Source organism: Struthio camelus, chromosome 3 (assembly GCF_040807025.1).
Source record: "Struthio camelus isolate bStrCam1 chromosome 3, bStrCam1.hap1, whole genome shotgun sequence".
Taxonomy (NCBI): Eukaryota; Metazoa; Chordata; class Aves; order Struthioniformes; family Struthionidae; genus Struthio; species Struthio camelus.
This window is the reverse complement of record NC_090944.1, coordinates 117,540,623-117,591,215: the sequence shown is the minus strand read 5'-3', so window position 1 is coordinate 117,591,215 and position 50,593 is coordinate 117,540,623. Positions and strand designations below refer to the sequence as shown.

The 50,593-nt window shown below is 41.9% G+C and overlaps 1 protein-coding gene across 3 annotated transcripts; it reads left to right on the top strand.

Annotated features, from left to right (window-relative positions):
- Window positions 1–2,492: 2,492 nt before the first annotated feature.
- Window positions 2,493–25,897, top strand: SLC30A10 (solute carrier family 30 member 10). Of its 3 annotated transcripts, none has more exons than XM_068939872.1 (4): window positions 2,493–3,030; window positions 16,329–16,412; window positions 19,966–20,205; window positions 20,981–25,897. In XM_068939872.1, the coding sequence occupies exons 1-4, from the start codon at window positions 2,586–2,588 to the stop codon at window positions 21,454–21,456; spliced, it is 1,245 nt and encodes a 414-aa protein (XP_068795973.1). In that variant the 5' UTR covers window positions 2,493–2,585; the 3' UTR covers window positions 21,457–25,897. The 3 variants fall into 3 exon arrangements, with proteins under 3 accessions (XP_068795973.1, XP_068795971.1, XP_068795972.1); XM_068939870.1 differs by lacking the exon at window positions 2,493–3,030 and adding an exon at window positions 15,417–16,135 and having other exon boundaries at window positions 16,291–16,412; XM_068939871.1 differs by lacking the exon at window positions 2,493–3,030 and adding an exon at window positions 15,420–16,062.
- The last annotated feature ends 24,696 nt before the right edge of the window (window positions 25,898–50,593 follow it).

The window sequence follows — 50,593 nt, the reverse complement described above, 5'->3', positions numbered from 1 at the left end:
TAAAAATGAGATGCTGAAGCTGCTAATGTGCGCAGGACAAAGGAAAGGCAACACTAAATGTAGTATCTAATACTGCAACCTTATCAGCTTGATCAAACAGTCAACCTTCAACCGTTGACTTGATCAAATACAAGAGTAAACATGTTGACAGTGGTGTATTTTAGCAGTGAGTTGCTCTCATTCTGCCATGAGTTTGTTTGAAGCTGGGATTTTCAAGGAGAGGCAAACTTTTTTTTTTCTCCCTTCTGCAGTTCCTTCTCCCCCTGCCCCCCCAGCATGTTTCTTCCTAATTCTAGTAGGGCTCGAAGCATCTGGAATGTGGATGACTCGCCTCCAGATTTCTCGGTGGTGGCTGTCTTAGGAGAGACATTTTTGTTTCAAATACGTTTTCCCCAGGACAGTCTGAGCTGTGTATAAAGCCTTATAGAAATATCATACTCTTAATCATTACATTTGTATGAAAGCTTACAGACCTTTAAGTTAGTAAATTGTGTCTTTCAGAAAATAAGTGAATCAGAATAATACAACTACAATTGACTAAATTATACTACTTCATGTTTGTAATAGATGTGCAGCCCTTTAGGTTTCCTTATTATAGTTGCATACTGATAAGTCTGGATTAAAAAGTATAGTATGGTGAAATACAGTGGAAACGCCTGATACACTGCTGCACCCTCTTGACCAAAAGGAGCACACTTCTGAGCACGTTAGCTGTGCTGCAAAGAGAATACTTCATTTATCTTGAGCTCATATTTTGGTAAGTGGAACCCTGCATAAGACAGGATTTTTGAGAGCTCTGCATTTTGACCTTAGTCTATTCTCAGTGAAAGTAAAGAGAATACCTTTTGAAAACCTCACTTTTCATGCCCTGTAGTTCCATGAATAAAATAATGAAGTAGCTGAGCATCATCATTAGCACAAGAGTGAAGAGAACACCGTAAGTATAGCTAGAATAGAGGTAGTAATGCAGCTGAGGGAGGATGAAGGAAATACAAACACAAGCAAGTAACAGTTTGAGTGCTGTAATTAGTTACCAATTTACCCCACTATGCATTTATTACCAAGATTACAGGTTTCTTAAAATTGGACCAAAATCCAAAGCAGATTCTGAAGCTGAAACAGAGGTTGTCGTAACTCAGGTGGAAAAAAGAAACCTCAAGCATTGCTGCTGCAGTATTTGTGTGGACAAAGATGTTAACGTTACATCTGTTGGCAGGTATTGCTTCCAACAGGCTGGACTTTAAACATAAATATTTCGACTGATTAATCAGCAAAAAATAGATGAAAATTAGGAGTGGGTGTTTGAGTTTTTGACCTTAAGTTAATTCTCCTTGGGAAGTCTAAGGCCAGGAGGGGCACTTGGTCGACTCAGGTTATCAATATCATTATCTTATCCTTCTGTGGCTGTGCTTCGTGTCATTTCCTTCCGCTTTATCTTGTAACTTACTGTGCATATATGTCCCCAGCTGGATATTTCAAACAAAAACTAGATCATAAACTTTTCAAGGCAGGCACCTGGTCTAATCATCCCTGTTACCCAGTGTGCTATTAGCAGCTATATTTCCTTAGCTGGGATTTGTGTGTGTACTCAAGAGCACAACAGTTACTGCAGTGTTTGACAAAAAACACTTAACTGCTTTAGGTTCTTCTCACTGTGTTCCAGAAGCGGCACAAAGTGTAAACTAAAAGACGTTTGCATCTCATGTTTTTCCCTTAATTTCTGGTCACGTTTTACCTAAATCTCTGTATCTTTTCTTTGCAAAGGTAACAGGATTGCTTTGGGAATTTTGAGATAGGCAGGGATTTCTGAACGGAAAATGAACAATGCACTTTGGGTTTATTGTTAAAGTTCAGCTTTTGTGTCTAGTGGTCATACATGCAGAAAACGGTCTCCAACTTTGGTCCGTACCCGTGGGAAATCCTTAAAACTTGCTAAGAGTACAAACAGCTGAGAACTTTGTGCTTGCTAAAATGGAATATCAGTTCGGGTATCTTTAAAACTAGTACTCTGGATAGCATTTTGACTATCCTGTCAGCCAGTTCATGTTTACCATGTTATTAAAAGTAATGTCAACCCAATATGGATTTGAAATGTCTATTTCTGCAGATACGTAGTGTTTTCTCAGTACTAAAGCTTCTGGCAACAGAAATGGCTGAAACATGCATCATAGGAAATCTCATGCAAAAGAAATACCTTCTCTGGTATCTTAAAATTCTGGGCCACCTTCTTGTGCTCTCCTGTGTGGGCCTTATTCTGTTTTTGAGGATGATGCCGTTGGCTGTAGTAGCAACCTCTTGGTGCTTCTCGCGGTCCCTGTTGTTTTATTTTTATTTTTGTGAAAAAAACAAAAGTCTCCCCAGGGTGGAGCCCTTCCAGGAGTGGAGAGAGAGCTTTCAAGCTGTCTTCACATGACAAATCTTGCTAAACTGCCCTTTAAACTGATTTATTGTTTTACGGCTTCCTATAAAAGTGGCTCCCACATGTGAGCAGCACTGACAGGTGAAGGGCAGAATTGCAGAGACTGAGCTGTTACTTGCACAGCTCTTTCTTACAGAACCTCAGAATAAGAGAAAGAGCAAGAGAAATGGGCCGCTACTCAGGGAGGAGCAGCAGGCTCATCCTCATGTGCGTTGTGAGCCTTGTGCTTTTCGCTGTTGAGATCTCAGTAGCGTACCTTGGCAATTCTCTTAGCTTAGCTTCAGATGCCTTTGCTGTCCTGTCTCACTTTGTCTCCATGATCATTGGTTTAGTCGGCGTTAGGTTCAGCCGCATCAGATGGCACAAAGCTAACACTTACGGCTTCTCCCGGGCGGATGTGCTGGGAGCCTTTGGCAACTCTGTTTTTGCCACCGCTTTGATGCTCAGCGTCTTCATTGAGGCAATCAAGAGGTATCTCAATCCTCAGAAGACTGAAAAAACATTGCTCGTCCTCATTGTTGGGCTCGCAGGTCTGTTCTTCAATGTGTTAAACTATGTTATCTTCATGGACTGCTGTTACTGTCGTGCACCCCAAGGAGACATTGAAACAGGTAAATAATCTAATGCAGTTACTCACCGTTGCCAGCCCTCCGCAATTCTGTTTAATGGCTTGACTGTTAATTGTTTCTCCGAGATGGGCAAGTAAAGCATTGTCGTTTTCTTCATTCTTTTGTTAGCAAGGGTAATGCATTTTATGCTTGAACCCATCCATGTTTTCTGCTTATTCTACACGGCAGCTATCCCCACGTGTGTTTCTCAGTAATAAACGTGCCGGTAGTGTATGTATGTGGTGACTTTCTAAAGACACAAGAAAAATTTTCTCTCTAATCTTCTGGCTGACCAGACAGGGGGCAAGGTGTACCACCATCTCGAAGAGATACTTGTCAGGAGGAACCTGATCCCGAAATATCAATCATCCATAACTAGTAACTCTCAGTGCTTTAGTAATTCTGCTGTAATTTTTGTTCAGGACGCGATTACCTTCTGAGAGGTGCTCACAGTTTGTATGCGACAAAAGAATAGGTAAAGGCAAAACGAGAATATCAGCTTTCCTTGATTTGCGGGTACGCAGTTAAAGCCAGCTGTTCTGGGAATATTTGAAGCTGACTGAAAGACTTGCAAACGCAGAGCTGAAACATTCTTTACTGAAATTTGCTAACACATGTTTTACAGAGGAGTAGGGGAGAAACAGTGATCCTCTGCTACATGAATCTTTCTTCCACGTAACACCTGCAAAAATCTCACTGACTGCAAACAGCTCATAATCTGCGGTGAGGATTTTGCAGGAGTTTTTGCTGAGAGCGCAGAAGTTCAGCCTTTCCGCTTATGTTTCCTGGCACAGAATTTTCAAATTTTTACATTTGGCAGGAGGGTCGGGACTCTCTTTTTTTCCTGGAGAAGATATCTCGCTTTATTTGACATAAAGTGCGTATGCTCATGCTCTTGCACACGCTCTTGCTCTGTGTGTGTATATATAAATACACACATTTCTTAAAAATAGAAATATTTCAGTTGGGATAGGAACCAGGCATTTGCAAAACATTAACTGGACACCCTGGGAGGAAAGGTGAGAGAACCTGTGTAATAAAGTAGCTGCTTTTATACACTGTTCAGGAGAGGTAAGATAAGATTTATATTTGACTTTGAGGCTGGACAGGGCTTTGGAGTTTGTTACCTTCCTGTGCTAGAAAATGAAATTTGTTAGTTTCTATTTCAGTGTTTAATGTGTTTTCTGTAAGAGTTAAAGTGGAAAATATTTCTGTTCGTTATTAAAGACATCTCCAGATGGTATCGAAGGTCTAACTTTACTGGTGCACATCACCAAAACCACATGCCAACTTATTCTACCTGCCAGGTTGTTTGCGTGCCCAATTGTTTAGGATTTAAGCTGCTCTTAGACACAGGTTGTGGTGGCGTGAAATTAGCAGGGGATTTAATGGGCTCTTATGTCGTTAGGAACCGTCAGCAGTTCCTCCCCACACAGCTTTAGCCTCTGCCCGCGGCGGGTTCTGGAAGAACGACTGTTTCGTCCCGGCAGAAAATTGCGCCTGTGGGCGAAGTCAGAGAGGAGGAACGCAGCAGCACCTAAAACCAAAGACGGAGAGTGTCGGGCAAGTGGGAGATTAATGGCAGCTGTGTAGGTAAATGCCTCACTCGCTGAATCTGCAGGATGCTGCGAGCAGCTGCCCGGCACACCGTAGCCGTTCCTCTCCTGCCAGCAGGCGCGTGTCCAAATCCCGTTCTGAGAAAAGCAAGGCAACCCCGCTTTGCTTTCCCCTCAATTTGAGTTGCATAAGCCAGCGATGAGTTTTGTACTGTCCCATAGACGCAGTGTGTGGATTTGTCTGCAGTTTTGTCTTTTTATTTTCAGTAAAGTGAAGCTTCTTTGCCTGCAGTAATGCCGACAGGCAAGGCAGCGTCATTTCCTACTGCAGAAGGAAGGCTTCTTTCATCTGGACTTGATTTTATAATCCTCACTTAGGTAAAAATTCATATTCATTTCCTCTAGTTCTCTAAATATAACCTGAGTGGGATTTTTATTGTGTTTCTTTCAAAAGAAATGTTATTTCTGAATAGCTGTACTCTGAAAAACATACACACATATGCATGTATATATATATATATGTGTGTGTGTGTGTATAAAAAACAGGAAAACAGCGAGGGATTCCATCTCTTTCTTGTTATCCTGTCTACGAGGAAAAGATGCTCTTTCCTCAAGCTTGGGAGGCAGAAGTCAAGGCAAATTTTCTAGTGCGTCAGTGCCACTAACTGAATGAAAACGCTGTCTGAATTATGCTAGGGCAGGCCAGCTGTCCTCAGGCCATACCCTCGGTGACACCTGTGCAAGCTGTTGACGTCAGTGAAAGTTTACTGCAGGGCCAAGGGTTGTAGACTAGCCCTCCGAGAGCCAGGCTTTCCTGAGGAGGGGGAGAGCTGCCTCCAGATCTCTGTCCAGCAGGGAATGGGTTGGAACTATCTCCCCGCTTGCGGGAGAAACGCCCTCTTGCACCATTAGTGTGATTGTTTGTATTGCTTTGAAAAAGTATAAACAAAAAAAATCAGAGTAGTTCAGTCATCGAAGCGTTGTATTGCGGGTGCTGAGAGTGGTGGAAGCCTCTAAATCCGTTGAAGCAAATTATTCCACGTGTATTAGCGCCGCTATTAATAGCAACAGTCAATAGTTCACCCGGTTCACCGAGATCACCTGTTGGGTGATCTAGCGCGAGCGATGGAAAAGTGCTGTTGGGTCCCCTGGCTGCTGCTGGCAGCAGAAGGGGGAGCTGTGGAGCCTTGCTGCAGTGAACGTTGAGGTCCGGTGGACACAGACGATATCGTTCACGTGTGTTGACCCAGTTCTCCACCCTTTTCCCTTGTTTTAGTTCCAGGATCTACTCCTCAGGTTCTCATCTTAGTCCAAATATGCTTGTCCAGCAAGTATAAGCCTGATTTTTGGAAATGCGAGTCCCAGCCTCCAAGACTATTCTGGTACCAGTCCCGTGACCCAGGCAGGCCCAGGTTCCCGTCTCCACTCATAGTATCGATCTGTTTTGCCCCTTAGCCCTTACGTGTCTGTTCCTCCTGCTGCTCCTGCCTTTTCTCCAGTTCTCTCCCCTCTTTGACTCTCTGGTCCAATTTCCTAAGTTTTCTTCTACTCTGTTCCCCCTTTGGCTCTGGCTCTAGCTCACCGTTCAAATATTCGCCTGTCATATCTGCCAGCTGCTCTTCCCACTGGGTTATCTTGTCCAAAAATACACCTTCTCTGCCCTCCGGTTGCGTCTTTGCTCTCCCTTTGGCACTGGATTCAGGTCACCCAGATCTCTGTGCTACATTAGTGCTAACAGCAGAGGTCGGCAGGAGTGCAGCGAGGACGTGCCCCCTTCTCTCTTCTCATGCTGGCCCAAAGCAGCCGTTACAGATATAAAATACTTCTGTACCCTGTGGAAACTGCTCTGTAGAGGTACTTAGGCCAGCTGGGCTCTCCATAGCAGCATGGAGGGCAGCACAGGCTAGTTTTTGCTTTGACTTAGCGAATATTTCCTGGATTATGTTAAAACATAAAAATATGAAAGCTTCCCTAAGACACATACACCGGGAAGTAACATTCACAAAATGCTTGTCTTTCGCTTGCTGTTGGAAATGACAGAGCAGCTTTAGCTGGGGGTTTCTGACAATTCTGAGGCTCTGTATCTTACACAGAAAACTTTGGCAAAAAAATTGAGAATAATTAAGAGTCAAAGTAATACGCAGCTGAATAAAAAAATTAGGCTCCTATCATAAATACCAGATAACTTTAATACATGCCATACCTTTTATAGTCCATAGTAAAAATACAGAAGCTTGTTTTATTACACATAGAGATCAGCTTATTCTTGTGTTGGATGCTGGGTGTAAATCTCTTCTACTTATCTAGATGTGATTTAAAACTGTTAGGGGGACCACTGTGGGGAAAGCACCACGAAGGTCTGATTATAGTAACTCTTTGCTGTTTGTCTTGAGAAAACTAATAAATATTTAACATGGAAAACATCTGCTCTGTCATTTTGTGATTTGTGCTGGGGGTGGGGACTAGGAAATGGGGGAGATGCCGCCCAACCCAGCCTGTCTGACTTTAAGCCATGCACAAAATGGTTGAGGCTATGAGAAACAAATCTAATCTTCTAATGAAAGGCCTGGTGGTCTTCACGCAGTTCACAATTCATTAAATAAAACACATTTTTGCATCTGCAGCCAAGGGGCTTGCTCTTATGTTCTGGTAGGTGCAATTTAGCAGACGTGTGCATGAGCTTCGTATGTGATGAGACCCCCGGGGCCTTTATTTTTTATCTCACTGTACGCCAGCAGCCTGCCTCTGAGATAAGAGGTGGCATGTAAACCAGTGGTCACTTAAATGGAAAACAGCTTCTTCCTCCTTCTGGGCCTACTGTAGACTGAGTATCTTTATTCTGAGGCTTGCTGTGAGACTTATCTTTTTTTTCCAGGCTTTTGTAGTAGGACTGGGTTGAGGGTATGCGTGTGTGAATGAACTGAGATGAAGCGAGACACTAGCTTTAACTGGCAGGGTGATTTGGGAAGGCCTTGCTGCTATAATATTCTGAAGTCAATTTTTGTGTATGTTGTTGCAAACGTATTGATTCCATGGGAAGGGAGGACGTTTAGAGGCCAAAAGAAGTGCACGTGTGGCTGCCTGACCTATATCGTAATGCCACAGGTCCTCCCAGTGGAGACCAGGTAAGCAGAAGTGCGTACATGTTGAAAAGCAATTGCATTTTTAGCTGCACTCTCTGATTCAACAGATCCAGCAATCTATCCTGCAGGAAACTAAAGTGCTCTAGGGATTAGAAATAATTTTAAAAAGCTTAAAACTGTCTTTTAAATGGGTGCCTAGAGCTGTGCTCCTGTGTGATCACAGGTGTGGTAGGGGATGGGGAAATGCATTCTCTGTTGGCAGGCACTAGAAAGGGAAATGGCTTGAAATTCCACTTAGTTTCTTTTCCATCCTCTTTCCACTAAATCTGCCTTACAAATCGGCTTCAGCTGTAGGTCTCAAAACAGCTCCCCAAAGCAACTGTTCTTTTATCCCAATTTTTAGTGATATAAGGAAACTGTGACTTGATTATCTTTCTGCAAGAATTCAAGGAGGGAACAAGACTGCCCAGCCCATGGGGCTGCTCTGTCCCTTCAATACAGAAGTCTCCCTGTGAAAGCTTAAAACCAAGCTCAAATGAGTAGTATTGTGTACTGCTTTGTATTGTAACCGTATCGGAGAAGCAAGCTAATGATGAGAAGCGTTATGAGGCCCAGGGCAAGTAATAAGAGTACCCGTCCCAGGGATGTAGGAGCTATCTGCTGTATGTGACGTCCAACAGTACTGTCTTTCCCGCCTATTAGGTACCCACACAACTGCTGACTGTTTTGCACCTCTGGGGATGGTTTCGGAAGGAAGGCAGCGTAGCTGCAGGTCAAAGTGGAAATGGATAGTCAGAACAGGCACTGCTTCGCCTTCTTGCTCTTCCCAGAACACAGGATTTCAGTTTCTCAGGTTGTCTATAAGATTTTCATGATCACTTAATTCACCGACATGTTAGAATTCTAAGAAAAATGACTTCCCTGCTCTGAATAAGTTTCTCTCTCAAAGGTACTGCTGGAAGCGGGCAGACTATGCCAGTCCCACGGCTTGGAGATTTTTTTAATGAATAGGAAAGAGCCTAGCTACAGCAACCACAACAGCAAACTTAGAGCTTTCTGTGCTTTTCTCACACAGGTCTGAAAGTATTTTCTCAAGATTGGTTTTACTACTAATTATTGCTACTGATTATTACTATTTACCTCTATTTTCAATGTCTTCATCGTGCAGATGCTACTTTTCCCTAGCACCAACCCTTTAGTAAACAACTCATGCCAATCCATGCCTGAACTACATTTGCAGACAGATGTTTGTCAAACATGCAGCACCTGAGTTCACCAACAAATGACTGCTTGATTCATACAATGCATCCTCATGTGTTTATGTTGCCAGTATTGTGCACCACGATATCCAACTCCTATACACTTGCCAACTTAATTTATATCAATGAGGGGACACGTGCTCTATGCAGTTTTTTCCTTAAACCTCTGAGGTATTAGTGTGTTGGCATGCAGGTAACCAAAGTCTGCTCTAACCAAGGATTCAGGTTTTCTGGCTTTGATTTTGATAGCATTACTGGAGGTAGTCCTCTCAAACTGAACAAAAAAGCCGAGGGAAACTCTCAAAGTAATTTTAAGTGCTTATTGGATATCGAAGACTGAACGCACATCTTTTCTGCAGGTCGGCTTTATTTTAATAGTGTGTCAAATCATCCTCATCAAATTCTTCCAAAGCTTATATATTGGAATCTCTCTTTCCAAGCAGGTACCCAGGAAGGTGGCCAAATCTATGTTAACTTATACCAACTGAAAGCTCTAATCCAGAATCTTTAAGGAAGACAAGACAGATGGGAAGAGACTGTGACAGTCTATTAAGAAGCATGTTTCACTAAATTTTCTTCGGATTTTTCTGTAAATGCTTTGTTCTCTTGAAAGAAACCTCAAAAGCCAGTCTAAGGGAGACACATTTTGTTTTCCCCAACTCTCTTAAAGGGGAAAAATTCTACATCAAAACCAGCAAAATCAAATGAAAAGTGCAGAAGGAAAATTTTCAGGTGTGTAAGTAAAGAGAGCTAAGCATCTCTGAATAGCATGCATGATAGCAAGAAAGTAAGATCAAAACTTATGGACCTACGTTCCAGCTGTACTAGTACTCTTGAACTTTAGGTAACTACATTTGCTTTCAGCCTTGAACTAATTTCATACTAATGGCAAAGGCAGGCTGTCTGAGTTACATCACGGTATCTGTTGTGAGCTGTAAGGAAATAAAAGGACTGCAGGATAACTCAGTTCAAAGTCATAAACAGCTTTAGTACAGTAGAGGACAACAAGGCTGACTTGTTACATAAATAAATTGCAATTGTTTTATTTGGACAGCTATTCTGCAGACAGTTTGCTAAAGGCACAGGTTTGATAGGAGCTTCAGCCTAGAATTGCTGCTGGGACAGTAAATTAATTTTTTGCCATAGGACTCAGTATAATCTACAATGATAAAATCAATGACTAGCTCTCTCATCATGCTCCTTGCCCCATGTTTTGGTACCTCCTGGTACCAAAATTAAATCAGGATTGGAAAGGTTCCCATGGAAATTTAGCTGAACTATACATTTTAAAAAGTGAATTAGCAAGTTGCTAATATATTCAGGGAAGCACTATCCCGGTGCTAGGGCAGATACTACCTGGATATGTCTTAAGGTATGTACAAGGTTTCTTTAGACTAGATATTAAGAGTAGAGAATGGTGGTTGGTAACTAACAAACTGAACAAGCGCCTTAAAACAGAAGACGACTGACAAAAAGAAGATACTGCAGGCTAGGAACTAACTCATCTCATATTCATCATCTTAGATTGATTTACCAATATATTTCAGCCCTGTTCGGATGGAAACAAAAACTCTGGTGTTCATGTCCAGTCATCTCCCGGTCTGTCCTCTGGGACGGCTTCAGGACTGTTGTGGAGAGAGATTACTGTAACCAGTGACAGTCACCTCTGTGCCCTGCAGAGGAGGCCGACGAAGCTTTTCTCAGACTGTCACATTCGTGGCCGGGAGTGTTGCGTTTTAGGCTTCTGCTCCCTGGGTTGAAGCAACCCTAATGAGCTGATTTCCCAGGCCTTCAGCCCTCCACTGTATGCCAAGAAACTCTCTCTTCCTCTTTCAGGTAGAGCTCTGGGAAGAATTAGAGGATGCAATAAACAAAATGAATGAATAGCTAGGAACAAAAAACCCACAAACAATACTCTTGTACTAATCATATTCCACAAGAAGGTTTGCTGCTGTTTATTTTGTGATTCATTTGGTGATCACGTTTACCTGTGATGGAAGCCAGCCAAACTGTTTCCATTTACATTAGCTATGAATTTGGTCCAGTAATTCTAATATAAAGAAACAAGCTTTACAAAAAAGATTTTCATCCTACAGACCCCTTCAGAACAATTTGCTGTCCGACACGGACCTGAGAGTCTCTCAAGGCTGTCACTAGATATTGTTGGACTGAACATGTTTTAGGCTCTGCACAAAAAAGAAACACAAGCTTAAAGGTCCAGTTTCACCCACCCATTGGATTTCAGACTCTTACAGATGATGATGCTGTCTTTAGTTGTACTGTGCTTAGTGGCAACCTCAACTTTTCAGTGCGAATGTAGTATCTTTCTTCCCATAGGTTCAAACAAATATGTCACTTCTTTAAAATGTACAGTGGTGTGTGGGTGCTTCTCTCTTTCACTCTTCAGTTTCTTCCAGACTATGCCTGAAATTTCTTTCACAAATCATTTTACTTTTATGAGGAGTTGAAAAGTGATCTCTGCCAGGACTTTGATAAGCAGGATGAAGAGTGAACCCTCCTAATTACTGTGTCCTTAATTAGTTCCTTATTGTCATGATGTTTTGTTACTATCCAAACTCTTCTATTTATTTTCTGTAGCAACATTAGGTGATAAGTAATTTTATTTTCTTTCTTCATCCAGTAGCAGAAGAACAATAATATTGTTACTGTTGTCTAATATTGTAAAATATTAGACATAATGTTAGAAAGAGATCCTTTTTTTTTTTTTTCAAAGGCTGGTAACAGCTTCTCTATAAGGAACAGCGAAGTAGATTTTAACCTGTCAACCTGAAAATGGTTAACTTAGGGAGAATGTGATAGGAACGTGCAAAATCACGAGTGGCACAGAGAAGATCTATAGTCATTGCCTGTCCTCTAATACAAGAACTAGGGGATATCAAATAAAACGAGCAGGATCAAGGTTCAAAACAAAGAAAAAGACCACACATCACAGGTGGAAGACGTTGGATCTTGTTGCCAAACAATGTTAAAGTTTACTTTGGTGAGTGAAAGGCTGGACAAGTGCATGTAAGAGAAATATATTGAGTGCTACTAAATATGGAAATATCTAGCTCAGAAACTCACTTCAGCTGAAAATACTCGAAGGAGGGAAGAGCATTCTGGGAAAGTATCATGTATATTTAACCTATTGTTACTGCTACTTAAGTGGCCCACAAGTGGAGATGGACTATTGGCTAGACAGCTGCCTTAGGTAAAAATGTCAACAATTAGTGTGCAGAAAACCTTAAAAGCTTAGCATACAAAAATCTGGAAGCTTATAGGAGTACTTTGGGTCTTTAGGGTTCAAAAAAACCCTAGTCTGTTCATAAGAATTTTACTAATTCCTGCTTCTTATTAGGAGGAGGAAACTGTAACAACAATGCTTCTAGCAGTATAGTAGCTGAAACTAAAGCTGGAGGACAGTTCAGAAAACTAAGAAGTTGGATAACCTTTTCCAAACTTCATTAAAGGGGCTATAGCATTATATAATTGAATGTTTGCAGTGAATATAAAGCATGCTAGGATGCTAAGCCCTTTGCAAAACAACCAGAAGCATAGTCCTTTTCCACAAGAATTTAAGATCAAACGCTCTGATACTGCAAGTGGATTGATGGAGGCAGAAGCGTAATGCTTACAATGGAAGACCCTCTGTGGAAACCCTGGTAACAGCTTGGTGCCTCCTATTTGCAGAATCAAGACTTTCATTTGGACTACGTGGAAGAGGATCAAAGTCCAGAAGAGTTATTAGGATAACATACGCACTTCCTTCTGAAGGTTGAGTTAAATTAATTTTTCTGGTTACCGAAAATGACTTGACTTACCAGATAAAAAAGAATGACCGAGGTAACTTTGTTCTGACGACAGTTTTAGGAGACATTTGTGTGAGGTTGGTGTGGTACCTTGATAAACAAGGCCGGGGAGGTTTGTATGCATACTAGTGTAAGCGAAAACTCAGAGTAGGGAGCGAGACACAAACAAAAGAGGCAAGAGGATTACCTGCAGAAAGCAGAAGAAAATGACCAGTTCCACGACTATGTCTGCTAAACTCCCAGAAGACAAAACACTAATGAAATGTTAGGCAGCATTGTGAAAAGAATATAGGATACAGTAGGGAACGCTGTTATGCTCAAGTATGAATCTGTGGTTCACCTGTGGTTTCAAGACTGTGCAATTTGGTTCCCGCATCTCCAAAACCATAGACTAGAACTGCAAGTGGTTCAGAGACGGACCTTTGGTCTAACCCAGCAGAAACGCTCTTTGATTCTTACGTTAAAGTGTGAATTTCAGACTAGTGCCAGGTCTTGCGAAGTAGATCAAGATGCCTAAACTTGACATGCAGAGCAAGGAAGAATCAGTGGCTCGACAGAAACAGATTTAGAGCCGACTGAATGCCTGACTATGTACTGCTTCTGAATATGTGCTGCTTCTGACTATTCCAGTGAATCATCTTTAATTGTTCTCCATGTAAGAGGGCTTAGTCACGATTTTGAATTATTTGCAGAAAAAATATTTTTAGTTCTGTTTCTTGAAAATAACTAATATATTTTTATATGTTTTTGAAGTGAGTGCAGGACTATGACATGTGATTTTGTTTCAAAGAGAATTAATGCATATTTTGCACAGGAGGATGAATGATGTTCCAGGAACTGTATTATACATATTCCTAAAATAAGATCGATTGGTAATATGTTTCAGTTTTATGCAGTTGCAATGAGCTGGGCTTCAGTGAATTTTCTGACTGTAAGTGAAGTGCCAGAGGCAGCATTTGGTATTATTAATTACACTAAAGAAGATATAGTCCTTAATTTTTAAGTCTTTATCTAATACTCTAGTTAAGCTTCCCATAACTCAAATGTTTTTCTACTTTTTGCTCCAGTTGTGTCATATGGCTTTTTATTTGACAGTACTGTTTAAAATTTCTCATCATATGTTGGTAGATTTAATATTAAAGCTGAAATACGCCTTGATTTAATTATATTATCTGCTCCCGCCATCGGCGTGGTCATTATGGTGAGCTTTTCTTTCAAGAGGTTTCTTCAATACATTTTGTTTTATGTATTTGATAATGTTGAATATTGCAAGATACTTTTATTGCCTGGGCATTGAATGTGTGAAGGGCGTATACAAGAATCTCCAGCTAATTGGGAGCTGTGCATGTTAACCCTTGTGATGAGGGAGGTTATCCCCTGAGTGGCTCCATCCGTCCATTCAAGCCGCTGAGATATGCCCTGGGCTGCACGCAATACAGGCCTTGGCTGTGCACACAGAATTTAGGTGGAACTGAGGTGTTTCGTGTACAAGCTGTACTCCAGCAAGGGATGAAACCTAGTCAATGGCAGTAACAATGCAGTATCTCTTGTGAGCTGGAATAGAAGAGGAATCTTTCTCTAGGTCTCAAATTTTTAGTTGCAGAGAACCACGGCTTCAGTAGGAGGGGCATGATAGTGTTTTCCAGTCCTGTCTGCTTATCATGTGATAGTTAGACCAATATACACTTTGTCAAGTGCAGGGAAAAGCTTAGTGACACTTTCGTGTGAATTGTAGTAGCCGAAGTAGTAACTTCAGCACTAGAGCGTCCCTTGCATTACTGAAATACTCCAGACTCTCACAGGATGTAATTTTTAGGACACTGTTTTCTTTAGTTCTTATTCTTTTATTTAAATTTATTCTTCCTGAGCTCGGTTCTGATTTTCTTTCTTATTTATTTCTGAAGCGAGGCAAGAAATACACCGGAAGTCCAGTTTGGGGTGTCTGAAAATCTAGTGACATTGGCAGTTGTTTCTTAAGAACCCAGCAGTTAGAAAAGGCTTAACTTCTAGCAGCTCCTTTAGTTACCCTATCGCTCTCATCATGTCAGACTGCTGTTTTATCAGTGATGCCCTGCCCCTTTTCCAAGGGGCACGGGTGCCGCTTTCCGGAGGACAAAAGAATTCTACAAACACGGGGTAGAGGTGTTCTCGTTTGTTATGCTTCTTATAGACTGCTCTGCAGGGTAAAATAAACGCACGATATTAATTTTCCCCGGCTACGCTGGATTCGTGCGCATGTATGTATGGTGTGAACACGGCTTTTTTTTAAGGATATTGACAGGAAATGATCTGGCGGTTCAGTAGATGGCAGTCTATGCTGTGATTTGACACTCAAGCCACCAATAAAGCACCAAAGGAGTGCGCTTGCTGGGTCTGTGACTACAGCCTCGCCGTACCGAGCCAGCCCACGAAAGACCGGTACCTGGCGTGCTGGAGAGAGTCCAAGCCAAAATGCTGCCTCTGCCCAGATTTCTCCGCCTTTCCAAGAGGGGCATGCCCAAAGCGAGCGCGCCCGCCTTTGCCCTCCGCGCCGCGCGTCCTCCACGCCCTGGCGACTCGGCGGCCCGGGCGGCCGTCCCTCAGCCCCCCGGCCGGGCAGGGCTCGGGGCGGGCGCGGCGCCGGGCGCGGAGCCGGGCGCGGAGCCGGGGCCGGGCAGCGGGCGGAGCCTGGCGGCGGCGGCGGCGTTAAGGGCGGCGCTCGGTGGCTGCGCGGCGGCGGAGCGAGGCGGCGGCGGCGGTGGCATGGGCATGGGCATGCTCCGGCGCTAGCGGCAGAGCCTGTGCGCCGCGATGGGGCGGTACTCGGGCAAGACCTGCCGCCTCATCTTCATGCTGGTGCTCACCGCCGGCTTCTTCGTGGCCGAGCTGGTGTCGGGCTACATGGGCAACTCCATCGCGCTGGTGTCCGACTCCTTCAACATGCTCTCGGACCTCATCTCGCTCTGCGTGGGCCTCTCCACGGGGCGCATCGCCCGCCGCAGCCGCCGCGGGCCCCGCGCCACCTACGGCTACAGCCGCGCCGAGGCGGTGGGGGCGCTCAGCAACGCCGTCTTCCTCACCGCCCTCTGCTTCACCATCTTCGTGGAGGCCGTGCTCCGCCTCGCCCGCCCCGAGCGCATCGACGACGCCGAGCTGGTGCTCATCGTCGGCGCCCTCGGCCTCGCCGTCAACCTCGTGGGGCTCCTCGTCTTCCAGGACTGGGCCGCCTGCTGCCGCCGCCGCCGCCGCCCGCCGCCGCCCCCGGCCGCGGAGCCCCCCGAGGCCGCCGCCGCGGAGCCCCCCGAGGCCGCCGCCGCGGAGCCCCCCGAGGCCGCCGCCGGCGCAGCAGGTGCCCTTCGGCTGCAGCGCAGCCTCGCCTCGCCCCGGCTTTGCAGCGCGTCCCGGCTGGGACGTGTGTGGGTGTGCGTGTGCGTGTGCGCCTGAAAAGCTGTCGGAAAATGGCTTTGTCCCTCTGTGTGTGTGCGTGTGTTTTTTTCTTCTTCTTCTTCTTTTTTTTTTTTTCTTGTTCTTTCAAATACGTTGGTTTTGAGAAGGTCGATGTTTTTTCTGTTTGTAGAACTTATACACAACACAGCGTTTCTTCTTTGAATGCAGGTGATTCACCAAACGACCAAAAGAGGCCTGATGGGGGGTTTGAGAGGAAAACAGAGAAAAAGTCCGAAGCCTTGAACATCAGAGGTACAGTGATGGGTTCATAAGACTAATATTATATGAACTGTAAATACTTTCTGGTTTCCACTTCAGGTTATTTTTTTTCAAATGTCAGCAAATATTAGAGCAAAAAACCCAGGAATTTTCTATGTATATGGATCCACTTGTCTTTAAAAACAAAGGTTTCGGTTGTGTGAAGTTGCATGGATGAGAATAACAAAATAGGGTGATGCTGATTTGAACCACGTGCTGACTTAGTTCTTTCGGGGTGTTCATACTTTGATTTTAATCCTTCAAAAAAAATTGCAGGTGCACCTTTTGGCAAGGATGCAAAGCCTCTTGCACTAGGTTCCAGTCACTAGAGGCTTTGCAAGAAGATTAAGCACCCATCTGTGAGGCGCTTCTTTGAGTACCACTGCTTTAGTAGTCAAGCAGTTTTCAACTTTTACATGCTTTTGGGCAGAAAAGAGAGTTTCTTTAAATCACAAGGTTAGTAATGTTATCGTAGTCAACACAAGGAACAGAGTGCTGCAGACTGAAACCCTAGCAGGGTGTCTTTGCAGGTCCTTGAACTGTGAACCACTCCCTGAGAGAGTCTGTTACAGAGTCAGCCCTTTTACGATAACGAATTCAGCAGATCTCTGGCTATCTGCTGAGGGAAACAGTAGGGCTACTTTTAGGAATCGATTAACCAAAATCTCCATGTATTTGTGTAGGTGTACGTATTTACATACATATTCCAAACAGGACCAAAATTAGGTATCTTTGAGTATATTAAACAGTAACTTTGTTCTTCAATGAAAGGACTGTTACAAAGCTGTAACAAGATTAGTAGTTTAAGGTTTCTTATGGACACACATCAGCCTCTGAGAAGGTGTGATATTCCTGTAAAGTCACGTAGGTGTCATCACATTAATTCAACGTAACAGGTGGACATGGCAGTCAGGCACCTGTTTTTAGTGTATGCGTAAAGATTTTCAGAAGTCTTTCAAAAGAGATGTGTGTGCATGAGGAGGAGAGGACACTTTGCAAGCTGAACCGCATGCTACAACAATGACTGAATATCTAGGAGCTGCTGTCAGTGGATTTTATGTCAGTGTTCAGGCAATTGTACTGGAGCAGGACAAGCAATCTGTCATTTTCAGGGATGCAGAAGGGAAGGAGAAAACCAAACAATGAGTATATTTTAGAGAAAGCCTTATTTGCCTGAATGGCAGTGCTTTGGCATAGTGATGTTGGGAAACTAGTAAAAATGTCTGAAGGATAAGGAGTTTTGTATTAGTTATTTTAAGATCCCTGTCCTCATTTATTTTAAAAAGAGATTTTTTCTTTAAGCGCTGTTTAAAGTATGTTGTCTTTGTAAAATCTACCCATTCTTATCATCCTTAGTAATATTCCTTGCTGCTTTGGCCAGTATTACAGATAAGTCTCTCAAATTCTGCTTGACTCAAAATCTATGCTTTTTTTCTTCTGCTGCTGGAAGTTAGTTACATAGCTACCCTTAAAACTTCATAATGATCTCGTAAAAAATGATGTACTTTTTAGAATTAATCTCTCCGGGGAAAACGAAGCTGAACAAAATGGACTGGCAGAGAAACTTCTTCCTTGATTTTAAAATGATAGGAACAGAGGTTCAGACATTCTGCCTACCTGCATTAATTATTATACTTTTTGCTTCATGGACATATGCAGAGTAGTAGCCTTAGATTATCTGGCATTGATCCAAATTAAATATTTTCATAAAAAATATTTTCACTTTGATAGTTTCAAACACAAGCTATATCTATGGGTTATCTGTGGTATTATCATAGTGACTTTATTTAATAAAAATGTATTTTCAGTTCTGTTTTATACTCACAGCTTCTTGGGATCTTTAGGGAAATGGGTTCACTTTCTTCTGGGCCCTCATTAGGTGAGACATAATTAAGACACATATAGTAACCATGTTAATTTTGCATGTCAGTTAAACAAGCATTTTCCAAATTCTGTCTTCGCAATTCATGGTTTATCAAAATTGTGACACATTTGTAACTTTTTTTTTATCAGAAAAAGTCTTTATGGAACGTTTTCTTACTCTTTTTAAGTTATGCTCTTTCAATCAGTTATTTTAGAGATTGTGTTTTGCCTGTTCCGCTTCTCAGAGTTAACATGGTGAAATCCAGATTACATATAAATAAAAAGAAATGCTGCAACAGTGCTGCAACACGCAAAACAGTATGGGAGTTTGTCAGTCGGACAAAATACTCCTGACTCTAGCAGAAAGAGCTGGATTCATTGAAAGTTTGTACTTTCTTATCTTACACAAATGATCCCAGGAACTCTTAATGATTATTGCTTTCATTTTGCACACAGAGGATCAGTGTTCAGGCGCCGAGCTGGCAAGGAGCAGCAGGAAGGGTAGGGCTCTAAGTCTGAAGAAATTCAGTGCCTAGCATCACTGAAGGGTCAAAACTTGCTTAGCCGAGTTGTTAATGTGCTTCAGAGGGAGCCGGCTGCATCTTTTCTAGTCCAGAGGAAGGGATTAAATTGGAGTGAAGCCTCTGAAAGTGATGTTACAGGGATGTTAAAGGGAGGTGGCCCGTTTTAGTCTCTCATGTACTCCAAATGAAAAGGAAAATGCTGACGAAGGAGTTAACTTTATATATTTAGAGGCACTGCAAATTGAGCATGGGTTGAAGTGGAATCTGGGTATGAATCGTAAAGGCTGACAAAACTGGAGTGCTTTCTAGTAATGACAGGAAGGGGAAAGGCTATTCAAAGTAGTAAAAAAGCAATGAAGGGTCTCAGATTATTGTAACCGTTTAGCAAGAACATTGCTTGGTCATTATAGTTCAAAGTGTGACTACAGATGTTATTCCCAAGACCCTCTCTTGTGTCTTTTCGTTACCTTGAGTGCGAAGACATATGTACAGATGTAAAAAGTTGTATGAAGCGTTCCTCTCCTCTTAGAGTGGTACCGGCACATAAAAAAAAATTTCAGACCAAATTCTGATCTTCTTTGAGCCTGAAGGCTAATGGCATTGGTGGGGCAAAGATTAGTTTGACAAGTAATCAAGCTTAATCTAAAAATCAGAGTTTGGGGCGTTTGGAACCATAAGACTGAATGCTCCTTAGTTTACCTCAGGTGATTTTTCAGATTTCAACAAAGTCACAGAAGCTGAGAGAGGAGAATAATTATTACTTATTAGGGATGGTTTGTGGCTCCCTTAGCTTCCAGGATAGAACTGATAGATTCAGTCATTAATTTTAATTGAGAATGCCATTTACATGAGCCAGGGTCTCTTAATAATTGGCAGACATTTAAGCAAGCACATTTTACGTTGCCATGGTTTTGCAGTTGGACCACAGTTGCTAGCATACCCTAAATGTTTAATAATGCATCCCACTCACAGAGCCGTGGTTCAGAGTCAGTACTTCCCTTTCTTTTGTGTTCTGAAAGCTGTTATTGAAAACTTTGCTTCTAGCGCTGAAATACACTACTTTCATGTAAAGTAAAATAGATTTGAAAAGTGTAGCATTTTGTTACAAAACAAACAATGGGTAAAAGACTAATATGAAGCTTTATTGTCATTTGCTTTAGGTGTTCTTTTGCATGTTATGGGAGATGCACTTGGATCTGTGGTCGTGGTAATTACAGCTACAATCTTTCATATACTTCCTCTGCGGGCTGATGCTCCATGTAACTGGCAGTGCTACATCGATCCAAGCCTGACTGTAATTATGGTGTTGATCATTTTGTCTTCTGCATTCCCGCTTATCAAAGAGACCTCGATTATTTTGTTGCAGATGGTTCCCAAAGGTGTTAATATGCAACTACTGAGTAAGTCAGATTTGTTGTTGAAATGCTATTAGTTTTAATGATATATTGCAATGCACATGTTGTTTCTGGAATGACATGTTTGGATTATGTACTCATAACAGCTCTAAATTCTCAAGAACCGTAAGAAATAGTCACATGCCTGTGTCCTAGCAACATGACTCAAATCTCTTTGGATTAGTTAAAGCATGCATTTTGAGAATGTGGTACTCCAGCAATACACAAAAAATACCAGGTCTGGAACTGTTAATGCTTTGTGCGGGGTGTTTGTGAAAGAAACAACATCGAATTTTAATATTTCCCAACCCTGCAGTGCTTCCTTCTAAAGACTTCCGAAATACCTTAGAAATTTCAATTAAGAGCAGTTAATTATCCAGTGTGAACGATGCCAAGCTGTCTGGCATTGTTCACTTTGGATAATTATGGTAGAACATTGTCTATTTCTGGAATCCCGTCGTGCTCAGGACTAAGCAGACCAGAAGATGGAGGCCTCAGCCAAGAAAATGGTGGTCTTGCATTGAATTGATACTCTACAAGCTGCTGATTAATTGCCGCTAGGGAGCCAGAGAGAGAGGGTGAAGCCAGAAGGCCTGGAAGGCCCTGCTCGTGTGGTCACCGCCAGTCTGAACTAAGTCAGCTGGGAACAGACGTACTGATAAAATGCAGCTCTTTTTTAAAAGACACTGCTCTTTTCAGATAAGGTTCTTCATAAGAATGAAACAGCTAGTAACTAGCCCATACACCAAACCATCTAATAACTTTTTCTTATGTTTTCCAGCTGACAAACTAGCTCATGTACCAGGGGTTAGCAGCCTTCATGAGGTGCATGTCTGGGAGCTTGCAGGTGGGAAGAATATTGCTACTCTTCATGTCAAGTGCCAAACCTCTACTGATTACCAAGATGCTGCTTATAAAATACGGAAGGTTTTCCATGAAGCAGGGATCCATTCAGTGACCATCCAACCAGAGTACCTTGACTACAAGACCTCCCAGCTCCTGTGCAGCTCACCCTGCATCTCAAAAGCCTGTGACTCTCAGCTCTGCTGCAGTCAGCAGGAGACATCGCTCCCTCAAGCCAATGGCTATGCTGAGAAAAATGATAGTGGCCTTTCTGCACCGCATAAAGACAATAGTTCAAGTAAAAATGATGTTGAAATCCCTATTGAGTACCCACTGACAGAGGATAGTGTTAAAAACATGAAAAATTGTACAATGTCTGATAACAAATCACAGCTGAGCAGTACACGATTTTAAGCAGTTCACTCTGCATAATCTTCCCATAGAACAAGAATATCCTGGCGGAAAAGTGGGCCGTCGCAGGTTGTAGCTGAAGTTGGTGTCGCAAAAAAAAATATGTGCTTTAGCCGTCAACCAAAATACACTTAAACTCGTATCTGAAATAAGGATTAATATTTTCATGAAGAGTCTTGCATTCATCTAAGATTTTCCTGATACAGCCTAACACAGTTCCTTATGAAACTACGTGTGCACTTCTATTATTAGGGCGAATCAGGTGTATTGCTGTCTACACTGATGCTTGCAGTTTATGGCCAGTGGCACTACGAATTAAACTCGGGCTTTTCTACTGAAGTGGGCTGTTTCCTGAAAGCCCTGTAGTGAGTTAATGACTGTACTGGGCTGAAGCACTGTATTTTTGTAAAGGACTTTAGTAGAGATGTTTTACTGAGCTGTAGAGCCCATTTTGCATAGCCAGGAGTTCATTTTTGACAGTAACTCCTGTGCTTCTCTGCTGTGAGTTTGTGAATGAGGTTAAGAGCGTCTAATGGGGAGAGCAAGCACTCAGGAATTTTTAACTTGTGTTATTTTCTTGATTGACTTCTGTGTTCAGGGACAGACCAGAAGCTGATCCTACTCCTCTACTACTAATCTTGGAGTCTTAGCTTAATTACAGATAAGAATATACTTCCTGTCATGAAAGCTAAGGAATGCTTCCTAGCTAATACTGTCTCTACTGATTCTAGTAAACGAAAATGAAGGCAGTCATCAACTTCTCTTGTTCACTGTTGTGATTATACAACTCCGTCCTTTTTTCTTTTTCTTGACAATATATAAGAGCCACAGTCTTAATTCATTATCATGTGGAATGACTGCAGTATCGTTAACACTGAGTGTCTATCATTATTCATGCTGAATAAATAAGCTAATGTATCTATCATGAATAATTAAAATTCTGCAATTCCATTCTATCATTAAGACACAATTTAATATTGCATTAATTAAGAAAGTCCCTTTAAAATTTTATACGCAGCGTTACCACTTAAAGGGAGCCTTTTAGAGTACTGGGAATTTGTCCTGTTTTGATCTAGATTATCTCTTGTTGATTCACTTTCAACATTTAAGTGCCCCCCACCCTCACCCTAAGGTATATTTCAGTGTATTTAGTGAAGCAGTTCCATTATCCTTTTTGCTACTGGTACTTTTTGGAGACATGCTAGGGTGCTTAAGGAAAACAAGGTGACACCGGTGTTGGGATTTAGGTCAGGTCTGTTCTCCAGGCTTTCAGTAGAGGAGAGCCAGTACCGAGTCCTCACGGGGCAAAGTGCATGGCCTCACCCAGCTAGGCAGATTGGCTCCAGAAGCTTTCAGATGCATTTTGCTATCCAAAGCAGCCTTTCTATGCTGCGTGTAGCCTGGACGAGCTATTTATTTGTTTACAAGGACACCTTTATAAAATAGCGGTGTCTTTACCTCAGGGGCACCTTAGTAGAAAGGGCAAAAAGATTTCCTAACCGGGCTGGGAAAATACCAGAGCCTCCTTGTAAGGCTGTCTTGAAAGTAGCCAACTCCTTATTAATAAGCATGATTACATTAAGTCAATGCATAATGAGAGACACAGCAGGATATTTTGCTGCTTGGTAAATGATGTTTACTGAAGGAATGATTGCAATCTAAATAACGCTTTTCTAGATCTGTATTTACCCCTTTTGAGCAGATTCTTGGGTAAATGAGTACATTTTAATAACCTTCCATGGTAGGTTTGTATTAAATATGTTAAACTCTATGTTAATAGCACTAAAAGCTTGATCCTGCAGTCTCTTTGACCCTATTGGCAGCAGTAGAGGTGAAAGCAGCAGGATTTTGCTTCAGAGTTGAACAAATTAATGTAAATCAGGAAATATTATAAAAATTACTGTGCCATTTAAGTGTATGGCATGAGGTAAGAGAGCCCTTGCTTCCCTTCTGTTTTTTTAATCTTTTTTTACATTCAGCTATGATTATGTTTAAATGTAGGTTTTTAGATCTATAGAACGTATTTATAGGGTCCTGTGCTTTTTTTTCTTCTTCTTTTCTTTGAGAACTGGAAGAGAAGGCTCCTAAAATAATAGCAAAGTCTATGGGGGAACTCACCTCCTGCTCAGCTCCCAGATAGTCTTTAGAACAAGCACCCTTTCAGACTTGTGCATTTGTGTCTTAAGTCAGGCAGCCTTTTTCTGTGTAAAATGGTTGAAAGATTTAATGGCGGTATTGTTTTACTCTGGAATTAGAAATATATAATGTTGGGGTATTTGATAAAATGGATCATCTTTTTCTTTAATCTTCCAATATTTCTTTAAACAGTGGTTATCTATTTCTTAAGTATTTGAAAGTGTTGTAACCTGAACATACAATGAAGTAAGATTCTTAAACTTTTTTGCCTGTCTGGTTGAATGTATTATAATTATGAACTGAATGTACTGTAGCCTGTGAATAAATAGGAAAATACCAGGGGTTATAGAAATCTTCAGGTCTAGAAAACAAATATATTTCAAACTGCTTTATTGCATCAAATCTGTTCAAATTACTTAGGCAAGCAAGCAAAACCAATAGAACTAAGTTCCTGGATAGGTGAACCTTGCTTTTTCTGTGGAGGGACTTCTGTGGAGGGTATCCCACAAAGGTTCCTGTCGCAGTAGCTTTGCCTTCCGTTGAGTCCTACAACAATTTTTTTTCTCCTCTGATTTTAAATGTGTCAAAACTAGGCTCTACTGGACGGTCCCTTGCTACTTTTGTAGAAGATATCATTCCACTCACTGTGTACTTTTTATTGGCTAATTTCCCTTAAGTTCTTGGCATATTTTCTCTGATTCTTTTGGACTATGTTTACCTCATTTTGAAATATATTTCAATATTCACCCTAATCTAGGGCACTTGTTCTGGATTCCGTTTTGTAGCATATTACATTTTCATAAATTCTTTTTTTGGCCTCTTTAACCTCATTGCTTTCTTCTCTCAGTTCAATAATGTAAAATTTCTGATTATTGCCATTAGTCGTGCTACCCTGTTCTCTTCTTCAACATTTCCTTTCCGCTTGCACCACTGTGGCATTCAGTTTCTCTTGCAGTTTCCCTTTTATGCCCATCGCTGTTATCTGTAGCAAAGGAAGTCTGCTTAAAACGCAGGTGACTTTGAGCCAGTTGTTCAGCTTGTGTGGCCCTCTGATCCATAACCAGGCACACATGTGACCTAGTCATATGAGCATGACACACTTGCTAGCCTAGGCAGATAGTGTTTGGACTAAGAGCAGGAGCTGGGATATATTAACATGACATCATTGACTGCAAAAGCAGTTTACTGGCCTTCATCAGTCGTGGGCCTTTTGTTGTCACTTTTTCATACGTTGTCCTTTGACCAAACATACCAATCTGACTTTTAATTTTTCATTCTTGTGTATCTCTGTTAATGCAACTCTTGCCTTTGCTCTTCTTTCTTGTCGTGTTATTTTTAGCAGTTTCCTTTGCTCTACCAAGTTTTATTTTGGCTTGTAGGGCAACCATTTTTCTTTTTAAAATTTTTCGTTATTCTTTGTCTTTTCATAAAGACCGTAAGGTTTTGCTAGCCTTCTGGTAGGTTATGTGTCTATATACAGTTTACAAATACCTCTTTTATGCACTATTTTAATGACCATATTTACTTCTACCTGCTCTGCATTTTTGTTTGTTTGTTTTTTTCTTGTTTCTTCACTCCCTCACTCAATTATAATGTTCACCTTCGTGAACGTTACCTTTTGTTCTGAACTTTTGAAGGTAACATGCTGGCGTCCATATTATCCCTGAGGTGAAATTCACTGCCCATGGGGGTGAATAGCATGGCTTGATGTGAGCTACCCCAAGGGCTGCTTTACGTCCTTTGGACAATGTGGAAGAGCTAAGTGGTCAGCCTGATATATGGCCTTTGAATTCCTTATGAGCATTCCACCTGAACCTGCTTTTACAGAAAGCTGGTTTCTAAACCTGAGAAGGTATAATGAAATCAGTAGAGTTCGTTTAGTCAACACCTTTGGGGAAAATTTGGATCAGTAATTGGATTGTAGGTAAAAGGGGCATTTCAGAAAAGATAATGAAAATACTATGAAGATTTCTATAGATTCTACTACTTTGCTGTACAGTGGAAGCACTTTCAATGGTAAATACTTTATTTGAACTGTGATACCTTGATATGAGGATGTCACTGTATGAAGTTGTTACATTTACGGAGCTATGTTGCTTACGTTTCCTCCAGGTTTTTCTGTTCATTATGTGATTTAAATAACATGCCAAAATATAATTTCCATGATTGCCGAATCAATGAACTATAAATCTCATTGTGTTTTTGTTAACTATGAGTGGAAAAATTACTTAAAGTTTTATGTACAGTTATATTTTTTTCAAAATGAAGTTTGAATGTGCTGTAAATAAAGTGTATTTTTAAATAAGAATCTGTTGTACTGAGCTTGTAACTCCAGGGTACAAGACAAGGGTGGCTGCAACCTGACGTGGTGTTTGCAGACTGCGGACGCCGTGTCACTACAGAGCTCTGCCAGTTTACGCCTGCTTGCGCTTAACAGCTCTTCTGCTTTCTCTGTTGGGGCTTGCAATGCCGGTCTGCATCTGTCACGTATGTGGGTGTGTGTGAAAGTGTGTCTGCAAGGATGTCAGCGCGTGGAGATCGATACACGTGTGCGTATCGTCGTGCTCAGGAGAGCTTTGCGATTCTTGTGTCTGCGTTTCATGACCTGAACGTGTCCTGACTCCCCATTAGGAAAATTCGAGACGAGCCCTACCTAACGCTGCAAGCTGAGGTGGTTGCTGTTGCCTGAGGTGTTCAGCAATGACTGCTGAGGCTCCCAGCTCCCCCAAAGTGAGCCGCTGCTCCAGGAGCTGCAGTCGTGGAGGGGGTCTGCTGCACTCCTCTCTCCTACCCCATCTTGTCTGATTCGCTGCTTGTTCATACACCTACACATTTCTATTAGCAATGTTCGATAAGAAGCGGGGATTTGTTATGCTTGCTTTTTTTCATCAGGTATGTCTAAATCACAGAGTATGCTCTGTAAGAAATAAGCTGTGTTCTGACCAGTAAGTAACAAGCGGTTATGTGCTTGGGCATTTGTCTCATCTAGGTTAATGTCCCTCAGCCTGTGGCTGCTGGACCAACTGGTGATTCGGAGGACAGAAATTATAATCTATAAAGCAATTGCTCCCAAATAAAATTAAAATACAGTTAAAATCACGCACAGAGTGCACAGTTTTAATGCTAGCATTTAACACTTTCCCAGCTGAATAGGCTGGCATAAGGCACTTGAATTTCCAGGCCTTCTCCTCCATACAGAGGCCCTTATTTTATATCTGAATTCTTCTGGAGCAGGAGACATTTTCCTTGTTAGAAGGCTGCTACTGTTCAGATACTTTCCTAGCCTGCAAGAAACCACAGAACTAAGATGAGTTCGGGCTGGACAAAAAGGCTGCATGTTTAAAAGCAGCTTCTAAAGAAATTCATAATTTTTTTTTTTAAAATATAAATCTAATATTTACATATGCAAAATGTTTATGCATTCAAATTACGATATATAAAATTGCAGTTACTGGGACTTTCAAATGTAACTTTAAACACACACACGTTTGTAAGAATACTTTAGGAGGCCGTTAGATGCTGTGCACTTGTTTGTGAATCCCTGTCTGCTGAGAGCAAATACTTTCTATTTTGGTGGAGATTCTGGTCTGATTCAAGGTTATACTAAGAAGTAGGGAAAAATAACAGTGATTATAAGTGTATGAGTGAATTCTCAGGTGCTCAGGTGAATTCTCTGTTGAATTTAGAAATTTAGAATTTCTGGTTTTGCTATGTGATGTACTTTACGGTTGCAAACTAATTTTTGACCATTAAAATGAAGTTAGGGACTCTTACACTTAGAGCAAGGTGTAGGTTTAGTAAATTTGAGGGCAGGACATACGTGATGAAATGTTGAGGGAAGTTAATGAGATATGCATTGGAGTAAGCCCTCTATCTCTGCAGGTACACAAGCTTTGCCCTCTTTGACACAAAGATGGAATTTTATTTTGGAGTCCTAACTTTATTTTACAGAGAGTTATTTTGCTATAAAATTCTAGGTGGAGAGGGATAATAGCAATGTTTACCGTTAACTATCCAGAGAACTTTTGAAGTCTCTAAAGCAGCCCTGCAGGCTTGTGGCTGAACTTGTCTCAGTTCAAGTATGATAAAACTGAAGAGTCCCTTGCAAAGGTGTTTGTCTTGTTTTTTTTTTTTTTTCCCTCTTTTTTTCCTTTTAGTGAGATAGCTAACATATTGGTTATCAGATGAGAAAAGCACATTCCCCTGGTCAATGGAGACTGTAATGATGTAGTCTTAGGCATTTGACATTAGATGGATTCAAAATGGGCTGTATGACAGAGCTCAGAGGGTTATGATTAGTGGCACAAAGTCCAGTTGGAGGCCAATAGCTAGTGGCATACTGCAGGAGTCAATACTGGGTCCAATCTGATCAACTTATTCATTAATGATCTGGATGAAGGGACAGAGTGCACCCTCAGCAAGTTTGCTGATGATACTAAGCTGGGAGGAGTGGCTGATACACCAAGAGGGCTGTGCTGCCTGCCTTTCAGAGGGACCCGGACAGGCTGGAGAGCTGGGCAGAGGGGAACCTCCTGAAGTTCAACATAGGCAAGTGCAGGGTCCTGCATTTAGGAAGGAATAACCCCAGGCACCAGTACAGGCTGGGGGCTGCCCTGCTGGCAAGTAGGTCTACAGAGAAGGAGCTGGGAGTGCTGGTGGACAACAAGCTAAGCATGAGGCAGGAATGTGCCCTTGTGGCCAAGAAGGCCAATGGTGTCCTGGGGTGCGTTAGGCAGAGTGTTGCCAGCAGGTGGAGGGAGGTGATCCTGCCCCTCTCTTCAGTCGTAGAGAGGCCACACCGGGGGTGCTGTGTCCACTTGTGGGCTCCAGAGTACGAGAGAGACATGGAGCTCCTGGAGGGAGTCCAGCGAAGGTCTGCTAAGATGCTGAGGGGACTGGAGCATCTCTCCTGTGAAGAAAGGCTGAGGGAGCTGGGGCTGTTCAGCCTGGAGAAGAGGAGACTAAGGGGAGGGGGGTCTCATCAATGTGTCTAAGTAGCTGAATGGAGGGTATCGAGAGGCTGGGGCCAGACTCTTCTCAGTGGTTCCCAGTGATAGGACAAGAGGCAACGGGCACAAACTGAAACACAGGAAGGTCCGTCTGAACACGAGGAAAAACTTCTTTACTGTGAGGGTGACTGAGCGCTGGAATAGGTTACTCAAGAGAGGTTACGGAGTCTCCTTCCCTGGAGATATTCAGAAGCTATCTGGACACAGTCCTGGGCAACCTGGTATAGGTAACTCTGCTTGAGGAGGGGGGTTGGACTAGATGATTTCTAAAGGTCCTTTCCAACCTCAACCATTCTGTGATTCTATGGTTTGGGTAACTGAAGTATTATTGTTTGCATCTGTATTAGTAAATTAAACATCTAGGAATATTCCCGAGCACAGAGGCAACTGGCATCAGGAGCTTGCATCTATACTAGTAAAATTTCATCCACTTCAAAAAAGAGTGGTCGCATGCTAATAGTCAATTGGAAATGGGTCCTTGACTCTGGACTGTGCTGGAGAACTGTATGGGAGACTGCCAGTTGGCACAGGCCATGAAATGTTTGAACCGTTTACTAATACAGTTTCAGTGTTTCAGTGCCTGGAAATGTTCCCAGGGAAATGTTCCCAGGACTGTTCAGTTTGCTAGTATTGATGAAGCCTTCAGCCCCTGAACCTCTGGTCTATTTTTCAAAACGCCAGTACCCACAGACAGAAGAGGAGATGAAATTGTTGGTGCTTTCCTGGCACATGAATAATTGTGGCAGCTACTGGGGCCAAAAGGTCTCCTCTCATTCCATGCCTAACCTGCGATGTATCAGTGTGCAAGGTGAGTTGGGAGGGGAAAGGCTGCCCAGAGCAGTCAGCAGGTAACACTATCATCAAAGCTGCCTGCATGGCTTTGAAAACCAAAAGTGCAAGACAAGCAGCATGTTCGTTATAGCGTTGTACTTTGGTTTACCTGCCTGTTCCACCACTTCTTTTTTTTTCAGTATTCACTCATATTTAAAAAAGCTCTGTATCTGTTTAACCACCTACCATTGACCACCCTGTTGTGAAGAGATGGAAACAGAACTATGGCAAGACACTTTGGAGTAGATATAAAAAAACGAACCCATCAAGACATTTTACAATTCACAATATTATATAGTGACATAGTATGTCCACAGCCTAGTACACAGAAAGTTTTGTATTTAAGGTATTGCATAATTCAGAGGAAGAAAACACATCCTTTTGCAATATAAACCTTAAAAATTAATATTGGGAAAACTATCTGAAGAGCAGAGCCCTCAATTTGTAAAACAAGAAGCACAACAAGTTTCATGAAATCTTGCAGAACAGCACTTGCTCTAAGAAGAGATTTCTCCTTATAATTGTCATATGAGGTATGGATGCTAGTATTTCTAGATACCCTAGTTTTCTTTGTTTTGCTCAGATTGTTTCTGGAAGGTGTTTTCTCATGGCACAAACTGGCCTCAGAGCTCATCAGTGTCTGGGATCTGTTCTGTGACAAAACACCCAGCCACAAAACAACCCAGCCGTTGTGCTGGGTGTTGCACTCTGGTGTTACACTCTGGGTGTTGCAACACGTGCGGCATTTGCACTCAGATGATTTTGGAGACATCGCCACCTGGGGTTCAGCTTTCCACTTGTGAACTTCACCAGTGCTGTATGATTTGCAAGAGTGTAAATGGGTGTTCTGTCCTAAGCTATCTGGGTATCGCTTGCTAAGTTATGGCAAAAGAAGATAAGTAGGGTGCCCCAAATAAGCGGGAGCCTTTGCAGGGTGCCAAGGGAAGCTTGTCCCCTGCCCTCGCTGGGAAGGGACGGGATTCTGGCTTCACCCTCCGGAGCCAGGCTAATACTGCTCATGGGAGTACGTGCAAACCTGTCCCTGTGCTGCAGCAAAGCCCCAGGACAAATGCCTATGACTCCTGCCTGGGACGTATTTGCCGACGCTTTCGGTGATGGAAGCGTGGATGCTTGTGCTGCGCCCTCAGTGGCCCCAGAAACACCGTTCTCTGAATATCAGCTGTGTTTCCAAGCACAGTTTCTGAGTCCATCCAGAAGTGGGCAGTGGTGTATGCGTTGTCTTCATGCCTCTTACTCGTGGATGCTTTTTATGTGAAGAAACTGTTAGGGTGTTGAGACTTCTCTATGATTCCCTTTAATTTCCTCTGTTTCCAGATATAGGGTTTTTTTTTGTTTGTTTGTTTGCAGTAGCTCTACCACCTTTACTCTTCAGTATCTGAAATATCCAATCTGATGTTAACTGACCAGCTCCTTATGCTCACAGACACAATAAGTCCATCAACACCTGGAATTAATAGTGGCTCTTCTTTAATGCAAATATGCTAGGGCTGTGTATGCGTATTAGAAATAAAGAAAGAAAAAAAGCAAAAAAGCCCAAGTTGCCGTCCTACTAAAGATTATGGAGTTCTGCATACCAGAGAATGGATATGCTGCTCTCTTGGCTGTAAGATAGGATATAGCTCCTCCAAGAAACAAACTGATAATTTTGGGTTAGTCGGATGGGCTGGTGTGAAGGTTATACCAGAAGCCTGCCTTCGCCAGACTAAGCGTTGCTGTCTGTGCTGCTCTTTCAGCCCTTGCCAGCCCAGGAAGGAAGGGATTCAGCTCCCGAGTGCGGGAACACAAGGACAAATGATCCGCTGGTGGAAATGGGCGCAGGCGCGTTGCCTAGAAGGAGCGCCTGGCAGTTTTCGCCAGCTGAGAATTTGGCCCTTCGTTCAGTTCCTCTGTGTGGGTCAGGGAACCGGGCTGCCAGGACAAGGAGGGGGTGCATAGGGACTCAGCAGCCACCTCTAGCAGACGAACATTTATTTTCCTGGATAAAGTGGGATTTCCAGGGTCATGGAGCAGTAAGACAATGCTCCCTCTCCTGCCGACAGAGGCGGTTGTTGTTACGTGTTGCTTCTGGCAGAAGTCAAAGGCTTCTGCTAATTATGTTATATTTACAATCCACAGCTAACAGTTATGTTGTGTTTCCTTCTGAAACACAGATACTGGATCTCTTAAGCACTCTGTGTCCCGGCCAAGGAATAATCATGTGAGATGGTAGCAAGGGGAGACCAAGGGGAACAAAGAGCATCTTAGCTCACAGAGCACTTTCAAAGTGGTTGTTCACTTGGCCAAAGAGTTCGGCAGCTTGCCCGGGCCTTCTCTGAAGCCAGCATCTCTTGTGCGTTTCCATGCCCATTGCCGCATGGGTAAGGGTGGCCTTCTTTGTATGAGGGACATACGCACAAAGCAAAACAAAAGTCCAGGCAAATGTGGCCTTGGGACAACAAGCCATAGGAAAGAGAAGAGTGGAGCACGTTTCTCGTAGTGTGGAAGCTGTTTCCGCAGCTATTGCCAGCAGCAGCTCTGCTGCCTGAAAGGGAGTCAGCAGAAACAGTTTAAAGAAATACCTTTTGTTTCATCACACTCATACGCACATATATATACACATCTATATATGTATGAGCACACCTATGTATGTATGAGCACATATATTACCATTCAGCAAATGAGAGTTTTTACTCAGTCACAGTGGAATACAAATACCAATTGCTGGGTACACCTGATACCTTCAATCTGATATATCCTTCTTGCTTATCACTTTGAAAGTGAACCAATTTAGTATCTAAGAATTAGAGAATTGCCCTTTAAATAGTTGCGAATCTGTCTTCAATTGCAGAAACTACTGGGGTTTAGGAGCACGGCTCTGCGCGTATCTGGTATATTTTCTATATGATTAACGAGTGCTGTTGTCTGGATCCCAGCTGTGTCAGGCAGCTTTCTGCCACTTACTGCAGTTGTGTAAAGGGCAGAGGCCTAACATGTGGCCTTTCCTCATCATGAGAGTCACACTGATTTTCACCGCTCTGGTTGAGCTGGACCAAAAAGAGAGTAAAAGTGGTTTTAAGAAGTTAGCTACACATGTGTGGGGAAAAAAGAAAAGTCTTTGGCTGGCAAAATACTGGTCCCTGAGGGAAGTCCTTTTGCTGCTTCGCTCAGTGGGTAGTTGCTACCGTAATTCAGTTTTCGGCTGGCAACAGCAGACATAATCTTGCAGGCTCTTATCGCCCTCCTCAAGCGTGCTGGGGTCCTGCTCCACCCAGGCTCTATCTGGGGGCTCCAAACTCCTACTCGCCTGAATCCTTTGATTATTCGCCTTCTCAGATCACTTTCTCCCTTGTCACCCAGGGCCTCCCTAATCTCCTCTTTTCCTTGCCCATTCACCCAGGGCTGCCAATCTCTCCATTGCCAGCATTACGGCACCCGCGTCCGCTCTTCTTATCGTCTTGCACTTGCTGTCTCTTAGTTACCTTTCAGACTCCTCTTCAGCTTGATCCTGGAAAGATCCAAAAGAGAGATGTTCAGTTTTATATCTAGACCTGGAAGCTGCAAATACACTGCCTGCCAATTTTATCTTTTTTTATTGAAATCTAGGAATCTGCGTGTTAAAGGTTAGACAGTTTGCACATATGAAAGCTCACCCCAGTTATTGTGGCCCAATAGAAGCATTTTTTAGTATTAATGATAATAACAACACCAACAGCAGGAAAAGTAAAGGCTGTGGTGTCTATTTTCAGGCAATTTGGAGAACTGGATCAGTACAAAGCCAGGCTGCAACAGTAGTAGGTAAGAAAGTTTTTCTGAACCCTCTGAACTTTCACGGTAAGCCACTTAAATGCAGGGATACAGGAAGAATTTTTCAAGACCGTTCCCTGAGGCCTTTTTCAGGGCCCGCAGAGATGCTGCGGCATAGCTCCCTCCGGCTACCTACTGCTCTCACCCTGGCAGAGCGCACAGCTCTCTTCATGGCCAGGCGATCGATACTGCAGACCAGCAGCACTGATAAAACGCTCCCTTTCCAAACCTCGTTTTCCTCTTCTTTGAGAACAAGACCCAGGTGGGGCTGCAATGAGGCCGACCCTCATTCAGCCACTTCCTTTTTGCTTTTACCATGTTGGTCTGCTGCCTCCCATCAGCAGCACTAAGAAAAACACAAAATGTTCTTCTAATTAGGGATTTGCTTAAGATAGCAAAACCATTTTAGAGAGCTTGGGGTGAATATAAAATCAAGAAGGATGTATCTGTGTATGCCTCTCATTCTTAATAAATGGTTTTGGTTGGGAGAAGAAAGCGAGGGCTTTGGGTTCAGCTACAATAGAGATTTATATGTGCTCTTTACTCAACACTCTTAAGGTTACGTACCCTAGCACAAACCTTCTGAACTCCTCTGACAACAACTTTGCAGTTGCCATGATAACAAGCAGACACTATGAGTTAATACTCATAATAACATTGCATATGGTAAAAGATTTCTAGGGTTTACAACTTTGAACCTGTTATCCTATACCAGATTAATACAACTGTCTCAGGAATATTTACCAAAGTGTTTATAAGGGCACTTCTATTGAGATAAGCAAATTTTATTGTTTGAATGATGAAACAATCCTGACTAATTTGACCACCAGTAGATATTTAGAGGAAAAAAGTCACACAGATCTAGAGCAAAGATTCCAGGCACTTAACCTTTTATTCTGATCAATTAAAAATGATTTTCGGCTGATGTGAGAATCTGATGATTTTACCTTCACTGAGACCATAAGTGTTGCAAAAGCTGCAGGATTTTAACCTCATGAACCTCCACTGTGACGCTCATCAGAACTGCTCATATATCTTGACTGAACCAGCACCTCTGTCCTCTTAGACTCTTTTTTTGTGCTTTCAATGACAAGGTTACATTAAAAAAGGCCAAATTTTGTTTGCTCAGCTAAGCTTTGTAAAGCAACTCTGTGAAGTCTTGTTTGAATATGTACTAAGGAGTAAATGTTTAATAATGTTAACCTATATAGAAATATCCTTAAGTTTATTACTCTTAATATTACTAATTGTTCCCATATCAGGGGAGCATCTGAGAACTGGTGAAGGTCAGAGCCCTGTTTTGCCAGGCATAGAGGAAATATAAAATGAGTGGCACTTACGACCCTGAAGAGTTTAAACTCTACACAAAGGTCTCAAACTTCCTGTTAATTTGAGGATTTTTTGATCTGAGTTTTGCTTTTAGTGGGGTTTAGTCTAACTCTAGTCTAGTCTAGCGAAGAGGCCTGAGGAGCAGGTGTAATTTTTGCTTCTTGGTTGCTCTGTCTTGACATCAGACTTAGCGATGTTGAGTCCAGTTGTGAGTTAGCAGATAAGAATATATACATGTATTTTAATCACGGAACTCATTGATTTCAGTGTATCTAAAAGTACCTTAGCCTGAATAAATAGACCAAAAAGCTAATGCATCCACTCTTCAGCTCCTATACAGGAGTCTTCAGAGTGGCTGTAAGTCCTGGTAGCTACCATCTATGTCAAGGTTTATGCTTCACCTGTGAATTCAGAAAGGTAATTATTTGGTCCCTGATCCCAGGCTAGTGGCAGTCAACGGATGGCATCCTTCTGTAGACTTTGGTTTGTCAATATAATTCAATTAATGCATATCGAGAACTATCTCTTGAAGTCCTACGTGAAAGACAAACACTAGCAGCCAAGAAACAACCTTTACTTTTATGGAAATGATGCTGAATTGGAGTTGTCTGGAAGCATAGGCTCTATGTTATCGAGTTTTTATTATCTGCACAAGCTATTTCTCTTTTTTCTTATCTCCTGATTACACTATATAACTAGAAATGTATTTGGATATCATACACAGGACAGTTGAAGCATTTATTTTAAACAATAGGGGTTTCCTAATAAGCTAGGATGTCTATTTATCCTGCCTTTTGGAGGTATGAACCTCTTCTTTTATGCTGCACAGGGACCTCTTGGGTCTGATGGCAAGTATGGGATTGCACACTTAGGGCTGGGAATCCAGGCCCAAACATACTACTGTTAGAGATGAAAGTTTTGAATGGGCTTTGAGCTTTCTAGCCAAATAATGGGTTTCAGTATGACAGCAAAGTATGACATCAACAAGGCATGTAACTATGCCAAAGCTGGAGAGCTTCTCCGAAGGTGAAAAGAAAAAAAACCTTAAAAACTTAAAAGGGTAGAGGGCAGCAATTCTCTGATGACACTTTTCTGTGCTCACGTTTCCTTTGCTGAAGTTCAGCACGTTGAAACAAGTGACGGCTTAGTCTTTATGTGTCAGAGCAACACTAGAAGGTGTTTTGTAAAGACAGCAGGGCTGCTAAACAATAAAAATCTCTGCTTCCCCTTTTTTCAGGTCAAGAGAGACAGTCATCTGAACTGGTCCTGTGGCCCAGCAATAGTTGCTGTGATTCAACAGACCTGATCTGGTGGGGGACAGCTTAACCAGCTCAATGACAGGCTGCGCTCTGAAAAGGTCAACTACTTCATACCAAGATAAATTTCTGGAGCTAGCAAGAATCCGGGATTTGACAGCTCCTGTTGGACTTGCTCTCCTGACCAGAAGCTGTTTAAAGAAAAGTGTAAACCTTATATGGCAATTTCCTGACAGTCCTGGGTGAAATTAAAAGGTATTACCCCGACCAGCTGCCCCATACCTGCTATATAGTTTCATTCAAATCCTAACACCTCAGAACGAAATAAACTGATTTAATATAAGCTGAATAAACATAATTATAATCTTGGTCAGTGTGAGCATTATATAAACACGTCTTTAGATTTACAAATAAGCTTATAGAATATGTTGGCACTGTGGATGGGAGTCCCGCAACCTCGTCCTCCCAATCCAGGGCAGATTTGTCATGTCATGACTCTCAGTGACCTTGTTCTTGCTGGATAGTGCTAAGTATATTTCTGCCAGACAAGGAAGAAATCCATATCACTGCATGGCCTGCTGTCTTCCAGTCAGGGTCCAATTTGCTGCTAACTTTAAGACGTTTAAAGCAACCTACTTAGACTTTGGGTTATTTCTGGGGAAGGGAAGCTACCTGATATTCCTCTTTGCCATCTCTCACCTATATACTGAATCCTCGGGGGGGGGGGGTGACATGAGATTTCAGTAGAATGCAGAAATTAAGAGGCAGGTCTTACTAAATTGTAGGAAAAGAGAAGGCTGAGTCAGCCCTCTTCACCTTTAGACTTAAAGATCAGCACAGTCTCAAGAGCTATGATGTAAAATCTAGCTCTATGCGTTCCTCTCTTTTCCTTGACATAAGCTGAAAATGCAGGGCTGATAAATATTGCACTGAGCTAAATCTTCTCTCACTTACGCTGGCTTCATACAATGGAATTAATACTGATTCACTCTGGAGCAAAACAGGGGAGAATCTGGGTCATAGTATCTTGATGTCTTAGTAGTAGTCTAATCCAAAGCATAATAGATTTAATGTCCTACTGATCTTAATAGGCTTTGAATCATGGTCAAAGGTAGGGTTTACAGTGATAGACTCATGCACCTTTAGTATTGACAGGTGGTTCAGTTGGTTCTTGGGTCACAAATAATTAATACTAATGATGCAGAAAGCGGTGGTCAAAGGTGAGGTGAATTATGCTCTCAGCGAAAGCCCATTTTCCTACCGAAGCAGATCTTCTTAAGCTTTGGGACTTTCCTCTTTCCACAACAAATAGTAATTCTCTGAAAAGCAGCTGTGAAAATGGGGATTCTATGTTTATCAACTACTAGTGTTTTACAAACAAAAGTGTCCTGCTCAGGTTTAAAATTAGCATTTCTCCTCCTCATTGTCAATCCTAAACGTGCCCGTGGTTCTATGGCCATATATGTTAACCTCACCCCCTGACAGTAGTAAGACCAGTAATGCCGTGCTGCTGACTCTCAGGCTTGCTCCACCACCTGTGCAGTGTGGAGCAGGTCTGTGAGGGCCCTTGAAATTGTGGTAGCAGCTGTCCGTGTGCCAGGAACTACGTGGCCTGACAATCTTTCCTCCTCACTCTTATTTTCACCTCCTTATTAAAGGTTCTGCAGGCCAAATTGTTAGCTTGGTCACATTGCCATCAGCAATATTTTAGCTATGGGTAAGCTCCTTCTGCAAAGGTGATATCGGGTCTTTGTTAAAATTGCTTGAATTCAAAGATTGATGAAGATCCAAGTTCACTGAGGTCCTTGAAAGGAGTCACACATCTCCATCCAAGAGATCAGGTGCCAGCTGTATGGGGCTTTGGCTGGGGGAGGGACCTCTCCCTGAACTCACTCATCCTATGGTTCAACTCAGTGTCCGAGGAAAACGATACATTTGTTCAAAGCACTGGCAGCTTAATGTGCATGTGAAAGAAAATCACACAACTAGAAGCACTTATGTAAGCGTGTTCAGTGTAAACAATCCTAAAGTAATAAATGCAAATGTCCCAAGGTATTGTCAGATAAAAGCAGGTTAAACCGAAAAGAGGAGGAGACAGGTTGGTTGTAAGCTGACGGGTTCATTATCGCATAGTGTACAAGGAAATTATAGTGAATAAACTAGTGAACTTAGGCCCAATCTTCAGCTGAAGTATGCAGCAAGCGTACTTGAAGAAGCTTGTAAGGGAAGATCTTTGCACAGTACAGGTCTTCCTTAACTTCACTTTCTCCAAATTGTGATTACAAGTTGGTAATAATGAAAACAGGTAGTGTTAAAATGTTTCCTAATGAAAGGAAAGGAAAGGAAACCTATAATTATGTAAGCTGGATACAATAATTTTAGGTCTGAAAACGCCAGGTTAATCTTTGATAAATTAGATCTTTGCCTAAAAGAAATAGCATTTCTCTTAGGAGAAATATCTTTCTTTTTTTTTTTTTTTTTCATATATCTGTCCACTTACCCCAGAACTCCAATAAGGTATAGAGTTAAAATCATTGTCAGTATACATTTTAGGAAGATGTTGTTAAAATTTAGGGGAGATAAACAATTGCATCCTAGGAAGACTATTTTAATTTTGAATGTAAGTTAATTTTGATTGCAGTAGACTAATGATCCTTGTTGATGGATCTAGATTTTAATTCTATATTCTTTATAGTCGTTATTTTCCTCATTCGAATTCCTTAGAAGATAGGATTTTTTTTTTCAATGCAAGCTCTACCTTAGAACTCTTAACAGTTTCCCTCAGGTTAGCCATTTAGCAAAAGATTAAATATGCCTAGTAGGACATACATAGTTTGTGATGATCGCAGTGAGATCAATGTGCAGGGAAGAAGTGGATCTTAAGAAGGAAATTCCATGGAAAGTTAGAGTTCTTCTACAGTAAAAGTAGTAAAATATTCCAGGTATAGGGGTAAGTATTAGAAATCAAGACACTTAGTGTAGAAAAAAAAAAATTCAAAGTCTGGGAACTATCTAAGGGACGAGGTATAAGAAATATTTATTTAAAAGCTATCCCATTTGATTTCATCTGAAACCTTTTCTCAAAAAGCAGTTTTTCAAAGAGTTGTTCATCCTCTGTTTTGGAACATCTACCTCCGAGCCTGAAGAAAATGTGACTGTTCCAAAAGGCATAATACAATTATGAAGAAAACCAGAATAACCTTGTCATCCCAAATCCAGTCCCTTTGATTAAAAGTTCTTTAAAAAATCTTTTCTTATGATCCATTGAAATTGATTTTGTATTCATTTCTTCTCCAGTGTGTGTGACGTTGTATATGACTGTCCTTGCTTCTTCTCGAGAGTCCTGTAAATTAGAAAAAAAGTAGATTAGTGGTTATCATTGTTGCATGCTACCAACAGTAGGCACAAAGGTAGCAATGTCTATGACGCAGGCACCTGCAGATATTTTTCAAGTTTCAGAAGCATTTAAATAAAAGTGAGAGATATGACAACTAAAGAGCAGATCACCCTGAGTAATTAGAGCAGTTTGAACCTGATAACCTTCATAGACAGTAACAGACAAAAATTTTCCATGGTACTTTCTCCTGTACAAGGGCCACATCTGTTTTTCTTTGGAATGGTCAAAGTATTTCTGGCTGGATTTAGGATATTGCCTCTTTCCTCTGCAAGGAACAGGGAGTCCTGAACACAACCTGTGTGTGCCTCCTGAACACAGGACAAGCTGAGTCTTCCCATAGAGGCTGCGCAAGCCCCTCGTTTAGTCCCTCTTTCTGCCGCTGCAGGACATTTCCCTACATTAAATTTCTTAGTGCGTGCCAGGGTCAGTTTCAAATGGAAGGGATTTCCCTTTCTGAAAGCCTTCCTTGCTTGACTAGACGGAGGCTGAGAAAGGATAGGGAATTACTTCGCAGTGACCTATAAGGGACCTGCAGCTACACGTTTGTGTCACAGAGCCTTTCTCAAAAGGAACATCTGCATTTGCTGGAAAAAACAAACTTGTAACAGAGGAAGCAAGAAACACTTCTTAGTGAACGGTGTGAGAAAACGCATCTGCATGCAAAATACCACAACAAAACCCCTGCCTACACAGCAGTTTTCAGGTTCTGGTGACGCAAATCCTGGGGTCCATTTGTGCAAGTTATCAGAGCAGTTTGGTGACAATGAGTTTGCTTCTCTGCTATCAGCCTTTCCCAGTAGCTGTCGGGTTCACTTTATGGTTTGAGTTCACATTTGCAAGCCATATGAGGTGGCTAACAACCCTTTAGGCATTTGCTCTCTGTATGTAAAGATGAATTGTATACCCTGAACTCTCTTAATCTCTGCATGCTATAAATGCTCATTTGTCCTAGATGCACTTGTTGCTCTTATAAACAAGGCACATTTAGTGTTCACCTTGAGCAAAGGCACCAGACTCCGGGCTATCTGCATCCATAGGCTCTTTTCATATTCCTAGAACAAAGCTCGCCTGTACAGGGATGGGCAGTGTCCACAAACCCATTTCTGCCTTCGGTGTGTGTCATTTCCCAAGGCCCCAAATGAAGTCAAGCTCTCACTATACGGACAAGTATAAAGGCATTTTCTCAAGGGTGAGTCCCAGTCCTTATAGTTGGTTTATTCACTTCATTTTACAGATGCTCACCAGCAAAGTTTCTGAGCACATTTTCTGAAAAATCAGTTACAGTAGCAAAGTTGCTAGCAGGTTTTGTGGCATTTCCAGCATTCCACGCCACTCAGGAAAAACTATCCTTTCGATAACATTTCTACTTTTAAAAAATATATGTCTTTTCACTGATTTCATTTTTTAAAATAGCTTGTTTCGCGATATTTTGAGCTTCTTTGTTAGAAATTTGGAGTGTTGCATGCTAGATTGCATTGCTGTGAGTGTGATTCCTAAGGGAAAAAGGCCATTAGCTCCCATTAAAAGGGAACAGGCGGAATGGAGGAGAAAGGAAGGGCCACCGCTCTGTTTACAAATGAGGAAACTGGCTCTCAGAGAGCTCATGCTTTGCTAAGATCGCAGCTGCATGAACTGTTCTGCTGGCAGCAGAACAGCTGCTCCTAATTCCCTCCTGAGGTACACACCTCAGCGTGGAGCTGCAAACAGAAAGGGGGCACATGGGACTTGTAACGCTTGTAGAGAAGGGCCTCTGGGTGACATCAGCCTCCTGGGTATGTGAGTAAATTCACATTTACGCTGATGATGCACTGTAAACTCTGGATCTGCGCTAGGCCAGCAGTAGCCTGCAGGGTGCTGTGCACTAGCTGAACGGGCTGCACTGGCACTGGCTCCCCAGGACCCACCATGCAGCAGTGGGGGCTTCTGTACCTAGACCTCTCCTGCCAGGAGGAGGCACACAGCTGGGAAGGCTGAGTGCCACTTTCTTAAAGAAAACTTGGTGATTGCAGTAGCAGCTGTGCAGCTAGACTTTATTTGGGTGCTGCTGATGTAAGTAGGGGTCCTGCAGTAAGGAGCTGCAGTGCACCTGGGTGTAACACCGTGGGCTCTGGCAACCACCTTTTGTCCATTTGTGACCAGCTGCCCGCGACCGGGTTACTTCCAGGATGCGTACGTGGCGTTGTGGGAACGGTGCCGCTGAACATGCAGAGCACGGAGGGTCACAGCGTTGGTATTACACCACTCCTAAAGCACAGCGGGCCAGATAGCTGCTGACGTGCACTGGTGCAGAGTGAGCAAAGCTTGAATGGCTGCAGTTTCCTCTCGCTCCCTCCCTATGGATAGTCATAAAGGAGGGGAAAGAAGAGATTCCCTAGCCTCCAGGATACGCTTGCTTCAGATTTTTTTACTTCTTTTTCTCCCCCCACCAAGAGCACTAGAAACCTCGCTTCGCTCAAGTGACAGCTGGCATTGCGAAGCCACCCATGATTTCAGCAGGGCTAATAATGTCGGGAGACTTGCTGGAGTTTCATGACTCCCGCTGACAGTGTGGTTGGTGCAAGCTCAGAGGTTGGCCCAGCTGCTTCGGCAGAGCTGCGCGGCGGGTGGCCGTGGCCAGCTCTGTGAGACGGGGCTGCCTCCTGTAGGGCCCTGCTCCAGCCCTGCTCAGGCTTTTCTGGGGGTCTTCTGCCCAAAGCAGAGCACCAGGTTATCTGACAGCTCGTGACATCAGGGCATGATTTGGTGTGCATCACTCTGACTGGGAGACGGGCAAACTTTGCAAGGGCAGTTTAACCTTTGGAAAGTGGAAGCTGTATGCTCTTGTGGGACAGACAGTCAGGTAACAGGACACGTTTTGGTGTTTAGATGTTGCTTGAAACAGGCTTGGAAATTTCACGAGATGAAGAACTACTGCCTGTTTGGTGAATTTTCACTCCTACCTCCCTCTTAATGAAACCCCCTTTTGCTAGAAAAGCCTTCTATTTACCTCAGTGGACTTTAGGTATACATGCTTATATATCATCCTTTTGTCTTTTTTCATGTTTAATTGTGCTTCACTGATGGGTTGCCTCAACCTTTTTTTTGAGGTTAATTTTAATTGCAGGTGTAAAATAGTTTGAAGAATGGAGTCTAATAATCCACTCCTAAATCAGCCAATAAATATGCTTTGGTAACTGAGCTGTTGCTGTTGCTGAATCATTAATACACAGTAACACAAAGGTGCCAGGGGGTTTGTAAGGGCATAATTTGATTGGCATGGATTTGGATACTTATAAATAGCCTCTGTGCAACTGAAATCTTATGGAAATGAGCCCTCTAGTGGGTATATAAAAAATTACCTGGTGTTGCTGCTTGGCAATGCAGAAAGCCTAATACAGGAATGAATGAACAAATTGCCCGTTATTGGCCTCAAAAAAAGAAAAAGAAAGAGATGGTCACTTTCTCAACCATTATCAGGGTAGATGATAGATTTAAAAATAACTGTTATGAGAAGCGATAAGCATCATCAAAATGCTCATTCGAGGACATTTGCAAAACTCTAAAAGCACTCTTATTTATACTTTTTTTGTCCAAAACATCACATCCTTTCAAGCATCATTTTGAGAAGGAAAAAAGAATTTTATGAAGTACCTTTTGAATTTTCAGGGGAAAATTAAATTATGATTACATCATCGAGGGGAAGGCTTAAATATTTTCTTGAAATTACTTTTTCATTTTTCATCTTTTTCTCTTAAAGAAACCCAGACTCCTAACAAAAATGACACAAAGTCAGGCTTCGTGGTTTAAAAAGCATTGCATGTACCACCTGCTTCTGGGCTAGAGACATCATGTGCCTTTAATTACACGTAATTATTTGTTGCCCGGTCATCTTGTTAATAGAGCAAAGCACAAGAGATCAAAATTGCTGTCCTCACAACAGAAAGATGTGTACTGGAGCTGCTATATGGTCTGCTTGTGCATGGGAGCAAGTGAAGTGCTTAGAAGGTGCCTGAGGCAGGTCTGAGGAAGTCAGTTTTCTTTAGCTGCCTTGAAGAAATAATCCATATAGCAAACATTTTCTTGCTGCTGTGATAAATCTGCCGAATAGTCTGTAGCAACCTCCCCTCTGTGAGACCTGGAAGCGTATCACTGCATGCTTTCCTGTAGGATCAACAGCTTAATCCTTTATTGCAACGAGTGTTCCCTTGTAGCTACAAACTGGATAACTTTCAGACAAACCTCCCGGAGACCACGTGTCATCGCTTGAATGCAGCTCTTTCTGCAACACCCCCCTGCTCAGCCGACTGGTGGAAGAGGTGAGCCTGGACACGAATTAAACTACTGAAATATGGTTCCTTACGGATTGGTGCTATGTCTCCTTTCACCCTCTCCCACCTCGGTGACTCCAGCGCTTCCCTTCCCAGTTTCCCTATCCACAGCTATGCTGTGCCTCCTGTGAGGGTGGTGGTGAAGGACTGGCCTGGCACTACACCTTCCCGCTTGCCACGCTGCCCTGGGCAGAAAGTGGAGTCTGCATCGGAGAGCCACACACCTTCCCCGTTCCCGGCCCTGACGTAACCCCTGCTCCAGCCCGGGAGCCGGGTGACCTGCCGCGTGCCTAAACTCTGGGAGCGCCTGCTCTTCTGCATGCCGCTAACCACATCATGAATGGCTCTTTGCAGGGTAAGGGTTTCAAACACATCTATTTTCGGGCTTTTCTTCCAATGTGAGAAGAAAAGGCGGGGCCCTGAAAGGGGGCATTCGTGTACCAGTCAGTCAGATACCGAAAACTTTGTTCAGTTTTGTGTGACTACACAAAAGGCCTACACCGACAAACTGTGCCACTCAGGAATTACACTTACCCACACCTCTGCTCCACGTAGCTTTGCTGGTAGGCTCGTAGAGAGGTCTATCCTTAGATCTATATTGCAGCTTCTATGTATAATCTCCATAGATTTTTATTCTCCAGACATATCCCTGTGTTCCGTAATTGTAGAACTTCCCCTTGACCATGATGAGGGACATGAGACAGTAAAAAGATTAAATGTCTGATTTGGAGGCTAGCCTAGAGATGTTCTTTCTCTTACATTCCTTAGAGATAAACTATAAATAAAAATAAGTGTGTGTAGGGTGCAGGAAGAGGGAAGAAAACGGAGATGGGGAAAAAGAAAGGGAATGGCTGGACGCTGGCCTTAGGCCCAGTGATAATTTGGTATCACTGTAGAGTTTCCTCTTCCCTAGAATTATAAAGCAATGTTGAAGAGGCAGGGTAATAGCATTATTTTAGTTCTCAGTGAAACTGGTTCAGTGCTCTTCTACGAGTGTCAGACAATGGAGAACTCTGCTTTTAGGCATTACGAACTAAATGTTTTATAACCACTTTGGATAGCTGTTAGAAACTTCGAGTATGGGATTTTCTGCTACGACCCTTTGATGCCACACCCTGGCGTGTCTGTGAGTTTATTTTTTCTTACAGGTCTGCTTAAATCAGTGAGGTTAGACTGACCTGAAAGAGTTTAAAACTTATTCTGTATGGATTTTCAATCCTATTTTATCCCCACACTTCTACGTGTTGAGATGAACAGAGTTTAGTACAAGAACTCAAGCATGTTATCATTAAAACTTTCAAAAGCTCCTACAAATTTTGAGTGACTAGGAAAACCTGGAGTGTGGGTATACAGCATGTCTGAAAATCAAGTCCTGGTTACCTAAAAATAATCATACCAAAATCTGAGCCATTCAAAAACTTTAAGAACATATTTAAAATTATTGACCTATACTTTAATGTGTGAAAGACACCGAAGGACCCTGTATAGCAAATGATTCAGCTTGCAGTCTAAATAGCAAGGGGATTCCTGGATATTTTATGGAGCTACATCCCAGAGAACTACCGAGTCTGGCCCAGTATCTCCCATTCTTTCAAATCAGTTCTTAATCTTTCATTTTGGATAAAACAACATAAAGCAGATAAACAGAATGGAGTTGTTTGAGGCTTTGACAACAGTTGTTATTTTGCTTGATATCAAAGCAAATGTTCTTATTTTGTGGCATTTTCATTTGGACCTAAATCACGACTAACGAAAGCCATTTGTTGTGTTCATGCTTTGTTTGACGAAAATATGAAGTCACTGAAATGTATGGAATTAGTTGATTCTAGATATTCTTTACAGACTAAATGTTTTGGATTGTTTATTCACAACACTCTTACATAAAAGCAAAGCATCTGTGGAAAACTACTAACTACTTTTTTGCAAAGAATAATTAAAAATCTTCCATCAAGCTTTGTCCTCAAAATACCTATGAGACACATGAGATCAATTCCAGTGGGTGGTGCTGGTGGAGTTCCCTACTCATTTGTCTTTGTAGAGGGGGTGATATATATATGTTTTTAAATAAAAACTATGATTTCTTCTCTCAATCTGCGGATGTTTTCTAGGATCCAGAGGAAGCAAAGGGCATTTTATGATGATGATGACTGTACTTCACGGGAACAGTGTTTCCAGGGATTGTGCTGAATTCATCTGCTGCCCATAAAAGGATGTTGCACGCTACAGAGAGCAAAGCAGTGCAATTGAGGCAGCAGAGAGGGTTATGGAGGAGCAGGATCAAAACTAGCATCTTCTTTCCAACTTGCCACAGAGGAATCTTGTAGAGATGCCCCTGGATGGGAAATGGAATATGGTACAAAGGTGGAGAAGGCTGTTGTTTCTGTAGAGGCTCCTTTGCAATGTGTGGAAAGTTTATTATTTTGTCTGTATTTAGTTTTATGTGCTGATTTTATGTATTGTTTTTAATAGACAAATTTAGCAGGAACATTTCCGTCATCACTAGAAGCAACTAGATCAGATTCTCAAAGAATTAAACCTGTCTGTTGAAGCTGCCTATGGGAACCTCAATTTTCATTAGAAGCAAGCATGAGTTGCAGAATTTGGATCCATGTTTGGGATGCAAATTCAGGGATATTAAACCCTAATATCTTGTCTTGGACTAGGTAAAGGGAACAGCAGTGGAGTTTAAAATGTAGCACCTGTTTACCTTCAGACTTGCAATGCTTCTGTGGAAACTATGTTCGAAAAACTTCTACGGTAGTATTAATTGCCCCATTGAGCTCTGCAACCCTAAGTAATCAACATTAATATGTTAATTAGTCTAATGACATGTTTGCACTGAGGACCAGGGTATATTGGTTAATAATGCCTAACCTCTATGTTCTTTCAACATTTGAGTTGTGTATAGTGTACAAGAAGTGAAAGCAATTTGTGCAATTATGTAGATCTTCTAAGCGATGAAACCTGACAGACCATGGGTTTCATGGGAGTGTTGTTTTATGCCTCAGTATAGTCTTAGGCAGAAGGTTGACTCCAGCAACCCAAAGAATCCATAAATTACCCACAAATGTATCACCCAGAGGGTTTCACTGTTGTTGAGAGGGCTTTTTTTTTTTTTTTTTTTTTTAATGTTATAGGTTATATCCTCGCAGTAAACTAGGAGTTCAAAACAACCTTGTATTGGCAGTCACAAACTCTGTGCCCAGTGCTTTAAAAGCTTGTCACAGCCTAAACATCAAATGCTCCCAAGGTTATCATAAAGTGAATCTGGTGAAAGGCTTTTGAAGCATGTGCAAAAATTTTGGTTTTAAGTATAAAAATCGTTTCAGTTCCACATCCTCTTCTTTTAGGGGTCCTGGTAAATATTCACATTGAACAGGCGTGTTGATTTGCAAGGCAGAAAATGAGAAAGCTGTAGCACATTTCTGAGCATAAGTGATAATCCTATTCTTGAAAGGTTCCTAGTATTTGAATGACAGCTATTGGAAGAACCATATTTGAAAATACCAGGCCAGTCTGGAAGAGCAGTGATGTAGCTAGCTGAAGAAACTCAGGGAACAGACTTGATTTGGGCCGACTAAAATTTTAGCTGAGTAAGACGTGACTACTGGGATTTTTAAGTTTTAGATTTTGCTGAAAAACATTTATTTCCCTTACAGGAAATCAGACATTTAAAAGTTTTCCCCTAATTCTAAGCTGAAGCTGGCTGCCTTATATCTAGGCTTGTTTGATGGGAAATTGCGCATGCAATTCACCTTGTAAACCTCACTAGGATTTAATCAGCAATGAATTGAACTACTCAGGTCATTAAACATTCAGTGCTAACTCTATCTAGGTGTAAGACCGGATGCCTGCTTTTCGCGTCAGCTGCAATGAGAATATCGGAAAGCAGAATTCAGAATTAATTGGCAAATTTGCGAAGACTGAGTTACGCTTGTGGAAGCTGTTAGTTTACTGAGGGATGTAGCACTGTAGAGAGTTGGAGGGGAGGGGTTACAAATGCCCTGGGGTGTGAGGATGTTCAGGAACGTGGTTGTTTCTGAGCCGGAGAATAGGTAGAATTTATGCAGTGCCATTATATGGCATTATTACAACAGCATAAAAATCATCTCTTTCCAGTGGCTATGTTTTTCAGGATTAGCCGTAATGTAGAGGATGACTTTCTCTAACTGTGAGTGAGTCTTAGCACACTATTGATTAATAGTATAATTACATTAGTTTATGTAGGGTCCTTTTTATTAAGAAAGGCATTACTGAAATTCTGTGTAGTTAGCGGATGCCACTCATTGTAGGTGAGAGCACAGTTAAATACTGTGCAGAGGTTATAATTTCATTCTAGTTTTAGAGTGTTTTTTATTCTTCATATAACACTATATATTCTCCTTTCATGTTTGCAAATTTATTCACAACCAAACTACAGTAACTCTGTGTTTAGTAATTCTGACTGTTGTGCATGGAGATGGTTATGCTGCACTTATACTTTGGCAGAAGAGATACATGAAGAGCGTTCCCAGGTCCTTTAGGAAATGTATCAGCAGCAGATAAGTAAAACTCTGTAAGGTGATGGGCGTTTTGATGTTTACAGTGCTAAAACAAATACTTACTGGATCCTTTTTTTACAGTTTTTGGGATAGTCTAAAGACAATATGAGTGTTAGCAATGCTGAACGTTATTTGTAAAAGGACCTTGGATTGTGCGAGGTTTTGTATACATTTGGTTGGATATGATTGGTGTAAGGGAACAGATTTGTACTACAGTGTGGATTGCATTTTTCTTGTAGAATCTTTGCTTTCTTTAGATGTAACATTTGCTTGAGACAACTGCAAGTAACCATGTGAAATTTCTTGGAAACATTTTTTTAAATATCTAATTTCTTTTTTAACTTTCGGAAACTTGTCCATTGCATTGGATGCATAAGATGATATAATATTCAGTTAGTTTGGGGAGAGAGCACCAGTATCTTAGTTGATTTCCTGATCTTTCCACATTCTGGATGTGGAGGGCTGAAGGACAGCTGTAAATGTAACCGTTTTTAAAAGCTTCAATGCGGCAATTTAAGAACAAATTTCTGTCTCAGTAAATTTTAGTTAACTATCTTACTTATTTAGTTTGGCACTGCCAAGTCAACTTAATTTATAAGCTAGAAGCATCTGAGAAGATGAAAATCTATTTGAAGGAGGAAAGTGATTTGAAAGCTACTCTTTAAATATCTATATATGTCTATGATTTTCAGGGATTTTTTTAATAGATGGAGTCATGAGCTGTTGGTATGGTGAAACATTTTAAAGATTTCACCTGGCTGCTGCTTTCAAGTTGTGCAAATGAACTATTGAGTTTGATATGTAGCCAAATAGTGATAGGGATGCTGTTGGCCTAAGCAGAGAAGATGACTATGTTTCTGGGATGATAAATCAGCATCTTCACAGGTATTAAAGTGCACCACAGTACTCTCTAGCACTGTTTTACCAGAAAGTTTTAAGAGACCACTGTAGAGTCATTCAGACTTCATTAAGTTTAACTGGAAAGCCCCACTTCAACAGAGGCTCTCAGTGTTTCTACTTTCACCCTCCAAAGAAGCAAACAGAATTTCTACTGAGGCCATGCTGAGCTGACCTTGACTTCTGGCAGCTCTTTGGCTTTAAGGGTCACCCCAAGCAGCTTTCACCTCTGGAAAACAGCAGGAGGAGTCCTCTGAGGAACTGCGGTGAAAGAAGAATGCAAGAGTCAATTGCTTTACTTCTCTTAGAAAAAATTGGATGATTTTTTCTAAACAAAAGATACTGGAAATTTCCGTTCTTTAGAAAAATCTCAAAATGTTGAATTTTTATTCCAAATTGGAATCAACACTTTTTCAAAATAAGACATTTTGCAAGGAGTTTCAACTGGGAGAAGTTAGGATATATGTTATGCCTGTGCATAAAATGAATTTTTGCTGTTTTCTGCTGAAGTGCCCTGTTTAAATGTTAAAAATTTTTCGAGAAAAGCAATGCTATGCTACACAAGCAATTGTATTGATTTATCAGATATGGCTACACTGGTTTTTCATCCTGTGGCAAAGTAACATAGAGAGAATTTGTTCCTAACATTTGTGTGTCCTTAGTGTGATGGCACTTTGCGTACTGCGCAACATGAAAGATATGCGTTGCAAGACAGATATGATGCTATTTCAATAGGGGAAAAGAGTAAAACTCAGCTGAAGTGAAAATATTTCTTCCATAGAAATATGACTGGATAGCGTATTGCCCATGAAACTGGGACATTTTTTATTCCTTACGGGACAACTGGGTGCAATTGAGACTAGCAACAGATTTTAAAAAGCAACCTTTCCTGCATTTGCACAACAAGGTGTACGTGATTGACTGTCTTCTGTCATCTCAGTTCAACAGGTTCATCCACAGCTGAGTTTCCACCCTGTTTGTTAATGTCACCAATGTAACACAGAGCCTGTAACCCAGTCTCAACAGAAGTGGTTTTGGGAACTGCGTATGTTTTGGTCAGATGATGTACAATAATCTTTATTTATATTGTGCCAGAGTAGGTCTAGAGAGATTCAGTGGGTAGTCTAGTCAGCTGTTGTACTGAAGAAGAATTGTCATAATTCATATTGTCCCTATCACAGAGAGAAAAAGGTGGGTTTTTTTGAATTGATCAAGAATCAAGTTTAAAGTCCAGAGACTGCATTCCATTGGAACAAAGAATAAAAGAGGTAAAAAAGATTGTTAAGGGGAGTGTGATGATTCTGTGCATAAAAAGAAAAGCTTCTCTGGAAGCTGGAAAAATTGCTTGTAGAGGACACTTCTGTCAGGGTCTGGAGAAATTGGGAATATAGTAAGTATATATAAAGTGTTTCCTCAGTCTTGAGTGGAGGAGGTGGAATAAGGCTGAAATGAAAATAGGAGAGTTGTTATAGGAACGAGAAATTTCCTATGCCGGTTTGTTCAGAGCAAGCAAAATGTATTTTCATGCTTTTGTGTTGAATTTGGAGTGATTTCTAATTTCCTCACATTTTCATTTTTAGGTGACTGATATCTATGACATGTTTTTGCTGTTTGTTATAAGAAATATGGGAAA

What these genes read in the sequence shown, in the direction of transcription:
- SLC30A10 (XM_068939870.1), top strand. Translation starts at nt 15,525, where the DNA reads ATGGGGCGGTACTCGGGCAAGACCTGCCGCCTCATCTTCATGCTGGTG. An exon ending in CGAAGCCTTGAACATCAGAG is followed by an intron (nt 16,413 to 19,965) that starts GTACAGTGATGG and finishes CATTTGCTTTAG; the next exon opens with GTGTTCTTTTGCATGTTATG. An exon ending in TGTTAATATGCAACTACTGA is followed by an intron (nt 20,206 to 20,980) that starts GTAAGTCAGATT and finishes TATGTTTTCCAG; the next exon opens with CTGACAAACTAGCTCATGTA.